Genomic DNA, 72,089 nt, shown 5'->3' on the forward strand with positions numbered 1-72,089 from the left:
TCAAATGTATCTTTACCCTGGATTGTGATCCACTAAATTATCTTTTGGGACAATATATCCATATTACTTTCAGAGATTGTTTTTCAAGATATCACCTTATTTATTTATATTTTGTTTTAAAATTTATCCAAACACTTTGTAACCCTTATATAGATTTGTCACAGACATCTCATAGTATTGAAAATACACAGATCGTTATTGAGACAATTATTATTATGTTTTGTCACTTTATATATTTTGAATGATCACATTTTTTTCATTTATACATATATATATATTTTGCTTTATTTGTTAACACTAATTGATATTTAAGATTTATTGGTACACTGACAGTGCACCCCCTACAGGATTTCTTTAGTAGATTTCAGTTTCACTTTATGTTTATTAATGACTGTGATATACTTTATTTTGGGGGCAATTGGGGATTATTTCAAAAATCAACCAGAGGTCTGACTTGTAATTGCTGGTTATTTATCGTGCGCCCGCAAACAGGCAAATGTGCCCATTTGCGGGTGCGATAAATTAACGCTCCAACGTTAAAAAATAAAATTGATCAAAGGCCCACTATACCAATCATACCCATATACAAATGGCATTTAGACTGTTGGGATGGTTTTGGTTGAACAACGGAATCATTCTACATATTTTACAATGATTATTTTCTTTAGACTCTGAAAAAGGCAATCCATTTAAACAACTGTAATGTAATGTTTAGGGGTGTCACTTGCCATTGAATTTGTGAGTTTAATTTCTATTAACGGTTTTGATCCTGGTTAAAAGAACTTAAAAGGACATGAAATACCTCATGTTTGGTGTTAAACGTAAAACTTTAGGCACCTGATGATTTTTTTCGCAAGATGCTAAAACATAATGCAAAAGTATGTAAACTGTGTGTAGAACAAAAGCCAATATGGAATTTTGTAAATCACTAATATCACCATTTAACAATTCCCGATTATCGGCAACAATGTAAATGCAGCCACAAAATGCACAGGACACATGCAAGTGCCTTAGCTCCTTTAAGCCTATCTGAGGGACCTAGAGAACAAAGTAACCTAGAGAGTTTCTTTTTTATTGCATTTTCAATTAAAGGGATACTAAACCCAAATTGTGATGATTCAGAAATCAGATAGAGCATGCAATTTTAAGCAACTTTCTATTTTACTTCTTTTATCAATTTTTCTTTGTTCTCTTGCTATCTTGAGATTTAGTATCCCTTTAAATATAAAAGTAAAATTTTTACTTTACTTTCCATTTAATTTAATTTATTTTTTAAAATAGCTGAAAATAGAGTCAAGAAGGTTTTATCACATGCTCAAGTCATGAAAGTTTACTTTTGACTTTACTGTCCCTTTAAGCAAGCTTTACAATATATTTTGAGGTTTTTCTGTAGCATATAGTTTGTTTTCCAAAAACATTTAATAAAATGGTTAAGAAATGAGAAACTGCAACAAAAATGTTCTTCGATCTCAAGGATTATATAAGATACAAATTTAATTTCATCTGACATCATCTTTCATGTTTTGTAAAAATACCTTGCAGTTATCAAAATTTCACAGTTTTTATTATGCAGAGTTTTCTTTCAGATCCCATACTAATGCTTTTTAGTTTGATGCATTTTTCATTTGGCCACATAGTGAGTCTCTTTATAAATGGATTAACTTGTCTAGACCAATAATCTTCATCAAATGTTGTGTTTAAATTGACAGTGCAGTGAATTTTAATATCTGTTAGATCTTCAACCTAGAAAACTTTTGTTGATGTTCCTAAGTTACATTAATTGAGTACAAATAATGGAAGCTTAATGATGAGAACTCTATTTCATCATAATTCAATTTAGAACTGCCCAGGGGAAAAGCAACATTGTAATCATAATTAGCCATAGATTTAATCCACTGGCATGTCTACTGTGTGCTTTCTATAAGATTAAATAGATAACAACTTCATCTATCTATCTCTGTCTATCTATCTATCTATCTATCTATCTATCTATCTATCTATCCATCTATTGCTATATATGCAAATGCATTATAACAGAATTATTTTAATTTATATACAGTAAATTTAAATTTAACAAGTATGTCATGATATGTATGATATGTATGCACATCACATTTTTCTGTGTCATGTTAAAAAATAAACAATAATTGTACTTGAGAAAACTGGCTAGCACTAATTATATTGCTTTACGAGACAGTCTAGACCCAATACATACTTTTAATTACTTATTGTTACATAGCAGTGAAGCATCCTGCAGCTGGTCGCACATCAATAAGCTTGTAAGAAGTACGTGAAGCATTTAAATGTTCATTGTTTGTTAGGAGCCAAAAAGCTCTGTCCACCTATTGCATCTTTATTTTGTTATGCTAAGTTTCTCCAATCACTGTTGACTCGTAAATTAATTTTTCTACTTGCACATGCTGATTTGTGCATGTGCAATTTGAAATAGCTAACTGAAAAATATTAAATGTTCAGTGATAAACTGTCTTACAAGAAAACAGCTAACTGGACAAGAAGAAAGCTGTGGGAGGAGCTTTGCAGCCATTTTTGGCTGCTAACAAATAGTGATGTCGCGAGCATAAAAATTTGGGTTCGCGAACGGCGAACGCGAACTTCCGCAAATGTTCGCGAACAGGCGAACCGCCATAGACTTCAATAGGCAGGCCAATTTTAAAACCCACAGGGACTCTTTCTGGCCACAATAGTGATGGAAAAGTTGTTTCAAGGGGGACTAACACCTGGACTGTGGCATGCCGGAGGGGGATCCATGGCAAAACTCCCATGGAAAATTACATAGTTGATGCAGAGTCTGGTTTTAATCCATAAAGGGCATAGATCACCTAACATTCCTAAATTGTTTGGAATAACGTGCTTTAAAACATAAGTTATGATGTTGTATCGATCAGGTAGTGTAAGGGTTACGCCCACTTCACAGTGACAGACCAAACTCCCGCAGCGGGTACAACATCATCATCATCACACAGTACGTCCATGTGTGTAATGCTGCCTGACTGAGACATATCCCTGTTATCTACATCCTCTGGCAATAATGGTTGTGCATCACTCATTTCTTCCAACTGATGTGTAAATAACTCCTCTGACAGATCAAGTGAAGCGGCCGTGGTGCTAGTGTTGGTGGTGGCGGCAGACGGGCGAGTGGTAACTTGAGAGGTGCCCGAAGTTAAGCTGGAGGAGGATGGTGCGTCAAGGTTCCGAGCGGAAGCTGTAGAAGATTGGGTGTCCTGTGTTAGCCAGTCAACTATGTCCTCAGAACTTTTCGAGTTCAGGGTACATGGCCTCTGAACACTGGGCATTATTCTAGGGCCAAAGGGAATCACAGTACCACGACCACAACGGCCCCTGCGGGGTGGCCTGCCTCTGCCTGTCATTTTTTTTTCGATTAGTGGTACTATGCATGCAAACTACTGTGACAACAGATATGAGTGGCACTGTGCACTGGCAGAAGTTGGCAGAGTAGACGCTGTAGGCCTGACACACACGCTTGCAGACAACTAACTGCTATTCAATCTATTACAGTAAAAAAAAATGTTTAATGTACACTACTGTTACACCAGATATGAGTTGCACTGGTGTGACACTGTGCCCTGGCAGGCCCTGAAACGCACACACGTGAAGGAAACTGACTGCTATTATTTCACAGTCAAATTTCTAGTTTTTTTTTTAACCCCTTAAGGACCAAGGCCATTTTTCAATTTCTTTCCCTTAAAGGGACATTATACACTCATTTTTTTCTTTGCATAAATGTTTTGTAGATTATCTATTTATATAGCCCATAAAGTTTTTTTTAAAATAAATGTATAGTTTGCTTATTTTTAAATAACATTGCTCTGATTTTCAGACTCCTAACCAAGCCCCAGAGTTTTATGTGAATACCGTCAGCTACCTTCTCCAGCTTGCTGCTGTTTGTGTAAAGGGTCTTTTCATATGCAAAAGAAGGGGAGGGGGGGAGTGTCTTATTTGCCACTAGCAGTGGGCTTTCCAGCTACCTTTTCAACAGAGCTAAACTGAAAGCTTCTAAGTAAGTTTTTAAACAGTTTTATACTGGATTTTTATATCAGTATCTGTGCATCTTATTCTTTAAAGTAGTGTCTATTACATGCAGTTATATGAAAATGAGTGTATACTGTCCTTTTAAGGACCAGGGCTATTTTTACATTTCTGCTGTGTTTGTGTTTAGCTGCAATTTTCCTCTTACTCATTTACTGTATCCACACATATTATATACCGTTTTTCTCGCCACTAAATGGACTTTCTAAAGATACCATTATTTTCATCATATCTTATAATTTATTATTAAAAATATTATAAAATATGAGGAAAAAATGGAAAAAAACACACTTTTTCTAACTTTGACCCCGAAAATCTGTTACACATCTACAACCACCAAAAAACAACCATGCTAAATAGTTTCTAAATATTGTCCTGAGTTTAGAAATACCCAATGTTAACATGTTCTTTGCTTTTTTTGCAAGTTATAGGGAAATAAATACAAGAAGCACTTTGCTATTTCAAAACCACTTTTTTTCAAAATGAGCGCTAGTTACATTGGAACCCTGATATCTGTCAGGAATACCTGAATATCCCTTGACATGTATATATTTTCTTTTAGAAGACATCCCAAAGTATTGCTCTAGGCCCATTTTGGTATATTTCATGCCATTATTTCACCGCCAAATGCGATCAATAAAAAAAATTGTTCACTTTTTCACAAACTTTAGGTTTCTCACAGAAATTATTTACAAACAACTTATGCAATTATGGCATAAATGGTTGTAAATGTTTTTCTGGGATCCCCTTTGCTCAGAAATAGCAGACTTATATGGCTTTGGCATTGCTTTTTGGTAATTAGAAGGCTGCTAAATGCCACTGCGCACCACACGTGTTTTATGCCCAGCAGTGAAGGGGTTAATTAGGGAGCATGTAGGGAGCTTGTAGAGTTAATTTTAGCTTAAGTGTAGTGTAGTAGACAACCCAAAGTATTGATCTAGGCCCATTTTGGTATATTTAATGCCACCATTTCACCGCCAAATGCGATGAAAATTAAAAAAAAACTTAATTTGTTTTTGCAATTTTAGGTTTCTCACTGAAATTATTTACAAACAGCTTGTGCAATTATGGCACAAATGGTTGTAAATGCTTTTCTGGGATCCCCTTTGTTCAGAAATAGCAGACATATATGACTTTGGCGTTGCTTTCTGGTAATTAGAAGGCCGCTAAATGCACACGTGTATTATGGCTAGCAGTGAAGGGGTTAATTAGGTAGATTGTAGGGAGCTTGCAGGGTTAATATTAGCTTTAGTGTAGAGATCAGCCTCCCACCTGACACATAAGACCCCCTGATCCCTCCCAAACAGCTCCCTTCCCTCCCCCACCCCACAATTGTCCCCTTCATCTTAAGTACTGGCAGAAAGTCTGCCAGTACTAAAATAAAAGGTTTTTTTTTTTTTTTAATTATTTATTTTTTTAGCATATTTACATATGCTGTGGTGTAGCATCCCCCCTTAGCCCCCAACCTCCCTGATCCCCCCCAAAACAGCTCTCTAACCCTCCCCATCTGCCTTATTGGCGGCCATCTTGGGTACTGGCAGCTGTCTGCTATTATTTCACAGTCAAAAAAGTGTTGTTTTTTTTAAATGTACACTACTGTTACACCAGATATGAGTGGTGGCACTGGGCAAGTGGGCACAGTATACGCTGTGAGCCTGACACACACGCTGGCAGGCAGGCAACTGCAATTAGATTACACAGGAAAAGAAAAAAAAGCAGACTGATGTTCTAGCCCTAAAAATGGCTTTTTGGGGTGCTGTCCTTACAGCAGAGATCAGATGAGTCCTTCAGGACTGTAGTGGACACTGAATACACTAGCCTAGCTATAGATTTCCCTATTAAATCAGCAGCAGCTACACTGTCCCTCCTCTCACTAAGAATGCAGCTTCCGAATGAATCTAAAATGGATGCTGTCCAGGAGGTGGGAGGGTCTGGGAGGGAGGGTCTGCCGCTGATTGGCTGGAATGTGTCTGCTGACTGTGAGGTACAGGGTCAAAGTTTACTCAATGATGACGAATAGGGGGCGGACCGAACATCGCATATGTTCGCCCGCCACGGCGAATGCGAAAAAGCTATGTTTGTCGGGAACTATTCGCCGGCAAACTATTCGCGACATCACTACTAACAAACAATAATTATTTAAACGTTTCATGTACTTCTAACAAGTTTATAGATGCGGAACCTGTTGCAAGATGCATTTCTGGTATGTATCAATAATTGATAAAGAATAAGCATTGAGTCTAGACTGTCCCGCATAACAATGCCATGTATTGATAGTATTTATTATGGATGCACTGTAACACAGCCATAGTAGGGATGGGCAAATGTTTTGCAACATTCAAAAAATGAAACAAATTTTTACACATTCTTTTGTTCATTTCAAATTTTTGTACCAACATTTGAAAAATTTGTTTAATGTAATAGTATTTCTAATGCTTTCTTTAAATGTAATATTCTATTCCAATTTTCTAATAATTTCATTCAAATTATGCAATATTGAAATTAAAAAAAATCTAATTTTTATATTTGTAATAGTAAGTCTAATGTTCTCTTTAAATGTAATATTTGAATTAGAAAAATTTTAATTTATATATTTGTAATAGTATTTCTAATGCTTTGTTTAAATGTAATTTTAGAATTATGCAATATTCGAAATAGAAAAATTCAAATTGATATATTTGTATCTATTATGTATCAATTTACAAAATTACCTACCACATAAACTATTGAACTTCTGAATAATATTTGTTAAATCGAATGTCACATTCGAAATTTCAATGTGGACATTCAATCTAATTATAAACATTCAAATTTGAAATTGACATTCAAAAAGTGTAAATAGCATTCGATTATAGAATTTTTAAGAATATTTTTTTTATCAACATTCGATTATGTAAATCGAATTTCGACAATAATAATTGGTCTAACATTTGAATCTGAATACAAACACATTCTCCCATTCCTAAGCCATAGTTTAAATATTGTTAACATTTCCAAACATGAATTAACACCAGATGAGACTAGGGTATTATCTAAAGGATTAGGTTGCCCCTAAAAACAAATTTTCTAGTTTTAATACATTGCTAGATGTCAATAAATTTGTTCACACGTTATCTTTAAAAATATTTTTTTGCATTAACAAAGAGTAATGATGAAATGTTTGTACTCAGATTCTATTGTTGATGCACAAGTGCCTAATAAGATAGACAACATACCACACCTGGTTTATCCTTTGTTAAACAGGTGCAACGGCCGAAAAAACAATTCTCTGATTTTTATCCAACAAACTTCAGGGGTCCACTGATTGTTGCATACCAGAAATATGTTCAGGACTATATATTGCAACTAGAGGATAACCAACATGGCACTGCTGTCCTTAATATGAGCTATAAAGAACACAAAGCATTAAAATCTTTGCAAGACAATAGGGATATATTGCTAGGGAACTCAGATATGGGTGGCAGCATTGTCATTATGGATAAAGATTTTTACTTTGAGAAAGCACACAGACAATTTTCAGACACAAATGTCTACTCAGAGTTTTGAAGGAACCCAACTTTGGAGTTTAAGGGTTATTTAACAAGTCTAGTGATGGATGGTATATCTATAGGCATTTTTAAAGAGGAGAATTTAGGGAATCTAATACCAGATAACTCTATAATTCCTATTTTCCACCACATACCAACAATTCATAAAAATACTAGCTGTCCTCTGTGAAGGCCTATCATTGCAGGTATTGGCTCTTTATTTGAGCCTTTGGCAGAGTGACTGGATACTATTCTTCAGCCATTTGCAAAATTACAGCCGAGCTAGTTACAGGATACCTCACACCTGTTGCTCTCTTTAGAACAAATTAAGTGGCAAAAGGGATCTACGTGCATCATGGTATATATTACTTCCGTCTATACATCAATACCACAGGAACTAGGCATCAAAGCTGTAGAATATGTTTTATCTAGATATTCAGATTATTATACTAATATAATAAACTATATATGTGATGTGCTACAGATTTTATTAACCCATAACTACTTTATGTTTGATAATGAACATTACGTGCAGATTTGCGGCACCGCAATGGGCACTAAGTTCGCCCCCTCATTTGCAAACATATATGTAGCATGGTGGGAATTACAAAATATCTATACCTCTTAAAATCCTTGATACAACGATATCACTTTATTTGTGCTCTTTATAGATAATGCTCTCTTTATAGTTAAAAAGACAGTAAATGACTTGTCCTTTTTTGAATTTTTGGCCTATTTAAATTGAAATGACAGGAACAGGAGGTCAATAGCAGGGGTGGCTAATTTCCCCCACGCCATTGAGCATAAGATCACAAGTTTTGCTGGTCTTTAGAATCACTGATAATTCAAGAGAAAATTAAGTTTCCTCCTGAGCATTTCTAGGTACGCCATCTAGTGTCCACCATTTTGCTATATTTCCCCAACACCGTTCTGTAGGGGACAAGCCCCCACACATCTCACTGAGCAAGTGTTTATTACTGCAATTCTATGCAGCTACACTAGTAAATGCCTGCTTACCCCAGTAGCACCATTTTATTTCTACTACAAATGTTGTGGGAATGACTTTTGCTAGGTACCTAAGAGTGTTTTTAATTTAATTTTTTCTTTTTATCATTTGTTGATTATTAAAAGTTATGTTTTAAAACTGTAGCTGGAATCGTTCATCTAATTTGTCTAGCACTTCTCTCTGTTGTGTTATTTGTCTATCTAATATTATTAAATGAGAATTGATTAACCCCTGGAGGGCTTTCTATGTAGTCTGCTCACAAGTAGTGGCTTATCTGCCTTTCTTGTCCTTTGGTATTAATCGTATAACTATATAGCAATCACATCTTCCCGTGAATATAATACAAAGATACACTTAATCTATTCAACCGGGTATTAGAGGGGTATTTAATCTTCAATTGTAGTGCCATTGGTTTCTCTTCAGGTTCTACTTAAATTGAAATGAGTTTGGTTTAGCTTTTACAGGGTTTTATAGCGACAAAGAGGTTAATAATTTAGAGCTTACATTACATATTGATAGTGAAAACATAGTTACAAAAACTTATAGAAAACCCACAGCAGGAACACAATTCTACACCCTGTATCCCAACATCCTAAACACCTTATTCGGGCCATCCCCAAAGGCCAATTCGTAAGGCTCAGAAGAAACACTAAGTCAGACAGTATATATGAGCAACAGTCTGCATAACTTAGAGACAGACTTCTTAAGGGGGGGCTACAATTACTTATTATTAGAAGAATTTAGGAAAGAAGTTAAATCTTATGACAAAATAAGGATGGCTACCAGCAAGGATAGGAACTCTTTTAAAGGATGCCCTCTCTTTCACTACAAAATTCACACAGCAGTTTGATGAAATAGTCAAGATTTTAAAAAGAAACCTACACATTCTATCAGGGAATGAAATCCTAAAGTCAATCATCAAAAATGTAAATTCATTACTGACCACAATGTACCCTGTATGTCACTTTTTGTTAAGGTTTTTTTCAGGACATAATAGCACAAGTCTAGCAAGAACGTGCTATTAATGCCCTCCCTCCAGCAGGCTTTGTGGAATAGAGCAGTCTCAAAGCTGGTGGCAAGACCACGCTATAAAACAATCAAGTCCCAAAAAAAGGCCAGTGACATACAGGGTACGTCGCTGGTCCTTAAGGGGTTAAAAAAAAAAGAACTTTGGCACAATATTTTTCCCCTAGTTTAGTTAAATGAAACAATCAAGCCAATCCTCAGACCTGGCTTATTAAGAAAGGTACTTTCAAATGTGGTACTTTGCTGTTTACCTTCTTACATGTAATCTCTGTAACTGTCAGTATGTTGGTAAAACCACACGTCAGGTTAGAACTAGATATAGTGAACATGTGAGAAATATTAAAAACTACAATAAAGAGTCCACAGTAGCCAATAATTGTAATAGTCAGTACTTTACAAATATAGCAAATATATCTATATACAGATTATAAATATAGTGGTTGTGCCCCCCTAGAGGAGGGAATAAACATAACATTTTGGAGAAAAAGGAAATATTTTAGATATTAAAATTGCAAACCCGTTACCCATTAGCAATGAATAAAGCATGTAAAATTAACTACCTGATTGATAACATGAAAATGTATGCCTTGTCTAATATGTCTCAAAGTTAAGAGATCCAAATTTGCTCTGGAATCCCTGAAGGAATTTCTTATGTATGTAAAAAAATCAGCATTTTAGTACTATATGTGTATATATATATATATATAAATTCCCAGGTCCTGAGCTGTGAGTCTTACCACTACGCCTCGACAATAGATCATCTCTATCTGGCACTTACACACATTAAGTAGATACCTAGTAGCTTAAAAATACTTGTATATATTGTTATCCATTTAGCTTGACCTAACTGTTTTGTAGCGATCATGTGATTTGTGTCTGTAATTTGAGAACTACTTAACTTCTATTTTACCACTTATATGCGATAATAGATATTTCTCTGAGACTGTGTTTAAAGCACTACACACTGCATAATCCTTCTTGTTTTTTAATATTATATATATATATATATATATATATATATTATAAAAAATATATGTATATATATATATATATATATATATATATATATATATATATATATATATATATATATATATATATATATATATATATATACAGGTGGCCCTCGTTTTACAACGGTTCAATTTACACCATTTCAGAATAACAAACTTTTTTTCCAGTCATGTGACTGCTATTGAAAAGCATTGAGAAGCAGTGCCTTTATTAAAATAGCCAGTAGGTTGAGCTGTCCGCTTGTGTTGCAGCAAAGCCAAGCAAGCTGAAATAATCAGTTTAACCAGAGCTGAGCTATCGAGCAGATTTCAAAGGAACAAGATCTTCCTGTCTATAAATCAGTTCAGATTGGAATGCATAGAAAGAACTGTTTGCAGAAAAATGCAAGTGAAGTCTGTGTTGTGTGATTATTTTATTAGGTTTATAATGCTGTTAAGCAATTTTTTTTCGTTCATTTAACTTAGTTTAATTATATATTCTGTGTTGTGTGATTATGTTATTAGGTTTATAATGCTGTTTAGCATTTAACGTCTTCATTTCAAAGCTTTAAAAATAATGTATTAGGTGTTAGTTATGACAATTTTGAGAGGGGCCTGAAACCTATCTCCCTCACTTCCCATTGACTTACATTATAAACTGGGTTTCAATTTACAATGGTTTCGATTTTCAACCATTCCTTCTGGAACCTAACCCCAGCGTAAACTGAGGGCTACCTGTATATATATATATCTGGTATAATTGCTGGAATCTCAAGGGTACAGAGCAGCAGTATCATGAGAAACACAGAGGATCAGTAAGGCTACATGCTTATTCCTTGCAGTAAGGCTATACACTTACTCTCTGCACTTAACGAGACATGATATAATTTGAGATATCTCTAGTGACCTATTTATAACTGTCCTTAATTGGCCACAGTAGAGAAGGTAACCTGTCAGCTCTGATCATTTTATAGACACTAAGGGGTCAATTCATCAAGCTCCAACTAAAGACCGCTGCTCCATAACCTGTCCGCCTGCTCTGAGGCGGACAGGTTATGCTGTGAGCAATCTGTTTGAAGTAAGTAGGGAACTCTAAGGGGACTCCTAAATCAACCTTTTTTTGCAGTATATTTTGATTTTGTCATATCTACTTATACCAATTGGAGTAAAACTGTGAATATATTTATTTCTACTTAGACTGTTGTGCTTCCCACACCGTTTCTTTTTTGTTAGATTCTTTCTTTAGTATACCGGGGAAATGTACAGACTCTTAGTGAAACATTAGTGAAAGCATCATAAGTCTACTATATTGACTTTTTAAAATGTATCTCCTATAGTAAAAGTGTGTTCAAACACACACACACACACACATATATATATATATATATATATATATATATATATATATATATATATATATATTGATAGATAGACAGATATAGATAAATAGATGCAATTGCATATATACCAGACTGTTGCTAACTAACAGTCATCGATGTCACAGTCATTCAAATTTTTCCCAACTTTTTTTATACCATTTCATTACTGTCCATGAACAAGCAAATTTCTCTAAAGCTAATCTTTTATTTTTCAACTGTTAATGTCCAAGAGATAGCTACATTTATACCTCAACAAACAATATCTTATAGAAAGTTATTTTTATATTTATTTGTTATACAAAAAAAATCTGTTATATGATACTTTCACATAAATTAATGTGTATTTGTAATTCTAGAAGTCATGATATGCTTTTATCTCATATTTTTTTTTTATAAATAATTATTAATGCTAGCATTTGTACATATATCTTTGCACATACTTGTATATACAGTATATATATATATATATATATATATATATATATATATATATATACATATATGGGCCAGTTTTCTCTCTGTATCTGTGTAACCCCTCCTGATTGCATTCTAGTTTTAAAAACCACCCCTTTACAGGTGTTATAAAATGGGCTGGCATATAAGATGACATTTCTTACTGAAAAAGAAATTCGAGAGAGGGAAGAAATACCCTGAAAATAGCATGACAGTAAAGAGGTAATTTTAATTTCTGCTGTATCTGAATCAGTTTAATGTTAGGTGGGCTATCCCTTTGAGCTATCAGCTTAAGATTATAGTGAAACAAACATCAATTCGAATTTTAAAATCCTTGTCTAAAATATTACACTTTGTGTCAATATATAATGTAACAAATGGCACTTACAAGTTCTGATGAGTGATCAATGACACAAGTATCAAGCAATTTGATTCCTTAGTGATAGTTTAAAATGTATATTTGAATCAGATTGGTTGATGTCATAAATCATGCGATTATGCATATTCCAATCAAAAGTGGTTGAAAAATTCACTAGTATGTGGGTTGTTTAGGAGTTTGCATCATAATTGGTGCGAAAAGTGTAGAGGGACTTGTATTACAAAACTTTTCAACAAATTTGTAGAAATAATATTGTCCCCTTGTTTTGTAATTTTAATAGAGTTTCTAATTTACTTTTATTATGTAATATACTTCATTCTCTTGCAGCATTGAACATAAGCTTTCTGTGTTTTCAGACTCCCATTGAGTTCTATTGCATCCGTGACCTCAAGGGTGGCGGATTGAAAACAAACATACCTGTTAAATGTTTGATAAATTGGGAAAAGTGTCAAATAGAGTCAAATGTGATTTCAAAACATCTGTAATGACGCAAGCATTGATCTGCATAGGATTGAGATCGCGGGATTGTATATTACGTCACAAATTTGATGATCTTGATGCTTTGAAAACGATGGCAGATCAATCTTGCGACAAATACGACACGGAATTCAAGCGTATTATCAGTTGACGCTTTGATAAATTGACCCCATAGATACACACACATATATATATATATATATATATATATATATATATATATATATACTATTGGACAAAGAGAAGAAAATGATACCAAAGTATATAAAGTTAGGGATTTCAGCACTCTTATAATTGCTCAGTAGTTCACCAGAGGGAGAAATGAATTCACCACTTATATTTAAGAAACGGCAGTCAAAAGTATGCTATAATACAGAGACATTAATTGACATCAGATAATTAATGTAGAATAATTAAGTGATGCATCACTACATAATAAAACCATACCTATGCAAGTATTTCTAAGTTTTGACAAAAAAATGTGTGCAATGGGCATTCAGCCCCTAACATCAATACACTAAATAGTGCAAACATTAATAAGGCCCCATATAAACAGGGTTGTTACAGGGATCAGAGGATTTTACAGTTTCAATTTGTATCTCATATTCCAGCCACGTTACAAACTTTGTGGCAATCTGTAACAATTCAACAATGATAGCAGGTTAACCTCTCAAATATGATCACACCATCTCTACTAAATACTATGCAGATTGACAAGCGAATGCAGTGATATAAAGCTTCAAAAATTATCCTAAGGTACTGACTGTCAATATCCAGCAAACTTAACTTTTATCATGCCATTATAAGCCTCAAACGAGAAAACATAATTCGAGATGTATGATACCTCTTATACCGATCTGTCCCGGTCAGCATACACAGTGCTGTATCTTAGCGTGTTTCCGTAAAACTTCAGGACCAGAAATGTTGGCTTCGATAACTTTTAGAGATCAGCCGTATCCGGTTTGTTACCAGTTGTCACCTGGTAAGGGTATCCTCGTATTTCTAGGCTTTCAAAACTTTGGCAAAAATGACCAAACAGGTTGCTTGAACAGGTGTGCTCTGTCTTGCACAGTCGACGTACGTTTCACCCCACAATGCTTTGCGATTATCCAGGGCCTCGTCAGGACTGGTTTCACAGGTACGTCCACCTTCCTTATTAAGTCACGTAACTGGGGAGCGTGACTTTAGCGCATAAGATACCTTTACATGCTATGGAAGTGTAAGTACTTTTAAATTTTATCATATACATTTAATGACAAACCATATCATTGATCGCCGTTCCCCATATGGCAATAGCCTTCACCCAAAGCAAATCAGACTACTTCAATTTTACTTATAAATTTTATTTGATAAACAAAGTTGCAACAACTTTATTAAAGGACAATACCAACTATTTTTTTGATGTCAAATTCTTATTAAAAAGAATTAATGTAGATACGTTTATTACAAACCTACTTTTGATTATACTTTAATTTAGAAAGGGAGCATATTGAATTATTTCATTTAAGCCTTTAGGAGACAGCTTTCTTTCTCACATTAGTGATAATTTATCCAATTGTGAATTACTCTCTCCCTATATTTAACCCATTGCTCTACATATATATATATATATATATATATATATATATACATATATATATATAGTATATAAATATACACACATAATATTTCTGATATTCTGCAATATATATATATAAGAAGGAAAGAGAAGTGTGCATCTGGCGCAAAGGAGAAACCTCAGCTAAGAGATAGATGTAGTAGCAGTAGTGTAGTAAAATTAAATGCTGCCCTGATCTATCTACCAAGTAAGGAGAGTCCCTACACCCTCAAACCTAGGTAAGAAAGAATATTAGAGAAAGAGATTTGATAGAGAAGTTAGGGCGCAGATAAAGTATTTATTAAAACTCTAAAATGTCACTATGAACCAGGATAAAAAATAAATTTAAAAAATGGGATAGTAAATATTGTGGTAAGATAATATCAAAATATATCTGGTAATAGTAAATATAATAATGAGAACGTATCAGGGATTACACTAAGAATAAAATATAATATAAACATAAATATGCTGGAATACTGTAGGTATGTGCAAAAACTCCACGCACTTCAATAAACCATAGTGTTCCTGAAGGTCTAAAAATATTAAAATGTGAATAAAAACTGGTATGATACTAAATTAAAGTGTAATACTAAAATAATAATCAATTCATAAAATTAATAAAACGATACCACTGAATAGGAATATTGAGACAGTATGCTGATTTCCCTGTTAAGGATTCAGCGGAATTGTGTGAATTGACACAAATATCAAAAATATATGTGAATCCTATATCGTCTGATTTCTAGACATGACACTTAATGAGCTTACACAATATAAGCATTCAAAAATATAATATAAATAAATAAAGGTCTTAATAGAGTTCTTATGCAAACTTTAGACAGAGATATGTCTTGACAAAGATAAAAAACAAATAAAACAGTTAAAAAAAAGAGAGTTACAAAAATAACAATAAATATAACAATTAATAAAAATAAATAAACATAATAGTGATAATAGTGGAAACTGCCCAGATCCCGGAGTACAGGTCCCCCTAGGGGTGTCTGCTTACACTCCTTTACCTCAATCAGTATGAGGTAAGTGCCGCGTAGTGTCAGTAGAAACTCCCTTTGTTCTCCAGCTGTCCAGAAAATAGGATAACGGCTTGCAGGACTTTAATCAAGATACTTGTCTTTGTTAGGGTATTGTTCTCCCCTCCAGATGGCCATGAGCATGAAAGACAAATAAGAACAATAATAGTGTAACCCCGTATATAAAGTGTAACAGTTTACTTTATTAAATACAGTGCACTCACATTTAAAAACCTCAAAAGTGTATGAGGTATTTTTAAGCAATATAAAATCAAAGCCTGGCTGTTCCGGGCAGCAGAGCTTGACGAGTAAAGTTCTTAGGCAATTAGTTCACAGCTATCGTAAGCCAGAGTCCAAAACAAATAAATAACAGTCCTGGTTATCCTATTAAGCTTGTTGTCCTGTCCTAACGCGTTTCAAAGGCATTCACACATTGCAGCCTTCTTCATCAGAGGAATTTACAGACAGCTGCTGTGTGGGCTAAATTTCAAGCGGAGCGGCGGCACACTCCCCCCAAAAACGGAAGTCTGATTGGATGCATAGAAGAATCACATGACCTGCTGTCAGCGTATAGTGATTCAAAGTGGTGAGATAGTAGCAGCTGATTTCCAGCCAGTAGTCCCATTGCAGTTACCATAGTAATTAAGCTAGCATAAGCCAATATATACATCTCACGTTAGCAAAAATGATTATAAATAATGTAATTTCCTATTTTGTGTGATTTGTTGTAAATTGTTTTGAGCACTGAAGTGTACATTAGGGGTAAGTAAAAAATGATTACGAAATCTATATTAGTGTTTTTTTACCGTATATTAGTAAAGAAAGAATAGGTAAGACAAAGTAAGCAAAAGTCAAAAATCAAAGTAAAATGTGTTCATGAAAAGGATCGGAGTACAAATGAATATGTAGTTAGTATCTCTAAAAGTCCCCGATATTGAACTTATAGGGAGACTGATTAAAAATAGCTCATGTTTATAGAAGGCTTTTAAAACTATAAGATATAAGGGATTTCTGCATAAAGGATCTCTAGATGATTATAAAATGTTATTTGATAGTCAATTTAGAACACACAATATATATTTTACACCTTGCAATTAGATGTTCAGTAGTAAAAAATGTGTAAAAACTTAGTTAATTTAAAAACGGTTCAAATAAATTTATGTATATACAAATGGAATTGTTAATATTCCTATCTCAAGGTGTGGTAAGAGTAAATGATTGTCAGTTTCTTTCGGGAAAGAGATTTAACTTAAGTGTCAGAGGTGGTGCATATATCAATGCAGTAATAACCCAGTGCAGTGTAGTAGCAACAATGTTGCAAGGTGAGGGGAGGTCTTAGGCTCACCTAATATAAAGGAAGTTCTGGAACAATCTGGCCTCTTCCACCTGGGATTTTGCAAGGAGAAAGTTTCCCTCCCTCCCAACCCTATTGTTAAATGGTTAATTAGGTAGTTGCTAATGCAACATTTTTAGGCGTCATTCAGGCAGATGGCTTCCCGGACGGGTTGCTGGTCCTTTAGATGCGAAAGGCAGGGATGGGGTTAGTTGACCTAGTCTTGGTAAGACCTTAGCCGTAATTTATTTGCTTCCTGGATGAGCTTTGCTGCAGGGCTTGGCCATACCAGTGCCTTAGAGGCTGAAGCGCATCATAACATCCACGTATCTCCTAATGGCGGGAGGTCGTAGCCATCAACAATTGAGGGCGGAGTCTGCAGAGGTGACAGTCGGGCTAATGGGCGGGGGTGATGTCCTCAGGTCGTGACCTGGGGGGCCCCGCCCCGCGGGTCTGAATCATAATGGGCCAGAAAAGGATAACCTATTTGTATGCAGCAAGTAGAACTAATATGCAGATTAAACTTTTTTCATATTATTGTCTGACCCAAGTAGAGAATCTCAAACTGGAAATGCAATACTCGCTTGAACACAAAGCTAATATTAGTATTGAAATTAAAAACGTTTTCTGCTATCATACCCTAAAACAACGATACCTGCATATCCAGAAATATTGTAGTTATTATATTCTTCTATGTATTAGAGTTGTATAGCCTCTAGAAATAAGTTATATGTATATAATTAAAATAAGTTATTCAGCAATTTAAAAATAAAATAAAAAATATATCCTATAATTAATTAATAATTTACAATCTTATGATATTAAAAATTACTATTAAGATAATAAATAATTAATATAGTCTGACTAGGGACTTTGTGAATGTACCTATAAATATATATATATATATCACTATTTTTGCTATATCACCTTTATTCTTGGTAGTGCATATATATATAATTAAACGATTTAGATCACAAGTTCTAATTTAAATTAATACAGTAGAACAATGAACGTATATATAATAAACTAATCTAAAAATCAACACTATAAACACTATTAATATACACTAGAATTCATCCTTAGAACCTAATAGACCATAAAACAGTAAGAGAAGTTAGTATAAAAAACAACCTAATGTAGTAAAATATAATAACAAATATTGAATCAAAAGATTAGGTCAAAAATGCTGCCAAATCAATATCTTTATTGAGGCCTTGTGGGATTAGAGTTCCCAGTGTGTAGATCCAATAAGTCTCTCTTTTGCGGAGTTTGAGTTCTCTATCTCCACCTCTCTTATTATTTTGTACACACTCTATAATGGTTCCTCTTAGGCATGAAGGGTCTTTATTGTGTTTTTCCTTGTAGTGGGCCGAGAGATTGTGTGTTTTTTCTCCAGACTCTATGTTGTTAATATGTTCTAACAACCTCTTTTTATAGGGCCTTATAGTCCGTCCTACGTACTGGAGGCCACACCCACATTGTAGGAGATACTTTGAATCTTGTATTTTTTTGTGGTCGTTGTTGAAATGATTTCTTTCATTGGTTTATTATTGGGAAAATGATGGGTACAGGCCACACAATTTTTTCGGTTACACTTATAGAACCCTAGTGTGGCCTTGTTAAGCCAATTTGTTTCTTTTCCATCCACTTTTTTTAGTTCACTCGGTGCCAAGATGTTTTGAAAATTTCTGTTTTTTCTAAAAATTATTCTTGGTTCTTTAGTTGTGATCTGATTAAGGAGGGTATCTTTCTTGAGGATATGCCAGTGTTTTGTTATAATTGTTCTAATTTCTGGCGCCCCTTCATTAAATGTTGTAATAAAATTAACAGATTGTTCTTTCATATTTTTTATCTTGGAACCTCTTCTCGTTCCAGTTTCTAAAAGATCATTTCTGTCAATCTTTTTCACCTTCTCAAGTGCTTCACCCACTTTATAGGAATTATTTCCCCTGGCCTTAAATCTATCACTTAGATTTTTTGCTTCCAGATCAAAGTCCTCTTTTTTAGAACAATTTCTTTTAAGTCTCTGAAATTGTCCTGTTGGGATATTCTTTATCCATTTCTTGTCATGCCCACTTTTGGCATGTAAGTAGCCATTGCTGTCTGTCATTTTTTTATACAATTTTGTATGTATCTTGTTGTTTTCATGAAAGAAAACAATGTCAAGAAAGTCAATTTCCACAGGACTTGTTTTGTTGGTGAAAGATAAGTTATAATCATTTATATTCAATTTCGACACAAAATCATCTAGTTGGCTTACTGATCCATCCCAAATGAAGATGATATCATCTATATACCTTCCCCATACTTTGATGTTGGGGAGATAGATGTTATTAAGCCAAATTACCTCCTCCTCCCATTGGCCCAGGTAAGGATTGGCATAGCTAGGGGCAAATTTTGTCCCCATAGCTGTGCCATTAGTTTGGAGAAAATATTCTTTTTCAAAAGTAAAGTAATTCTTCTCTAATGTAAATCTTATAGCTTCGGTCAAAAAGATCTGTTGGTTGTGGTGAAGTTTGTTATCTTTTTCCAGCCAGCACTGTATGGCTTGTATTCCCTTCTCATGGGGGATATTTGTATAAAGCGCATTAACTTGTCCATTGTCACCCACAACCAACCTTCATTCCACTTTACTCTGCTCAATTTTTGTATCGTATCAGGTGTGTCTCTCAGATATGATTTGAGTCCCGGCACCAGCGGTTGTAGAAAAAAATCAATGTACTCTGACAATTTAGATGTTCATGAGCCAATACCTGACACTATCGGTTTACCTGGTGGGTTTTCCAGGCATTTATGAACTTTTGGTAGATGGTAAAAGATTGCCACTACCGGTGTTTCATTTTTCAAATAGTTCCATTCATTTTTGTTTAGGACCTTTAAGTGTCTTGCAGATGTCTAGTAGATGCTTATATTGTTCTAGAAAGCAGTTAGTCGGATTAGATCTCAGTTTTTTTAATGTATTAATGTCATATAACAATCTGTTGGCCTCCTTTAAATAATCACTTCTATCTTGTAGAACGCTACCTCCCCCTTTGTCAGCTTCCCGAATTATGATGTCATTATCTTTTTCTAGTTGTCTAATGAAATCTTTCTCTCTTTTGGAGAGATTGTCTTTCTTAATTTTATAGTCCCTACAGAGATTATCTAGATCCTCTTGGACTAGTTTAGTAAAAACAGGGATACAATTCCCTTTTGAGTTAACCGGGAAAAAGGTAGAAGGTGGTTTGAGAGATGTGTGAATGTTTTTTTGCTGTTCATTTGTCTCTCTATTGATATAGATTTCTTGTTCTAGTGATTCTAGAGTCAACAGGGTCTCTAATTCGAGTTCTGAAGTGTTCACATTTCTATCAATTTTTTGTTTTTCAAAATATCTTTTTAAAGTGAGATTTCTGGTAAATTTATTGAAATCCACGAAGAGTTGAAATGGGTTTGGGCTCTTCGTTGGGGCAAAAGATAAGCCTTTTTCCAGTATTTTTTGCTCATCTTTTGATAGACTTTTTTTGATAAGTTAAAAATTTTCATTCTTACTATTTGTAGAATGTGTGTTTGTCTTTTCCTTTTTGCTCCCATTCTTAGTTCCTCTTCTACATCCTCTAAATTGTCGTTTCCTCTTTTTAGCCCCCTCGCTCTCCATTGGGGAGTGTCTGGTTGTAATTGGGGTAATTCTTTTTTGTTTCTCTCCGTGGTTTTTGGGCTGTTCTCTAAAAAATGATGCTCAGATCTATTTTCCCGATGGCTATCAACCTTTTGGACATTTTAATGGTATGGTGTTCTCCACATACCATGATTTCTGTCGTAAAATGTTGTTGGTCGAACATTCTGTCTATAATGATTATTTCTATGGAAACCTCCATGATAACCACTATCTTCTTGGTTACTAAATCTGTATTGATAATTATAGTATGGTCGGGGTCTAAAGGAATGTTCTTTTGTATATCCCTGTTTCTGATGGGGATATGGATTCCAATGACTTTGGTATCAGTTTTTATCCAAATAATGGATTTCCTTTTTGTACATCCTATTATCCTTTTGTTGATGTCTATATCCTGTATTGAATTGGTGATATTTCTGGCTGCCTTCATAATTTGCACCATCTCTTTGGTTTATTTTTGGTCCATTAGTCTTAGAATTGAGTGTAAATTCATTACTAGATGGTTTTCTCCTTGGTGTATTCTGTTTGTTTAGGCTTTCATTTAATTCTCTATATTGCGGATTAACAGAATAGTTAAGAGAATCGATTTGTAACCAATCGAACTCCTCTTTTTCTCCTGATGGTGTCTCGGGCCTAATTTCATCCCAGACCATACATTCATCAGTTTGTTCTTTATCTTTTTTATCTAAATTGTAATCCGTATAGAACTTATTAAGTTTCCTGGCCTCAACTAGTTTGTCGAATCTTTCAATTTTAGTTTTGTTCTCCTGATCTAATTCTTTATAATACACATCTCCTTTAAAGATGTTAAGTTTCTCTCTCACTTCTTTTATTTGAGTTGTGAGAGCTTCAACCTTTTTATTTCTAAATCTTATAAGAATATCTACAAACTTACCGGAGCATTCCTCCAGTGCTGAGTCCCACTCTGTTAGTAGTTCTACTTCAGAACTATCTATTATTGATTGTTTTGCTAATTTTAAACCTTTAGGAATGATATTATATTTTCTATATCGTGCCAAGTTGTTGCTATCATGCCAATTGAGAATTTGTTTCTTGCTAAGTTTTTCCAATTCCCCTAAGAGAACTTTGGGGTCAATGATTTGGATTATTTCAGATTCTACTAATTGTTCATCTGCAATTGATAAGTTTCTAGATTTACTACTAGGATCAAAGTAGTTACCATATTCCAACTCCATTATTGGATTAAGCTATAGAGAAGATTGTTTAAAATTCACAATTCTATATGTACAGTGTATTAGGAATAGAATTAATTAAATATAGACAGTGTCAAAAAAAAATAATAATATCAATTAATAAATGTCTGGTGGCTTCTTATATGCTGCCTTGCACTAGGGAGATAATTTCTATAAGAAAGAAAGAGAAGTGTGCATCTGGCGCAAAGGAGAAACCTCAGCTAAGAGATAGATGTAGTAGCAGTAGTGTAGTAAAATTAAATGCTGCCCTGATCTATCTACCAAGTAAGGAGAGTCCCTACACCCTCAAACCTAGGTAAGAAAGAATATTAGAGAAAGAGATTTGATAGAGAAGTTAGGGCGCAGATAAAATATTTATTAAAACTCTAAAATGTCACTATGAACCAGGATAAAAAATAAATTTAAAAAATGGGATAGTAAATATCGTGGTAAGATAATATAAAAATATATCTGGTAATAGTAAATATAATAATGAGAACGTATCAGGGATTACACTAAGAATAAAATATAATATAAACATAAATATGCTGGGATACTGTAGGTATGTGCAAAAACTCCACGCACTTCAATAAACCATAGTGTTCCTGAAGTTCTAAAAATATTAAAATGTGAATAAAAACTGGTATGATACTAAATTAAAGTGTAATACTAAAATAATAATGAATTAATAAAATTAATAAAACGATACCACTGAATAGGAATATTGAGACAGTATGCTGATTTCCCTGTTAAGGATTCAGCGGAATTGTGTGAATTGACACAAATATCAAAAATATATGTGAATCCTATATCGTCTGATTTCTAGACATGACACTTAATGAGCTTACACAATATAAGCATTCAAAAATATAATATAAATGAATAAAGGTCTTAATAGAGTTCTTATGCAAACTTTAGACAGAGCTATGTCTTGACAAAGATAAAAAACAAATAAAACAGTTAAAAAAAAGAGAGTTACAAAAATAACAATAAATATAAAAATTAATAAAAATAAATAAACATAATAGTGATAGTGGAAACTGCCCAGATCCCGGAGTACAGGTCCCCCTAGGGGTGTCTACTTACACTCCTTTACCTCAATCAGTATGAGGTAAGTGCCGCGTAGTGTCAGTAGAAACTCCCTTTGTTCTCCAGCTGTCCAGAAAATAGGATAATGGCTATATAATAAGAACAATAATAGTGTAACCCCGTATATAAAGTGTAACAGTTTACTTTATTAAATACAGTGCACTCACATTTAAAAACCTCAAAAGTGTATGAGGTATTTTTAAGCAATATAAAATCAAAGCCTGGCTGTTCCGGCCAGCAGAGCTTGACGAGTAAAGTTCTTAGGCAATTAGTTCACAGCTATCGTAAGCCAGAGTCCAAAACAAATAAATAACAGTCCTGGTTATCCTATTAAGCTTGTTGTCCTGTCCTAACGCGTTTCAAAGGCATTCACACATTGCAGCCTTCTTCATCAGAGGAATTTACAGACAGCTGCTGTGTGGGCTAAATTTCAAGCGGAGGGGCGGCTCACTCCCCCCGAAAAAGGAAGTCTGATTGGATGCATAGAAGAATCACATGACCTGCTGTCGGCATATAGTGATTCAAAGTGGTGAGATAGTAGCAGCTGATTTCCAGCCAGTAGTCCCATTGCAGTTACCATAGTAATTAAGCTAGCATAAGCCAAGATATACAGCGCACGTTAGCAAAAATGATTATAAATAATGTAATTTCCTATTTTGTGTGATTTGTTGTAAATTGTTTTGAGCACTGAAGTGTACATTAGGGGTAATTAAAAAATGATTACGAAATCTATATTAGTGTTTTTTTACCGTATATTAGTAAAGAAAGAATAGGTAAGACAAAGTAAGCAAAAGTCAAAAATCAAAGTAAAATGTGTTCATGAAAAGGATCGGAGTACAAATGAATATGTAGTTAGTATCTCTAAAAGTCCCCGATATTGAACTTATAGGGAGACTGATTAAAAATAGCTCATGTTTATAGCAGGCTTTTAAAACTATAAGATATAAGGGATTTCTGCATAAAGGATCTCTAGATGATTATAAAATGTTATTTGATAGTCAATTTAGAACACACAATATATATTTTACACCTTGCAATTAGATGTTCAGTAGTAAAAAATGTGTAAAAACTTACAGCTAGATTTAGAGTTTTGTCGGTAAGGACCCGCGTAACTAACGCCGGCTTTTTTCTGGTCGCACCATAAAAATAACTCTGGTATTGAGAGTCCACATAAAGGCTGCGTTAGGCTCCAAAAAAGGAGCGTAGAGCATATTTAACGCAGCTTCAACTCTCGATACCAGAGTTGCTACCAGAGTTGCTTACGGACGCGGCCAGCCTCAAAAACGTGCTCGTGCACGATTCCCCCATAGGAAACAATGGGCAGTTTGAGCTGAAAAAAAACCTAACACCTGCAAAAAAGCCGCGTTCAGCTCCTAACTCAGCCCCATTGTTTCCTATGGGGAAACACTTCCTATGTCTGCACCTAACACTCTAACATGTACCCCGAGTCTAAACACCCCTAACCTTACACTTATTAACCCCTAATCTGCCGCCCCCGCTATCGCTGACCCCTGCATATTATTATTAACCCCTAATCTGCCGCTCCGTAAACCGCCGCTACTTACATTATCCCTATGTACCCCTAATCTGCTGCCCCTAACACCGTCGACCCTATTTTATATTTATTAACCCCTAATCTGCCCCCCACAACGTTGCCTCCACCTGCCTACACTTATTAACCCCTAATCTGCTGACCGGACCGCACCGCTATTATTATAAAGTTATTAACCCCTAATCCGCCTCACTAACCCTATAATAAATAGTATTAACCCCTAATCTGCCCTCCCTAACATCGTCGACACCTAACTTCAATTATTAACCCCTAATCTGCCGACTGGAGCTCACCGCTATTCTAATAAATGTATTAACCCCTAAAGCTAAGTCTAACCCTAACACTAACACCCCCCTAAGTTAAATATAATTTACATCTAACGAAATTAATTAACTCTTATTAAATAAATTATTCCTATTTAAAGATAAATACCTGTAAAATAAATCCTAATATAGCTACAATATAAATTATAATTATATTATAGCTATTTTAGGATTAATATTTATTTTACAGGTAACTTTGTATTTATTTTAACCAGGTACAATAGCTATTAAATAGTTAAGAACTATTTAATAGCTAAAATAGTTAAAATAATTACAAATTTACCTGTAAAATAAATCCTAACCTAAGTTACAATTAAACCTAACACTACACTATCAATAAATAAATTAAATACAATTCCTACAAATAACTACAATGAAATAAACTAACTAAAGTAGAAAAAATAAAAAAGAACTAAGTTACAAAAAATAAAAAAATATTTACAAACATAAGAAAAATATTACAACAATTTTAAACTAATTACACCTACTCTAAGCCCCCTAATAAAATAACAAAGCCCCCCAAAATAAAAAAATGCCCTACCCTATTTTAAATTACTAAAGTTCAAAGCTCTTTTACCTTACCAGCCCTGAACAGGGCCCTTTGCGGGCCGCTCCGCTCCGGATGGATGACGATAGAAGATGCCTCTTGGATGAAGACTTCAATCGGATGGAAGACCTCTTCTGCCCCACTTGGATGAAGACTTCTACTGGATGGAGGACCTTTTCAGCTCCCGCTTGGATGAAGACTTCAGCCGGATCATGGACCTCTTCAGCCCCCCGCTTGGGCTTGGATCAGGACATCGGAGGAGCTCTTCAGGACGGATCGGTGAACCTGGTATGGTGAAGATAAGGTAGGAAGATCTTCAGGGGCTTAGTGTTAGGTTTATTTAAGGGGGGTTTGGGTTAGATTAGGGGTATGTGGGTGGTGGGTTTTAATGTTGGGGGGGTATTGTATGTTTTTTTTTACAGGCAAAAGAGCTGAACTTCTTGGGGCATGCCCCGCAAAGGGCCTTGTTCAGGGCTGGTAAGGTAAAAGAGCTTTGAACTTTAGAATTTAGAATAGCGTAGGGCATTTTTTTATTTTGGGGGGCTTTGTTATTTTATTAGGGGGCTTAGAGTAGGTGTAATTAGTTTAAAATTGTTGTAATATTTTTCTTATGTTTGTAAATATTTTTTTATTTTTTGTAACTTAGTTCTTTTTTATTTTTTGTACTTTAGTTAGTTTATTTCATTGTAGTTATTTGTAGGTATTGTATTTAATTAATTTATTGATAGTGTAGTGTTAGGTTTAATTGTAGGTAATTGTAGGTATTTTATTTAATTAATTTATTGATAGTGTAGTGTTAGGTTTAAATGTAACTTAGGTTAGGATTTATTTTACAGGTAATTTTGTAATTATTTTAACTATTTTAGCTATTAAATAGTTATTAACTATTTAATAGCTATTGTACCTGGTTAAAATAAATACAATGTTACCTGTAAAATAAATATAAATCCTAAAATAGCTATAATATAATTATAATTTATATTGTAGCTATATTAGGATTTATTTTACAGGTAAGTATTTAGCTTTAAATAGCAATAATTTATTTAATAAGAGTTAATTAATTTTGTTAGATTTAAATTATATTTAACTTAGAGGGGTGTTAGTGTTAGGGTTAGACTTAGCTTTAGGGGTTAATGCATTTATTAGAATAGCGGTGAGCTCCGGTCGGCAGATTAGGGGTTAATGTTTGAAGTTAGGTGTCGGCGATGTTAGGGAGGGCAGATTAGGGGTTAATACTATTTATTATAGGGTTAGTGAGGCGGATTAGGGGTTAATAACTTTATTATAATAGCGGTGCGGTCCGGTTGGCAGATTAGGGGTTAATAAGTGTAGGCAGGGGTCAGCGGTGTTAGGGGCAGCAGATTAGGGGTACATAGCTATAATGTAGGTGGCGGCGCTTTGCGGTCGGCAGATTAGGGGTTAATTATTGTAGGTAGCTGGCGGCGACGTTGTGGGGGGCAGGTTAGGGGTTAATAAATATAATATAGGGGTCGTATGTGTTAGGGGCAGCAGATTAGGGTTACATAAGTATAACGTAGGTGGCGGTCGGCAGATTAGGGGTTAAAAAAATTTAATCGAGTGGCGGCGATGTGGGAGGACCTCGGTTTAGGGGTACATAGGTAGTTTATGGGTGTTAGTGTACTTTAGAGCACAGTAGCTAAGAGCTTTATAAACCGGCGTTAGCCCAGAAAGCTCTTAACTACTGACTTTTTTCTGCGGCTGGAGTTTTGTCGTTAGATTTCTAACGCTCACTTCAGACACGACTCTAAATACCGGAGTTAGAAAGATCCCATTGAAAAGATAGGATACGCAATTTACGTAAGGGGATCTGCGGTATGGAAAAGTCACGGCTGAAAAGTGAGCGTTAGACCCTTTTTTGAGTGACTCCAAATACCGGAGGTAGCCTAAAACCAGCGTTAGGAGCCTCTAACGCTGATTTTCACGGCTACGGCCAAACTTCAAATCTAGGCATTAGTTAATTTAAAAACGGTTCAAATAAATTTATGTATATACAAATGGAATCGTTAATATTCCTATCTCAAGGTGTGGTAAGAGTAAATGATTTTCAGTTTCTTTCGGGAAAGAGATTTAACTTAAGTGTCAGTGGTGGTGCATATATCAATGCAGTAATAAAATCATAATGGGCCAGAAAAGGATAACCTATTTGTATGAAGCAAGTAGAACTAATATGCAGATTAAACTTTTTTCATATTATTGTCTGAACCAAGTAGAGAATCTCAAAGTGGAAATGCAATACTCGCTTGAACACAAAGCTAATATTAGTATTGAAATTAAAAACGTTTTCTGCTATCATACCCTAAAACAACGATACCTGCATATCCAGAAATATTGTAGTTATTATATTCTTCTATGTATTAGAGTTGTATAGCCTCTAGAAATAAGTTATATGTATATAATTAAAATAAGTTTTTCAGCAATTTAAAATAAAAATAAAAAATATATCCTATAATTAATTAATAATTTACAATCTTATGATATTAAAAATTACTATTAAGATAATAAATAACTAATATAGTCTGACTAGGGACTTTGTGAATGTACCTATAAATATATATATATATATCACTATTTTTGCTATATCACCTTTATTCTTGGTAGTGCATATATATATAATTAAACGATTTAGATCACAAGTTCTAATTTAAATTAATACAGTAGAACAATGAACGTATATATAATAAACTAATCTAAAAATCAACACTATAAACACTATAAATATACACTAGAATTCATCCTTAGAACCTAATAGACCATAAAACAGTAAGAGAAGTTAGTATAAAAAACAACCTAATGTAGTAAAATGTAATAACCAATATCGAATCAAAAGATTAGGTCAAAAATGCCGCCAAATCAATATCTTTATTGAGGCCTTGTGGGATTAGAGTTCCCAGTGTGTAGATCCAATAAGTCTCTCTTTTGCGGAGTTTGAGTTCTCTATCTCCACCTCTCTTATTATTTTGTACACACTCTATAATGGTTCCTCTTAGGCATGAAGGGTCTTTATTGTGTTTTTCCTTGTAGTGGGCCGAGAGATTGTGTGTTTTTTCTCCAGACTCTATGTTGTTAATATGTTCTAACAACCTCTTTTTATAGGGCCTTATAGTCCGTCCTACGTACTGAAGGCCACACCCACATTGTAGGAGATACTTTGAATCTTGTATTTTTTTGTGGTCATTGCTGAAATGATTTCTTTCATTGGTTTATTATTGGGAAAATGATGGGTACAGGCCACACAATTTTTTCAGTTACACTTATAGAACCCTAGTGTGGCCTTGTTAAGCTAATTTGTTTCTTTTCCATCCACTTTTTTGAGTTCACTCGGTGCCAAGATGTTTTGAAAATTTCTGTTTTTTCTAAAAATTATTCTTGGTTCTTTAGTTGTGATCTGATTAAGGAGGGTATCTTTCTTGAGGATATGCCAGTGTTTTGTTATAATTGTTCTAATTTCTGACGCCCCTTCATTAAATGTTGTAATAAAATTAACAGATTGTTCTTTCATATTTTTATCTTGGAACCTCTTCTCGTTCCAGTTTCTAAAAGATCATTTCTGTCGATCTTTTTCACCTTCTCAAGTGCTTCACCCACTTTATAGGAATTATATCCCCTGGCCTTAAATCTATCACTTAGATTTTTTGCTTCCAGATCAAAGTCCTTTTTTTAGAACAATTTCTTTTAAGTCTCTGAAATTGTCCTGTTTTGATATTGTTTATCCAGTTCTTGTCATGCCGACTTTTGGCATGTAAGTAGCCATTGTTGTCTGTCATTTTTTTATACAATTTTGTATGTATCTTGTTGTTTTCATGAAAGAAAACAACGTCAAGAAAGTCAATTTCCAAAGGACTTGTTTTGTTGGTGAAAGATAAGTTATAATCATTTATATTCAATTTCGACACAAAATCATCTAGTTGGCTTACTGATCCATCCCAAATGAAGATGATATCATCTATATACCTTCCCCATACTTTGATGTTGGGGAAATAGATGTTATTAAGCCAAATTACCTCCTCCTCCCATTGGCCCAGGTAAGGATTGGCATAGCTAGGGGCAAATTTTGTCCCCATAGCTGTGCCATTAGTTTGGAGAAAATATTCTTTTTCAAAAGTAAAGTAATTCTTCTCTAATGTAAATCTTATAGCTTCGGTCAAAAAGATCTGTTGGTTGTGGTGAAGTTTGTTATCTTTTTCCAGCCAGTACTGTATGGCTTGTATTCCCTTCTCATGGGGGATATTTGTATAAAGCGCATTAACTTGTCTATTGTCACCCACAACCAACCTTCATTCCACTTTACTCTGCTCAATTTTTGTATCGTATCAGGTGTGTCTCTCAGATATGATTTGAGTCCCGGCACCAGCGGTTGTAGAAAAAAATCAATGTACTCTGACAATTTAGATGTTAATGAGCCAATACCTGACACTATCGGTCTACCTGGTGGGTTTTCCAGGCATTTATGAACTTTTGGTAGATGGTAAAAGATTGCCACTACCGGTATTTCATTTTTCAAATAGTTCCATTCATTATTTTTTAGGACCTTTAAGTGTCTTGCATTGTCTAGTAGATGCTTATATTGTTCTAGAAAGCAGTTAGTCGGATTAGATCTCAGTTTTTTGTACGTATTAATGTCATATAACAATCTGTTGGCCTCCTTTAAATAATCACTTCTATCTTGTAGAACGATACCTCCCCCTTTGTCAGCTTCCCGAATTATGATGTCATTATCTTTTTCTAGTTGTCTAATGAAATCTTTCTCTCTTTTGGAAAGATTGTCTTTCTTAATTTTATAGTCCCTACAGAGATTATCTAGATCCTCTTGGACTAGTTTAGTAAAAACAGGGATACAATTCCCTTTTGAGTTAACCGGGAAAAAGGTAGAAGGTGGTTTGAGAGATGTGTGAATGTTTTTTTGTTGTTCATTTGTCTCTCTATTGATATAGCTTTCTTGTTCTAGTAATTCTAGAGTCAACAGGGTCTCTAATTCGAGTTCTGAAGTGTTCACATTTTAAAGTGAGATTTCTGGTAAATTTATTGAAATGGGTTTGGGCCCTTCGTTGGGGCAAAAGATAAGCCTTTTTCCAGTATTTTTTGCTCATCTTTTGATAGACTTTTTTTGATTAGTTAAAAATTTTCATTCTTACATCTTCATTTGTAGAATGTGTGTTTGTCTTTTCCTTTTTGCTCCCATTCTTAGTTCCTCCTCTACATCCTCTAAATTGTCGTTTCCTCTTTTTAGCCCCCTCGCTCTCCATTGGGGAGTGTCTGGTTGTAAATGGGGTAATTCTTTTTTGTTTCTCTCTGCGGTTTTTGGGCTGTTCTCTAAAAAATGATGCTCAGATCTATTTTCCCGATGGCTATCAACCTTTTGGGCATTTTTATGGTATGGTGTTCTCCACCTGATTTCTGTCGTAAAATGTTGTTGGTCGAACATTCTGTCTATAATGATTATTTCTATGGAAACCTCCATGATAACCACTATCTTCTTGGTTACTAAATCTGTATTGATAATTATAGTATGGTCGGGGTCTAAAGGAATGTTTTCTTGTATATCCCTGTTTCTGATGGGGATATGGATTCCAATGATTTTGGTATCCGTTTTTATCCAAATAATGGATTTCCTTTTTGTACATCCTATTTTCCTTTTGTTGATGTCTATATCCTGCATTGATTTGGTGATATTTCTGGCTGCCTTCATAATTTGCACCATCTCTTTGTTTTATTTTTGGTCCATTAGTCTTAGAATTGAGTGTAAATTCATTACTAGATGGTTTTCTCCTTGGTGTATTCTGTTTGTTTAGGCTTTCATTTAATTCTCTATATTGCGGATTAACAGAATAGTTAAGAGAATCAATTTGTAACCAATCGAAGTCCTCTTTTTCTCCTGATGGTGTCTCGGGCCTAATTTCATCCCAGATTATACATTCATCAGTTTGTTCTTTATCTTTTTTATCTAAATTGTAATCCCTATAGAACTTATTAAGTTTCCTGGCCTCAACTAGTTTGTCGAATCTTTCAATTTTAGTTTTGTTATCCCGATCTAATTCTTTATAATACACATCTCCTTTAAAGATGTTAAGTTTCTCTCTCACTTCTTTTATTTGAGTTGTGAGAGCTTCAACCTTTTTATTTCTAAATCTTATAAGAATATCTACAAACTTACCGGAGCATTCCTCCAGTGCTGAGTCCCACTCTGTTAGTAGTTCTACTTCAGAACTATCTATTATTGATTGTTTTGCTAATTTTAAACCTTTAGGAATGATATTATATTTTCTATATCGTGCCAAGTTGTTGCTATCATGCCAATTGAGAATTTGTTTCTTGCTAAGTTTTTCCAATTCCCCTAAGAGAACTTTGGGGTCAATGATTTGGATTATTTCAGATTCTACTAATTGTTCATCTGCAATTGGTAAGTTTCTAGATTTACTACTAGGATCAAAGTAGTTACCATATTCCAACTCCATTATTGGATTAAGCTATAGAGAAGATTGTTTAAAATTCAAAATTCTATGTGTACAGTGTATTAGGAATAGAATTAATTAATTAAATATAGACAGTGTCAAAAAAAAAATAATAATATCAATTAATAAATGTCTGGTGGCTTCTTATATGCTGCCTTGCACTAGGGAGATAATTTCTATAAGAAAGAAAGAGAAGTGTGCATCTGGCGCAAAGGAGAAACCTCAGCTAAGAGATAGATGTAGTAGCAGTAGTGTAGTAAAATTAAATGCTGCCCTGATCTATCTACCAAGGAAGGAGTGTCCCTACACCCTCAAACCTACGTAAGAAAGAATATTAGAGAAAGAGATTTGATAGAGAAGTTAGGGTGCAAATAAAATATTTATTAAAACTCTAAATGTCACTATGAACCAGGATAAAAAATAAATTTAAAAAATGGGATAGTAAATATCGTGGTAAGATAATATCAAAAACAGAATTTATGCTTACCTGATAAATTACTTTCTCCAACGGTGTGTCCGGTCCACGGCGTCATCCTTACTTGTGGGATATTCTCTTCCCCAACAGGAAATGGCAAAGAGTCCCAGCAAAGCTGGTCACATGATCCCTCCTAGGCTCCGCCCACCCCAGTCATTCGACCGACGGACAGGAGGAAATATATATAGGAGAAACCATATGATAACGTGGTGACTGTAGTTAGAGAAAATAATTTAACAGACCTGATTAAAAAAAAAAAACCAGGGCGGGCCGTGGACCGGACACACCGTTGGAGAAAGTAATTTATCAGGTAAGCATAAATTCTGTTTTCTCCAACATTGGTGTGTCCGGTCCACGGCGTCATCCTTACTTGTGGGAACCAATACCAAAGCTTTAGGACACGGATGAAGGGAGGGAGCAAATCAGGTCACCTAAATGGAAGGCACCACGGCTTGCAAAACCTTTCTCCCAAAAATAGCCTCCGAAGAAGCAAAAGTATCAAATTTGTAAAATTTGGCAAAAGTGTGCAGTGAAGACCAAGTCGCTGCCTTACATATCTGGTCAACAGAAGCCTCGTTCTTGAAGGCCCATGTGGAAGCCACAGCCCTAGTGGAGTGAGCTGTGATTCTTTCAGGAGGCTGCCGTCCGGCAGTCTCATAAGCCAATCGGATAATGCTTTTAAGCCAAAAGGAAAGAGAGGTAGAAATTGCTTTTTGACCTCTCCTTTTACCAGAATAAACAACAAACAAGGAAGATGTTTGTCTGAAATCTTTAGTAGCCTCTAAATAGAATTTTAGAGCACGGACTACGTCCAAATTGTGTAACAAACGTTCCTTCTTTGAAACTGGATTCGGACACAAAGAAGGTACAACTATCTCCTGGTTAATATTTTTGTTGGAAACAACTTTCGGAAGAAAACCAGGCTTAGTACGCAAAACCACCTTATCTGCATGGAACACCAGATAGGGCGGAGAACACTGCAGAGCAGATAACTCTGAAACTCTTCTAGCAGAAGAAATTGCAACCAAAAACAAAACTTTCCAAGATAATAACTTAATATCTACGGAATGTAAGGGTTCAAACGGAACCCCTTGAAGAACTGAAAGAACTAGATTTAGACTCCAGGGAGGAGTCAAAGGTCTGTAAACAGGCTTGATCCTAACCAGAGCCTGAACAAATGCTTGAACATCTGGCACAGCTGCAAGTCTTTTGTGAAGTAAAACAGATAAAGCAGAGATCTGTCCCTTCAGAGAACTTGTAGATAATCCTTTCTCCAAACCTTCTTGTAGAAAGGATAGAATCTTAGGAATTTTTATCTTGTTCCATGGGAATCCTTTAGATTCACACCAACAGATATATTTTTTCCATATTTTATGGTAAATTTTTCTAGTTACAGGCTTTCTAGCCTGAATCAGAGTATCTATTACAGAATCTGAAAACCCACGCTTTGATAAAATCAAGCGTTCAATCTCCAAGCCGTCAGTTGGAGGGAAACCAGATTCAGATGTTCGAATGGACCCTGAACAAGAAGGTCCTGTCTCAAAGGTAGCTTCCATGGTGGAGCCGATGACATATTCACCAGGTCTGCATACCAAGTCGTGGACACGCAGGAGCTATCAAGATCAACGAGGCCCTCTCCTGATTGATCCTGGCTACCAGCCTGGGGATGAGAGGAAATGGTGGGAATACATAATCTAGGTTGAAGGTCCAAGGTGCTACTAGTGCATCTACTAGGGTCGCCTTGGGATCCCTGGATCTGGACCCGTAGCAAGGAACCTTGAAGTTCTGACGAGACGCCATCAGATCCATGTCTGGAATGCCCCATAATTGAGTTATTTGGGCAAAGATTTCCGGATGGAGTTCCCACTCCCCCGGATGGAATGTCTGACGACTCAGAAAATCCGCTTCCCAATTTTCCACTCCTGGGATGTGGATCGCAGACAAGTGGCAGGAGTGATCCTCCGCCCATTGAATTATCTTGGTCACTTCTTTCATCGCCAGGGAACTCCTTGTTCCCCCCTGATGATTGATATATGCAACGGTCGTCATGTTGTCTGACTGAAACCTTATGAATTTGGCCTTTGCTAGTTGAGGCCAAGCTCTGAGAGCATTGAATATTGCTCTCAGTTCCAGAATGTTTATCGGGAGAAGAGACTCTTCCCGAGACCATAGACCCTGAGCTTTCAGGGATTCCCAGACCGCGCCCCAGCCCACTAGGCTGGCGTCGGTCATGACAATGACCCACTCTGGTCTGCGGAAGCTCATTCCCTGTGACAGATTGTCCAGGGTCAGCCACCAACGGAGTGAATCTCTGGTCTTTTGATCTACTTGAATCGTCGGAGACAAGTCTGTATAATCCCCATTCCACTGTCTGAGCATGCACAGTTGTAATGGTCTTAGATGAATTCGTGCAAAAGGAACTATGTCCATTGTTGCAACCATCAATCCTATTACTTCCATGCACTGCGCTATGGAAGGACGAGGAACAGAATGAAGTACTTGACAAGAGCTTAGAAGTTTTGATTTTCTGACCTCTGTCAGAAAAATCCTCATTTCTAAGGAATCTATTATTGTTCCCAAGAAGGGAACTCTTGTTGACGGGGACAGAGAACTTTTTTCTTTGTTCACCTTCCATCCGTGAGATCTGAGAAAGGCTAGGACGATGTCCGTATGAGCCTTTGCTTTTGACAGGGACGACGCTTGAATCAGGATGTCGTCCAAGTAAGGTACTACTGCAATGCCCCTTGGTCTTAGAACCGCTAGAAGAGACCCTAGTACCTTTGTGAAAATCCTTGGAGCAGTGGCTAATCCAAATGGAAGTGCCACAAACTGGTAATGCTTGTCCAGAAAAGCGAACCTTAGGAACTGATGATGTTCCTTGTGGATAGGAATATGTAGGTACGCATCCTTTAAATCCACGGTAGTCATAAATTGATTTTCCTGGATAGTAGGTAGGATCGTTCGAATAGTTTCCGTTTTGAATGATGGTACCCTGAGAAATTTGTTTAGGATCTTTAGATCCAAAATTGGTCTGAATGTTCCCTCTTTTTTGGGAACTATGAACAGATTGGAATAAAAACCCATTCCTTGTTCTCTTATTGGAACTGGATGTATCACTCCCATCTTTAACAGGTCTTCTACACAATGTAAGAATGCCTGTCTCTTTATTTGGTTTGAAGATAATTGAGACCTGTGGAACCTTCCCCTTGGGGGTAGTTCCTTGAATTCCAGGAGATAACCTTGATAAACTATTTCTAGCGCCCAAGGATCCTGAACATCTCTTGCCCAAGCCTGAGCAAAGAGAGAAAGTCTGCCCCCCACTAGATCCGGTCCCGGATCGGGGGCTATCCCTTCATGCTGTTTTGGTAGCAGTGATAGGCTTCTTGGCCTGCTTACCCTTGTTCCAGCCTTGCATTGGTTTCCAGGCTGGTTTGGGTTGTGAAGTATTACCCTCTTGCTTAGAGGATACAGAATTAGAGACTGGTCCGTTTCTGCGAAAGGGACGAAAATTAGGCTTATTTTTAGCCTTAAAAGACCTATCCTGTGGGAGGGCGTGGCCCTTTCCCCCAGTGATGTCTGAAATAATCTCTTTCAAATCAGGTCCAAATAATGTTTTACCTTCGAAAGGAATGTTAAGCAATTTTGTCTTGGAAGACACATCCGCTGACCAAGACTTTAGCCAAAGCGCTCTGCGTGCCACGATAGCAAACCCTGAATTTTTCGCTGCTAATCTAGCTAATTGCAAAGCGGCATCTAAAACAAAAGAGTTAGCCAATTTAAGTGCTTGAACTCTGTCCATAACCTCCTCATACGAAGATTCTTTACTGAGCGATTTTTCTAGTTCCTCGAACCAGAAACACGCTGCCGTAGTGACAGGAACAATGCATGAAATTGGTTGTAGAAGGTAACCTTGCTGTACAAAAATCTTTTTAAGCAAACCCTCTAATTTCTTATCCATAGGATCTTTGAAAGCACAACTATCTTCGATAGGAATAGTAGTGCGTTTGTTTAGAGTAGAAACCGCCCCCTCGACCTTGGGGACTGTCTGCCATAAGTCCTTTCTGGGGTCGACTATAGGAAATAATTTCTTAAATATAGGGGGGGGGAACAAAAGGTATGCCGGGCCTTTCCCACTCTTTATTTACTATGTCCGCCACCCGCTTGGGTATAGGAAAAGCGTCGGGGGGCACCGGAACCTCTAGGAACTTGTCCATCTTACATAATTTCTCTGGAATGACCAAATTGTCACAATCATCCAGAGTAGATAACACCTCCTTAAGCAGTGCGCGGAGATGTTCTAATTTAAATTTAAATGTCACAACATCAGGTTCAGCTTGATGAGAAATTTTTCCTGAATCTGAAATTTCTCCATCAGACAAAACCTCCCTCATGGCCCCTTGAGATTGGTGTGAGGGTATGTCAGAACAGTTATCATCAGCGTCCTCTTGCTCTTCAGTGTTTAAAACAGAGCAATCGCGCTTTCTCTGATAAGTAGGCATTTTGGATAAAAGATTTGCTATGGAGTTATCCATTACAGCCGTTAATTGTTGCGTGGTAATAAGTATTGGCACACTAGATGTACTAGGGGCCTCCTGTGTGGGCATAACTGGTGTAGACACAGTAGGGGATGATGTAGTATCATGTTTACTCCCTTCATTTGAGGAATCATCTTGGGCAATATCATTATCTGTGGCATTACTGTCCTTACTTTGTTTGGACACTATGGCACAATTATCACATAAATTTAAATGGGGAGACACATTGGCTTTCATACATATAGAACATAGCTTATCTGATGGTACAGACATGTTAAACAGGCTTAAACTTGTCAACAAAGCACAAAAAACGTTTTAAAATAAAACCGTTACTGTCACTTTAAATTTCAAACTGAAAACACTTTATTACTGAATATGTGAAAAAGTATGAAGACCACAGTGTCTTAAAGCATTAAAAGTATTGCACACCAAATTTCAGAGCTTTAACCCTTAAATTAACGGAACCGGAGCCGTTTTTACAATTAACCCCTATACAGTCCCAGCTATATGCTTTGCTGAGACCCAACCAAGCCCAGAGGGGAATACGATACCACAAGACGCCTTCTATAAGCTTTTTCAGGGATTCTTAGCTCCTGACACATGCATCTGCATGCCTTGCTCTCCAAAAACAACTTGCGCATTAATGGCGCGAAAATGAGGCTCTGTCTATAACTAGAAAGGCCCCCATCTGAAAAAGGTGTCCAACACAGTGCCTGCCATTTTTCTAAACGTTCCCCAAGATTATAATACCAATAATTAGTTAGAATCGTTTTAGCCCAGAAAAATGTCTACCAGTTTTTAAGCCCTTTTTGAAGCCCTTTATTCTTTTATGTTTAACTAAGAAAATGGCTTACCGGTCCCCATGAGGGGAAATGACAGCCTTCCAGCATTACATGGTCTTGTTAGAAATATGGCTAGTCATACCTTAAGCAGAAAAGTCTGCTAACTGTTTCCCCCAACTGAAGTTACTTCATCTCAACAGTCCTGTGTGGAAACAGCAATCGATTTTAGTTACTGTCTGCTAAAATCATCTTCCTCTTACAAACAGAAATCTTCATCCTTTTCTGTTTCAGAGTAAATAGTACATACCAGCACTATTTTAAAATAACAAACACTTGATAGAAGAATAAAACTACATTTAAACACCAAAAAACTCTTAACCATCTCCGTGGAGATGTTGCCTGTGCAACGGCAAAGAGAATGACTGGGGTGGGCGGAGCCTAGGAGGGATCATGTGACCAGCTTTGCTGGGACTCTTTGCCATTTCCTGTTGGGGAAGAGAATATCCCACAAGTAAGGATGACGCCGTGGACCGGACACACCAATGTTGGAGAAATATATCTGGTAATAGTAGATATAATAATGAGAATGTATCAGGGATTACACTAAGAATAAAATATAATATAAACATAAATATGCTGGGATACTGTAGGTATGTGCAAAAACTCCACGCACTTCAATAAACCATAGTGTTCCTGAAGGTCTAAAAATATTAAAATGTGAATAAAAACTGGTATGATACTAAATTAAAGTGTAATACTAAAATAATAATGAATTAATAAAATTAATAAAACGATACCACTGAATAGGAATATTGAGACAGTATGCTGATTTCCCTGTTAAGGATTCAGCGGAATTGTGTGAATTGACACAAATATCAAAAATATATGTGAATCCTATATCGTCTGATTTCTAGACATGACACTTAATGAGCTTACACAATATAAGCATTCAAAAATATAATATAAATGAATAAAGGTCTTAATAGAGTTCTTATGCAAACTTTAGACAGAGATATGTCTTGACAAAGATAAAAAAAACAAATAAAACAGTTAAAAATAAGAGAGTTACAAAAATAACAATGAATATAAAAATTAATAAAAATAAATAAACATAATAGTGATAGTGGAAACTGCCCAGATCCCGGAGTACAGGTCCCCCTAGGGGTGTCTACTTACACTCCTTTACCTCAATCAGTATGAGGTAAGTGCCGCGTAGTGTCAGTAGAAACTCCCTTTGTTCTCCAGCTGTCCAGAAAATAGGATAACGGCTTGCAGGACTTTAATCAAGATACTTGTCTTTGTTAGGGTATTGTTCTCCCCTCCAGATGGCCATGAGCATGAAAGACAAATAAGAACAATAATAGTGCAACCCCGTATATAAAGTGTAACAGTTTACTTTATTAAATACAGTGCACTCACATTTAAAAACCTCAAAAGTGTATGAGGTATTTTTAAGCAATATAAAATCAAAGCCTGGCTGTTCCGGCCAGCAGAGCTTGACGAGTAAAGTTCTTAGGCAATTAGTTCACAGCTATCGTAAGCTAGAGTCCAAAACTTTGAATGAACAGGTAGGCTCAAGAACAGGTAGGCTCAAGAGATGGGAGCAAGCTGCTGATTGGTGGCTGCACATATATGTCAAAATGTAATTGGCTTACCAATAGGTTCCGCTAGCTCCCAGTAGTACATTGCTGCTCCTTCATCAAAAGTTTCCATGAGAATGAAGCAACATGTAAAGTTGTTTCAAAATGTTCTATCTGAATCATAAAAGAAAACAAATGGGTTTCATGTCCCTTTAAGATTGTAGATCATATCCCTCTAAGTACTCAGAAGGAACGAGAAACATATAAGACTGTTCATGTTCTAATTGTCTATTAGCTGTATATTTTAATGTTGTTATAATAAAAGCTCAATTTTAATTTTATACACATTGAGCTCCATGTATTATGCAGCGAGAGCTGCCTCGGAGCCCTTATGAGGCAGATTTGCACATGCAAGCCTGCTTCCCACAATGTAAGAAGCAGCGGTCATTAGACTGCTTCTTACACCTTACGCCACCTCTGATGTGGCGAGGGAAAAGTGTGAGCAAGCTATTGGTGATTGACAATCCCTCCTCTCATGTGATTGGTTGCGTGAGAGAGGGGGCAGAATTACGCTCTCACTTGAGCATTTAATGATACATACGGGCAGCGGATCCTGTTCATCCGCTGCCCATATGTAGCAAAGGTGAGCGGACAACTTCTTGAGTTGAGAAGCTTGTCCACTCGCTCCTTTGTACATGGGGCCCATTGAGTGCAACCTTTTCTATCTGTTGAGCTTTGGATAATAAGGTGGCTTGGCTTGTTGCAGTTTGATTGCACAGCGCAGTGTTTGGAAACTGTTTTGCATGGTTGAATCCCCAAACATGCAAGCAGTAGAGCAGAAGTCTTTGTGGGAGCAATGGTTATTTCATTTATCACAATAGCTTGTAGCTGTTGTAGTTGCAATACACTTTTATATATGTAATTAGGAGTGAGTGGGATGACGAAGTGAGATGGCCAAGGTGGGGTTGGAAAAGATAGGTTATAAAGTTTAGGCTCTGAGAATTAAAAGGAATAGACAGAGTGCAGATGATACAATGGTTAGAATTTCTGCATATGTGCTGCCCTGTTTGCTTATAGAGATTCTACAGGTTGTAGTACCAGATTTAATCATTTATTTGCCTATCAGTTTGATTCTAGTTTGTAATTGGGTATATTTTACAGGTTTTTTTGTAAGAAAATGAATATTAGTAACTATGTATTTGGATGTGTCTGATCATCAGTTAAAGGGACACTAATACTAAACCCAATTTTTTTCTTTCATGTTTCAGATAGAGCATGCAATTTTAAGCAACTTTCTAATTTACTCATATTATTAATTATTCTTCATTCTCTTGCTATATTTATTTTAAAAGCAGGAATGTGATGCATAGGAGCCGGCCCATTTTTTGTTGAGAACCTGGGTTATGCTTGCTTATTGGTGGGTAAATGTAAAATTCTATCCATGGTGATGAACCTAAAATGGGCTGGCTGCTAAGATTTACATTCCTGCTTTTAAAATAAAGATAGCAAGAGAACGAAGAAAAATTTATAATAGGAATAAATTAGAAAGTTGCTTAAAATTTCATGCTCTAGCTGAATCATGAAAGAAAAAAATTGGGTTCAGTGTCCCTTTAAGAAGAACAGTTGATTGCTACATTTTTTTTTTTTTTATCTGTTGGCAAGCTGAACAATTTTGTAGAATATACACATAAAAAAAGAGAAAAGATATTAGTCCCATTAGGCTTGATTTATCAAATGTCTGCTGGACATCGCTGCAGGCCAGAAATGCTTGTGCAAGCCCCCCCCCCCCTGCTCACTGTTGGCCAATCGGCCGCTAGCAAGGGCTGTCAATCATCCTGATCAGATCGTGATGATTTTAATCCACTACCTTTTAGGTTGGTGGAGAGATTAAGGAACAGCGTTACTGCTTAAAGGGACAGTACACTGTAAAATTATTTTTCCATTAATGTATTTTCAATAACTTGTTATATCAGCTGCAGAGTATAAAATATTTGAGAAATTGCATTTTCATGCTTATTTGTGTATATGAAGTAGCTGATATGGTTCTTTTAAACCACAGCCTATTACAATGGGTTGAACTTAAATATAATATCAGATCTCATTATGTTATAACTTTGTGTACACAGACTTGCTTCCTTATCTTATATTTGTCTGGAACACCAAAGCTCAATACATAGAGAAAACAATAGAACATTATCATTTTATTACTTAACTATCCTGCAGCCCACTAAGAGTGTAACTTCTTCTGCTGGATGTGTTTACTTAGGCTTTTCAATAGCATATACTCCAGTATCGAAACTTTCAGTATAGATGGCTATACCACAGGCTAAATCAGCTATTTCAAATTCTGAAATAGGAGTAAAGAAGCGACTTGTAAACAATGTAATACACTCTAACAGGTAGAATATATCATTGTGAATAATTTAAAGGGGAGAATTTTTTGGGGTGAACTGTCCCTTTAACTAACGAATCTGAAACAACGGGCCTCCAAAGCAGCATTCGCTGCTTAATAAATGAAGCACTTTGTCTTCTCATCAGAACAAATGAGCTTACAGTGGAAGGCTTAATTAACTTTATAAGAGTTTCTTGCTATCGTTTAGATATTGAGTTATTGGTTGTGATCTATATATTTGTCATATGTTGTAGATGTGATAGTACCACTGACATACTAACAATTGCTTGCAGACAATTCCCATAGCTCTTTTGGTACGGAGATGCCTTGATAGAAAACCTCAGCTTGTTTAGGACAGGCATCTAAAAAATGTAATATAAGTAAATATTTTTTAAACTATTTTATTAAAAAAATATTTTAATTCAAAGGCAACTTATAACTTACTTAGAATGTTCTTTTGATTTTGCATTGGTTTTTAAAATATAATATTCATATATTTTAGTTTAAGATTTATATATAAATTGGGGTTTCCTTTTTAGAACTCAAAGCTGTCACTCAAATTCTAAGGCCTAGATTTAGAGTTCGGCGGTAAAAGGGCTGTTAACGCTCCGCGGGTTTTTTTCTGGCCGCACCATAAATTTAACTCTGGTATCGAGAGTTCAAACAAATGCTGCGTTAGGCTCCAAAAAAGGAGCGTAGAGCATATTTACCGCAAATGCAACTCTCGATACCAGAGTTGCTTACGGACGCGGCCGGCCTCAAAAACGTGCTCGTGCACGATTCTCCCATAGGAAACAATGGGGCTGTTTGAGCTGAAAAAAAACCTAACACCTGCAAAAAAGCAGCGTTCAGCTCCTAACGCAGCCCCATTGTTTCCTATGGGGAAACACTTCCTACGTCTGCACCTAACACTCTAACATGTACCCCGAGTCTAAACACCCCTAACCTTACACTTATTAACCCCTAATCTGCCGCCCCCGCTATCGCTGACCCCTGCATTACACTTTTAACCCCTAATCTGCCGCTCCGTAAACCGCCGCCACCTACCTTATCCCTATGTACCCCTAATCTGCTGCCCTAACATCGCCGACCCCTATGTTATATTTATTAACCCCTAATCTGCCCCCCACAACGTCGCCGACACCTACCTACACTTATTAACCCCTAATCTGCCGAGCGGACCTGAGCGCTACTATAATAAATGTATTAACCCCTAATCCGCCTCACTAACCCTATCATAAATAGTATTAACCCCTAATCTGCCCTCCCTAACATCGCCGACACCTACCTTCAATTATTAACCCCTAATCTGCCGACCGGAGCTCAACGCTATTCTAATAAATGTATTAACCCCTAAAGCTAAGTCTAACCCTAACACTAACACCCCCCTAAGTTAAATATAATTTTTATCTAACGAAATAAATTAACTCTTATTAAATAAATGATTCCTATTTAAAGCTAAATACTTACCTGTAAAATAAATCCTTATATAGCTACAATATAAATTACATTTATATTATAGCTATTTTAGGATTAATATTTATTTTACAGGCAACTTTGTAATTATTTTAACCAGGTACAATAGCTATTAAAGAGTTAAGAACTATTTAATAGTTACCTAGTTAAAATAATTAAAAATTTACTTGTAAAATAAATCCTAACCTAAGATATAATTAAACCTAACACTACCCTATCAATAAAATAATTAAATAAACTACCTACAATTACCTACAATTAACCTAACACTACACTATCAATAAATTAATTAAACACAATTGCTACAAATAAATACAATTAAATAAACTATCTAAAGTACAAAAAATAAAAAAGAACTAAGTTACAGAAAATAAAAAAAATATTTACAAACATAAGAAAAATATTACAACAATTTTAAACTAATTACACCTACTCTAAGCCCCCTAATAAAATAACAAAGACCCCCAAAATAAAAAATTCCCTACCCTATTCTAAAATACAAAAATTACAAGCTCTTTTACCTTACCAGCCCTGAACAGGGCCCTTTGCGGGGCATGCCCCAAGAATTGCAGCTCTTTTGCCTGTAAAAAAAAACATACAATACCCCCCCCCAACATTACAACCCACCACCCACATACCCCTAATCTAACCCAAACCCCCTTAAATAAACCTAACACTAATCCCCTGAAGATCTTCCTACCTTGTCTTCACCATCCAGGTATCACCGATCCGTCCTGGCTCCAAGATCTTCATCCAACCCAAGCGGGGGTTGGCGATCCATAATCCGGTGCTCCAAAGTCTTCCTCCTATCCGGCAAGAAGAGGACATCCGGACCGGCAAACATCTTCTCCAAGCGGCATCTTCTATGTTCTTCCATCCGATGACGACCGGCTCCATCTTGAAGACCTCCAGCGCGGATCCATCCTCTTCTTCCGACGACTAGACGACGAATGACGGTTCCTTTAAGGGACGTCATCCAAGATGGCGTCCCTCGAATTCCGATTGGCTGATAGGATTCTATCAGCCAATCGGAATTAAGGTAGGAATTTTCTGATTGGCTGATGGAATCAGCCAATCAGAATCAAGTTCAATCCGATTGGCTGATCCAATCAGCCAATCAGATTGAGCTCGCATTCTATTGGCTGTTCCGATCAGCCAATAGAATGCGAGCTCAATCTGATTGGCTGATTGGATCAGCCAATCGGATTGAACTTGATTCTGATTGGCTGATTCCATCAGCCAATCAGAAAATTCCTACCTTAATTCCGATTGGCTGATAGAATCCTATCAGCCAATCGGAATTCGAGGGACGCCATCTTGGATGACGTCCCTTAAAGGAACCGTCATTCGTCGTCTAGTCGTCGGAAGAAGAGGATGGATCCGCGCTGGAGGTCTTCAAGATGGAGCCGGTCGTCATCGGATGGAAGAACATAGAAGATGCCGCTTGGAGAAGATATTTGCCGGTCCGGATGTCCTCTTCTTGCCGGATAGGAGGAAGACTTTGGAGCACCGGATTATGGATCGCCAACCCCCGCTTGGGTTGGATGAAGATCTTGGAGCCAGGACGGATCGGTGATACCTGGATGGTGAAGACAAGGTAGGAAGATCTTCAGGGGATTAGTGTTAGGTTTATTTAAGGGGGTTTGGGTTAGATTAGGGGTATGTGGGTGGTGGGTTGTAATGTTGGGGGGGGGTATTGTATGTTTTTTTTTACAGGCAAAAGAGCTGCAATTCTTGGGGCATGCCCCGCAAAGGGCCCTGTTCAGGGCTGGTAAGGTAAAAGAGCTTGTAATTTTTGTATTTTAGAATAGGGTAGGGAATTTTTTATTTTGGGGGTCTTTGTTATTTTATTAGGGGGCTTAGAGTAGGTGTAATTAGTTTAAAATTGTTGTAATATTTTTCTTATGTTTGTAAATATTTTTTTATTTTCTGTAACTTAGTTCTTTTTTATTTTTTGTACTTTAGATAGTTTATTTAATTGTATTTATTTGTAGCAATTGTGTTTAATTAATTTATTGATAGTGTAGTGTTAGGTTAATTGTAGGTAACTGTAGGTAGTTTATTTAATTAATTTATTGATAGGGTAGTGTTAGGTTTAATTATATCTTAGGTTAGGATTTATTTTACAGGTAAATTTTTAATTATTTTAACTAGGTAACTATTAAATAGTTCTTAACTATTTAATAGCTATTGTACCTGGTTAAAATAATTACAAAGTTGCCTGTAAAATAAATATTAATCCTAAAATAGCTATAATATAAATGTAATTTATATTGTAGCTATATTAGGATTTATTTTACAGGTAAGTATTTAGCTTTAAATAGGAATCATTTATTTAATAAGAGTTAATTTATTTCGTTAGATAAAAATTATATTTAACTTAGGGGGGTGTTAGTGTTAGGGTTAGACTTAGCTTTAGGGGTTAATACATTTATTAGAATAGCGGTGAGCTCCGGTCGGCAGATTAGGGGTTAATAATTGAAGGTAGGTGTCGGCGATGTTAGGGAGGGCAGATTAGGGGTTAATACTATTTATGATAGGGTTAGTGAGGCGGATTAGGGGTTAATAACTTTATTATAGTAGCGCTCAGGTCCGCTCGGCAGATTAGGGGTTAATAAGTGTAGGTAGGTGTCGGCGACGTTGTGGGGGGCAGATTAGGGGTTAATAAATATAACATAGGGGTCGGCGATGTTAGGGGCAGCAGATTAGGGGTACATAGGGATAACGTAGGTGGCGGCGATTTGCGGTCGGAAGATTAGGGGTTAATTATTTTAAGTAGCTTGCGGCGACGTTGTGGGGGGCAAGTTAGGGGTTAATAAATATAATATAGGGGTCGGCGGGGTTAGGGGCAGCAGATTAGGGGTACATAAGTATAACGTAGGTGGCGGTCGGCAGATTAGGGGTTAAAAATTTTAATCGAGTGGCGGCGATGTGGGGGGACCTCGGTTTAGGGGTACATAGGTAGTTTATGGGTGTTAGTGTACTTTAGGGTACAGTAGTTAAGAGCTTTATAAACCGGCGTTAGCCAGAAAGCTCTTAACTCCTGCTTTTTTCAGGCGGCTGGAATCTTGTCGTTAGAGCTCTAACGCTCACTGCAGAAACGACTCTAAATACCAGCGTTAGAAAGATCCCATTGAAAAGATAGGCTACGCAAATGGCGTAGGGGGATCTGCGGTATGGAAAAGTCGCGGCTGAAAAGTGAGCGTTAGACCCTTTAATCACTGACTCCAAATACCAGCGGGCGCCCAAAACCAGCGTTAGGAGCCTCTAACGCTGGTTTTGACGGCTACCGGCGAACTCTAAATCTAGGCCTTAGTCAGGCAATCCAAAGTTCTATCAACCATGAATAGAACAATCATGAAAATAGCACACAAAAATGTCAGTCTCTGCTGATACATATTTTAATTGGTTGACACTAACGCAATAATTTCTAAGCAAGGTAAAATATTGTGCCATGTTAACTTTATTAATAATAGAAAACAAGTTTTGTCAAAGCAATATCTATAATGGCTTAGATTTAAATGCAATTTAAGTCTCTTATTTATTTTCCTTAGGCAAAGTATTAATTTGTGTAATAGTTATGGTCTGACTTGATCAATGGTTTAAAATAAGAAGATTGCATCCAACGCAGATGTCCAAATTACTTTTTTAATTAGATTTTTGTTAGTAGTGGACCTAGTCAACAGAGGGCCCTGGTGCAAAACCTTTTTGAGCCCCTACTCGAGGGATGATAATGAGCATGCTACACTATTTATACACTGGCAGTAAGCACACTGTGCTGTATAATTAAGTTTTTATACACTTTACCCTTATGAGTAAACTACTCTGTATAAATATGAGTATGTATACTCTGATATTGGCCACATATGCACACACCTATGTATAGACCGGCTGCTATGCCCCCCTCCCCAGCACTTGGGTTCTGGTGCCACTGCACCTGCTGCACCAATGGTAGCTCCACCCCTGATTTTTGTAATGATTATATCTAAATCCCTTTCTGTGATCTTTGGCTATTGATAAAGCTACTTGTCTCATACTTTTGCTAATTATCACGGGCTTAATATGCAGCTATATTAGAAAATCTTTTTATTTTTTCTTTAAAGGCAATTTAAAATGCTAATATATACGTAACACAAACTTTCGACTTTTTTTAGAAAAGAGTAACAGACTAGAAAACATTGCAGTTGTAAGGACGTGACCACCAAAGGGTGGTAGACGTCCAAAAAAGTATGCTTTTATGCACTGAAAGATATTGTAAGTCTAATAGTATGAGAACAAAAAATAGTAAAAAGTAACTTTTTTTAAATAATAATTAAAAGACAGCAGGTGTTGTCTTGTAATTATTATTTAATAAAAGTTACATTTTACCATTTTTTGTTATCATACTATTAGAATTACAATATCTTTCAGTGCATAAAAGCATACTTTTTTGGACGTCTACCACCCTTTGGTGGTCACGTCCTTACAATTGCAATTTAGTATATATGCTTAGGCATTGCTCCCTTAAGTGATCCATATATACTTTGTGGAATTTTACAAGGTCCTTGTGGAGTCATATTGTCTTCTATATATTGCTATAGTTCCTCCTTGGTTTCATAATTTATGTATTGGTCTAGAAAACATGTTTGCACTTTTACAGAAAAACATCATTTAGCAGTTAAGGAATAGTCTAGTCAAAATTCAACTTTCACTATTCAGATAAAGCATTCCATTTTAAGCAACTTTCTAATTTACACCTATTATCAATTTTTCTTAATTCTCTTGGTATCTTTATTTTAAAAAGCAGGAATGTAAGGATAGAAGCCGGACAATTTTTGGATCAGCACCCTGGTAGAGCTTTCTGATTGGTGTCTAAATGTAGCCAACAATCAGCAAGTACTACCCAGGTGCTGAATCAAAAATGTGCCAGCTCCAAAGCTTACATTCAAATGAAGATTCCAAGCGAATTAAGAAAAATTGATAATAGGAGTAAATTAGAAAGTTGTTTAAAATGTCATGCTCTATTTGAAACATAAACGTTTTATTTTGACTAGACTATCCCTTTAAGGTTTTTATTTTTGATCAATTACAGTGCTATTCCAATGAATAAAGGAAACTGCCAAATCCAATCCAATGGTAAATGCACAAAACATATGAAAAATCTAGGCATTTTGTGATTTTCATAAATTATATTGACCTTTAAAACACAGAACCTGTTTGTTCCAGTTTGGGCAACAAAGATGTTGCAACACACCACAATGTCTCTACTTTTTTGTACTTTATGAATCTGCAGGCAGACTAGATTCCCATGCCAACATTTAAGAAGATTGTGCAAGAGCAGAGCTTGTCATCCTAGAAGAATGAGTCTGTTTTGAGTTTCCCAAAGGTGATGGAAAGGTTAGAAACATTTTATTTGTGATTACAAGGTTATATAAACTGTGACCTTTGTTTTATAATATACAAGATCATGTTAAAGGGACACTGAACCCAAATTTTTTCTTTCGTGATTCAGATAGAGAAGCCTATCTATCAAGCTCCGAACGGCCCGTGTTTCTGGCGAGTCTTCAGACTAGCCAGAAACACAAGTTATGGAGCAACAGTCACAAAGACCGCTGCTCCATAACCCTGTCCGCCAAGCTCCGAAATCGCCGGAATTCATCCTGATCGAGTACGATCGGGTTGATTGACACCCCCTGCTGGTGGCCCATTGGCTGCGAGTCTGCAGGGGGCGGCATTGCACCAGCAGCTCTTGTGAGCTGCTGGTGCAATGCTGAATATGGAGAGCGTATTGCTCTCCGCATTCAGCGATGTCTTGAGGACCTGATCCACACTGTTGGATCAGGTCCGCAAGACATTAGTTAAATTGGCCTCAGAGCTTGCAATTTTAAGCAACTTTCTAATTTACTCCTATTAAATCCTATCGTTCTCTTGCTATCTTTATTTGAAAAAAGGCATCTAAGCAAAGGAGCCTGCCAATTTTTGGTTCAGTGCAATGGACAGCACTTGTTTATTGGTTGGTGAATGTATCCACCAATCAGCAAGAACAACCCAGGTTGTTCACCAAAAAAGGGCCGGCATCTAAACTAACATTCTTGCTTTTTAAGTAAAGATACCAAGAGAATGCAGTTGCTTAAAATTGCACGCTCTATCTGAATCACAAAAGAAAAAAAATTGGGTTCAGTGTCCCTTTAAACTCAGTTTAATGAGACCTGAGCTTGTGAATCATTTCAGATGTATGAGTTTAGGATATTTTAAGTCTGCAATATCTGAAGACCACTGCTTCTTAAATTGCACCCAAGCGCTCCCAAGCTGCATCCACAGCTTGATAAATGGAGCCTATTGTTTCATACTAAAGAAAATCATGTTCCGCTCAGAATTTTATATAGATAATATCCAAGGAATCACACTCAGGAATTAAGGATCAAGCAAACAGTTTAAAAAAAAGGAGTCTCCACACTGAAATAACAACTAAATAAAACAAAAAAAAAATTAAAAATGTGTTTGCGCATCAGTACTTAAGATCCAAAAATAGAAGAATTGTTGAAAAAATTACATCTATAGTATAAATAGCAAAATTATATATAAATATTATATATATATATATAATTTATGTATATATTTTATATATATATATATATATATATATATATAATATATATATATATATTAAAAATTTCCTTTCAATAAATGGGATTAGAAGTAGTAGCGAGCATTGAACAAGCAAATGCTTGGTAAATGTAGCAGATGCTCCGCCATCCCTCCAACCCCCCCCCCCCTTTGAAGTAAGGACACTGTAATTAGCGTATGTTCTGTTTTAAAGGTCCTTCTGGTGAGAGACACTTTCTTTAGGGCTTGAACTAATAGAGAGATTTGCCTTTTAACATATAATAAACAAGAAAAGTTAAAACTGCAAACTTGATCAACGTGTTTTGACCATGCCCATTGGCCTTTTTTAAGATAAAAATGCAGTGTCCTCATTTCATTATTGAAATAAAAAGGACCTATCAAAAACAAGTATGTCTTCTTATGACCGATCAAAGAACATCTATATATTAAAAATACAACATACCTGAGAGGGAACTTATGCCCTCAAAAGACTAATAGCACTGACATTTTGTATACTCCAGCACACAAGGGAAGGAACTTCTAAGACACATTAAGAGGAAGCAACAGACATACCACAGATCATACATTTTTTAACTGGAAGTGAGTAGCTTAAAACTTCAAGTGTAGCTTCCCTCATGTGTTCTAGAGTTAATCAAACATATCAACTTCATTAAACCTTTACAGAATTTTTTTAAAGGCATTTCTGAATATATTGATAGTAGGTATATTAATTAAAATCTTAACCACTAGTTTTAAAAAAAACATTCAAAATTAATATTACATCATTGTATGCTTATTATGAATGGCAAACTTCAAAAACATTAATTGTTAAACTCGCTATATCTAAGTGTCATCTAAGTATCATGCTCATGCTGAGAACTGATCTCAAGTTTTTTGATTCCCAGCCCAGATTTCTGTTTCTGAGCTATATGAGGATTTTTGTTTCACCTTATGTTATTTCCTGAAATTCTCACTGGCTCTGATGATTCCTCATTGTAACACCTGTTTTCTCAGCTGCAGGCTATTAACAATTAAACCACCTTTAAATAGCCTCCTGAACTTCTATTTATGGCTTGGAGATTTGTTTGTTTTGCATGTATCAGTGTGTAACCTGTATCTGCAATTCTTGGTCCATCTTTAGCCTGCCTACTCAACCTTTTTCAGCCTTCTGATTTTGTTCCTTGAGGCCTGTATGGGCTTTAATCTTGACCTCCTTGACCACTCTTACTGTATGACTCTCTGCTGCTTGTGCTATCCTCCAGTGATGTGATAACTGTTTACCCTGATTCTGTGAAACCAGTCTGTGTGCTCCTGATACCAGTGTTGCTGCAGAAATCCCTGTCTCAGACTGCTTTAGAGGTATCAATCTCTGCTTGTCTCCATTGCATCTGTTAGCAACCACAGCATACTTGTGTATCCAGACTCTGCTTGGCTCCATTGCACCTGTCAGCAGCCACAGCATACTTGTGTATCCAGACTCTGCTTGGCTCCATTGCACCTGTCAGCAGCCACAGCATTCTCGTGTATCAAGACTCTCCTTGGCTCCAATGCATTTGCCAGCAACGAGAGAGAGAAATGTGTATAAATATATATATATATATATATATATATATATATATATATATATATACTGTTTATATATAATTCATAATAAAAATTAGATTTTTTGCCATTTGAAGAACATAGAAATGTAAAATATGCGTAACGCTCTTCGGGTTTTGTGCTTTAGGTTTAACGTGGTGTCAGGTAAGCGCACATGCAGAATTAGTTATCTTAATGAGGCCTATTTATCAAGCTGTCAACCGCAAATATGCTGGAATTCCACAGCGTAATTGTGGCGAGCTTGATTCGCCTCATTTATCAACGCCTACAGACTGGCAAAAGTTGAAATTTGTGACGTAACATACGATCCGCCGGTCTCAGTCCGACACAGATCGGTACTTACGTCATTACAGATGTTCCGAATGCAAATTCGGCACTATCTGACTACTTTTGCAAGTTAACAAATATCTAACAGGTACGCTCATCACTATTCCGGCCCAGCGTACCTGCTTTTCAATCCACCACCCTGGAGGCCGCGGATGCCAAAGGAATCAATGGAGTCTAAAAGCAGCGAAAGCTTTTGTTTGCTGCTGCCCAATATCCCATTGATTCCTATGGGAGAATAAAAGTTATGTTTACACCTAACACCCTAACATAAGCCCCGAGTCTAAACACCCCTAATCTGCCGCCCCGAAATCGCCGCCACCGTCATAAAGTTATTAACCCCTATCCCACCGCTCCCGGAGCCCACCGCCACCTACATAATATTATTAACCTCTATCCCGCCGCTCCCGGAGCCCACCGCAACTCTAATAAACTTATTAACCCCTATTTCGCCGCTCCCCGACACCGCCGCAACTAACTAAATGTATTAACCCCTATCCCTTCACTCCCGGAGCCCACCGCAAGTAACTAAATGTATTAACCCCTAAACCCCTGGACTCCCACATCACTACCACTTACTAAACCTATTAACCCCTAAACCGCCAGGCCCTCCATTACCATAAACTAAATTAACCTATTAACCCCTAAACCTAACAACCCGCTAACTTTGTATTAAATATTAACTCATCCCTATCTTATAATAAATTAAAACTTACCTTTAGATTTAAATTAAACTGTATTAAACTATTAATTAATCTACCCTAACTGTTATACTAAAATTAAATTAAACTATATTAAACTAATAATTAACCTACCCTAACTGTTATACTAAAATTACAATAAACTATATTAAACTAATAATTAATCTACCCTAACTGTTATACTAAAATAACATTAAACTATATTAAACTAATAATTAATCTACCCTAACTGTTATGCTAAAATTACATTAAACTATATTAAACTAATAATTAACCTACCCTAACTGTTATACTAAAATTACATTAAACTACAAATTAAATTAAATATATTATATAGTTAAAAACCTAACCCTACTCAAATAATTTAAATCTAATATTAAAAATTACAGTTACAAAAAACTAACAACTAAGTTACACAAAATAACAAACACCAAGTTACACAAAATAACAAACACTAAGTTACAAAAAAAATAAACACTAAGTTACACAAAATAAAAAATAAATGATCAAATATTTAAACTAATTACACCTAATCTAAGAGCCCTATGAAAATAAAAAGCCCCCCAAAATAAAAAACCTAGCCTACAATAAACTACCTTTTGCGGAGCAATGCCCCAAAGAAATCAGCTCTTTTACCTGTAAATAAAAATAAAAATACCCCCCAAACAGTAAAACCCATCACCCACACAACCAAACCCCCCAAATAAAAACCTATCTAAAAAACCTAAGCTCCCCATTGCCCTGAAAAGGGCATTTGGATGGGCATTGCCCTTAAAAGGGCATTTAGCTCTTTTTCAGCCCAAACCCTACTCTAAATTTAAAACCCACCCAATAAACCCTTAAAAAAGGTCCTCATCGAAGCTGGCAGAAGTCTTCATCCAAGCGGGCCGAAGTCTTCATCCAAGCTGGCGGAAGTCTTCATCCAGACGGCATCTTCTTTCATCATCCATCCGGCGTGGAGCGGCTCCATCTTCAAGACATCCGGCGCGGAGCATCCTCTTCAATCGACGTCTTCTTCTGAATGAAGTTTCCCTTTAAATGACGTCATCCAAGATGGCGTCCCTTAGATTCCGATTGGCTGATAGTTTTCTATCAGCCAAACGGGATTAAGGTTGAAAAAATCCTATTGGCTGTTGCCATCAGCCAATAGGATTAAGCTTTCATCCTATTGGCTGATCCAATCAGCCAATAGAATGCAAGCTCAATCTTATTGGCTGATTGGATCAGCCAATAGGATGAAAACTCAATCCTATTGGCTGATTGCAACACCCAATAGGATTTTTTCAACCTTAATTCCAATTGGCTGATAGAAATCTATCAACCAATCGCAATCTAAGGGACACCATCTTGGATGATGTCATTTAATGGGAAACTTCATTCGGAAGTATATTTTAATGCATTTATGTTGTGTTTGGTGCAAATTTTATTTTAGCCCTAACACAAGGTCTTCAGTTGCGCTATCCTGAAGACCTTAAATTTGAGCACTTTCAACTTGTAATCCATGTGCAAATATTCTAATATAGCCTGGCTTACTATACATAGAAAAAAAAATACAAAGTGCAATGTAATTTGTAAAAGATACACAGAATATATCCTAATTTTGTTAAAGCTACACAAACATTTATCATAGTGGAAACTCTCTCAGTATGGAATACCCCACTTTGGAAATTACCCTCTTTATCCACAAATCCATCCCCTTTGACCCCTCTTGGGCCTTTAAGTGTTACCAGTTTCAAATGGGCTTAATACAGAAGGCAAAACTACTATCCCTATATTCCATGTACTCAATTAAGACACAGTTAAACCTTTTTTCTAAGATTAGGGACATGTTCGCTAATTTCTTATATTCCTAGTTTCCCTACTTTCAAATACTCAAGTTTATACTCATCCACCTAGCAAAAAGGAACCTTGACAGACCACATTCTTTAGAAATGTTATGTTTCTAACAATCTCCATTTCATACAAAATTCTTTTTGATATTTCCCTCAATCTCTTCCATTGTATTCCTCCGCATGGGAAAACGACAAACACACCTATTTATAAAGCACAAATAAATAAGATATTTTTTATCAACAACCTCCCCGCCCCCCAAAAAAAACCTTTATTAATGTCTCTGTACTAAAAACAAATTTATAAACTGCTGTTGAAATGGTATCTCACACGAACCCTTCTACATTCCATTTATCTTTCCACTTTGGGAAAATGCTGGCAAGAGTACAGGTGCATGCCTCTTTGATTGATCAAGTTCAGAATGAATTGATGCTCACTGTACCTATGATTTTTAGGGTGTTCTCAGTGGGTGCTTGCCATTAACATATAAAACTGTATGAATTTTCCAGTACATGCAATCTTGCCAGTGAATACAGGAGCCTATTGCTAAAAGGTTACAATAAACTGCAACAGCGTCAGAAACATGTTTTTTGTAAATACAATACATATATGTAAGAGTAAAATATATGAATGTCTGTTCTTGCTGAGTCCTGGAAACCTTTCATACTGAACTAAGGGCTGACCGTGGACATTCAGAGACTTGCCTACACTATCACTGAACATTTGGATTCATAAAGACTTTATTGCCCCAGTGAAGTATCTCATCTCATTGTTTCAAAGCTGATGAGTTTGTATTATTTTTCAACATATGTTTGTTTTTGTTTTTTTTGCTTAAATTTGTTTATTTTGTAAGGTTTTGAAGTTGTTTTTGTGATACGAACAGTCATAAAATAGACAAGGTTCCAATGCTTATAATAGATCTTAACTCAATTATATTTAATGAGTGGTGGATAAAAAATCTTAATTTAACATTTGTCAAGTTATTCTTTTTCTGTAAGATAGTAGTTTCACCATTGAATCTAAGCCATAGTAATTTATGATACTTGAAAAGTCAAACAATTATAATGAATTGTACATTGGACATGGACTCTTCTAGGGAACATCACAAAGAGAGGTAGGATTGTTTAAAGAATTATTGAATACTGCATAAACACTGTTTCAATTTGCTGCATTACTTGCAGTGCTATAATACTTACCTGCCTATGTGATTGTCCATCCTATATTTGTTTGTTTTTTTATTTTTATAAATACAGTCAGGATTCCACATACTTCCCCTTCTGGGAGACTTCTGACACATCTGTAATCTTTGCTGAACATACTTGGAGCTGGATGTTAGCTCAGAAAATTGTTAGTATTACAACATTAGAACAGGAGTTGTCAATACATTTCTTCCACCTCCCTGTAATTACAGGTGCTGCCATTTTGGAAACTAAGTTTCACTGCAGGTATCTGAAGGAGACTTGCCATGCATGTGCAAACACATCAGCACTGGAATGCAGTAAAAGCTAGATTTCAACATGGTGGCAACCATGATTAAAGGGAGGCTGTAAAATAAACCCATTTCTATGCTTAAAATGTTATTTAGTGTTTAATGTCCTTTTAAAATAATAAAAATGAAATAAATACGGGGGGGGGGGCGGAGCCAACCGCCGAGGGGATAAGATGCACTCTACAAGAGCTCTTGAATTATTTTCATATTTAAGGCAATTTCTACTCATATTTCAGAGCTAATCCAGCTAATTACTGGAATTATTAATGCTGGCCGTATCCAGAGACATAGTTTAAGAGATGGTGAGCCCCAATTGAGATTATATGCCCATTTTCAGCGTGGCCACGAGGGAGCCAACACAATATTCTACCTGGCTGACTTTGAAATTTGGACTTATGATTTGGCTGGTTCTTTTTCGAGGGAGATGCTGACATAGGCTCTAAACTGTTTATATTATATGTATTTGAGGAAACTAAAATGGAGACGCTATCGCAAAGGCTACTCGCCATATTTGAGGACTTTGAGCACAGGCTATGTGCCCGCTTTGAGGCCGCTCTGGCTTTTGGTGAGGGCGGATTCGTTCAAGAGCAGGAACCTATACAGACCTCTATACAATGCTGCGACTTAAAGGAGGAGGTGATCGTGACACAGCAAAATACTAATCTTCTCTCAACGCACTCCCCCTCACCCCACTGAGTATTTGGCGAGGAGCAATAGCAACATCTTCAACAGGGCCAGCCCCGGCATACCCACAGACTCACAGTCATTGCCAATCCTAACGGAGATAAGCCGCGTTAACAGCTTAAGCTCTCTGTTGGATTCCAAATTAACTTCCCCTAAATGTATGGCAAACGCCATCACATTGATATCTGGAAGCCTGGAAGTAGTGGTCGGGGTACTAGGGAGACGAAGCCCTCATGAGCTGTTGAGACGACCAGCAAACCACAGTGTCTTGTGTTGCCTTAAAAGAGGTATTGGTTAAACCGAAGGCACTCTATGTATTTGTCGGAGATGAGCGTGTCATGGCCTCCGGAACTTTCCCACATCTGGATTAGTCTTGTTGCAGCGCTCTCATCGAGTATGGAATAGGTATCCTATTTTGTTACCCCACTTGGGTAGAAAGAACTTTTTATGTTATTGGACTTTTCCCTTTTATTTTACTTATGCTCCTATAGAGTATGGTACAGTCCTCATGTTTTTGGACATACTGCCGGTAGCAGGTACACACGCACTTTTAATATCCCAGACAGTATATCTCAGGTTCATATTACTGTTAGGTATTCTATTTCTGTGACTGTTTTTAACTAATTTGATGCAGGATGAAGATATTTTCAGTACGACCTGAGCCCAGAGACACTGCGTCACATGCTGGACAATATCACCTAGTTTTATCGTTTTCAGAGTTGGGACACATTTTTCTCTTCTTACAGCTACATAAATATGTGTGATCTGTCAAGTTACCTAGAGCTAATCTGTTTAAGATATTAATGCAACTGTTGGAGTTTTATATGCTGTACCTATTCACTCCGAGTTTGATACAAGATATTGCTAGGGAGTTATGAGTTCAGAGTGCCTATTATTTGTATACGTATTACGCGATCTTGCTCAATTTTTGTTGTTTAGATATCCACCACCCGGTTTCACTGTGTTTATCCTTTTTAATAGAATAACTTTCATATGTTTAACTTGACATAATTTTTAGCCTAAAGATACCAATCCCCTTACTGCAGCTATACTGTTCCATTTTATACATATATTTGTCAGCCCTTTATCCTTTTTTATACTGGCCATATTTTTGTATTGTATGCTGGGGAGTCAGTATTATAACATACCCAAAGGTAAATGAGAGCTTAATTGTTCTATTAATAGTAATCTTCCCAGTAAAATGTAAGCTTGAAGCTTGGGCTTTACTTCAGCTGCAAGATATCTGCTAGTAGACCCAAATGTTTAATGTCACTCAGTATATAATAGTTGTTATTGGAATTTGTAGCTCATGTTTTCACTAATTGTGGTTTAATACTGTACCTAGCTAAATGAATACACTACATGGTAGATGCTATGAGATTGATACTGGAGGGTTGTTGATGTATCTCTTGATATATAGTTTAGCTGTATCTAAACTCATTTAAAGTGATTCCTTATTATTTCACTATATCTAAAGGTGTATTACTTTCTTGTGCAGAGGAGGGTGGGCTGTCTACGGCCGGGATAGCCTGCCTATGGTCACTAGCATACTTCATCCATCTAGTTTTGGAATCTTTCTCAACATCTATAATAATTGTAATTCCAGCCTTATGCTGCCTTAACCTAATGTGGTTTTCTATATAATAGTTGTATTTAATATGGCCAGTTCTTGAGCTGCCCCCCCCCCCCCTGTTCAGATTCTTGTAGTTATACAGTATATGTTTTTAGGGGACAGGCTTTATTTCATTATTAAAAGTAGGTGTACTATACACTCTCTGATCTACTTTGTAGATATATTTTGATGCAATTACATATGGTTAATACCCCCTATACTAGTAATGATATTGTCCTGATAGTTTAAGTTTTGGTGTTATAGCTTCCTTATTTAGTTTAATATGTAATTCATGGCTAGCAACACCCCGAGCGTAATCTAATTTAATAATATAAAGTGACTTCAGCTTTGCAGAATTGAGACTAACTACACTATATTCTCTCCCCAGACATGAAAATTGCCAGTTCATATAGATAATTTAGATTTAGGTATAACAACAATGATAGCCCTGGACTGCTTATATTTGACAAGTTATTATCCAGGTAACAGAGTGTAGCTATATGTGGTCTACCTTCATGGCCTCAACTGTCTAGCTATATATTATAAACTGGTTGGCTATGATTCCCCCCCTAAGGCCCCCTAGGACTCCCGCCTTTATCATACGTTTACTCAGTAAACCTAGGAACGTAGATTCCCTTGAATTTCTCTTCTATCTAACACAAGACTAGTACAATGTAGCGGCTAGTAATATCCTCATTCAAGTATTACATAATAATAGTCTTGCCAATCTCCTTTCTTATTGTATATTTTCTAATGATTTAACTAGTCTAAGGAGATTTCTATTTGTATTGGCTTAAATATGGCCCTATAAGCTATATAATTGAATTATTTTCATAAATTTTGGCAATTATCGTCATGAGGGCTCCAAAAGTGCCCCATATTTTCATTTGAAAATCTGAGGTTAGTTATTTTTATTTTTTCTAACCACATAGGTAGCACTTCTCTACGGGTGTTTGGTTCAGCTTTTAGTTTTTGTTTTCTCTATATGTAGAAGTGCAAGACTTTGTTTATGTTTATAGTTTTGTGGAGATGTAGGCTATATGTATAGTACTGTATACCTTGTTATATATCCTCACGGGTTGAGGGTTTTCCTACATGATTGCTATGTACTGTTATATTCTTTACCTCAATAAAAAATATTTAAAAAAAAAAAAAAAAAAAAAATGAAATAAATACTTAAGACCATGTAAATGTTAGATTTCTCTGTCCTGTGGCGATCAAAATGAAATGTTGTTTGACAAAGTTAAATGTCAATGACCTTGTTTGAAGTTTATTTAGTACAGCTTTGTAAATCTGTGTGAGGTGCCAATAAATCTACAAATATAGTTAACCGAGCTTATTGTCTTTTCATATTTATTTTCAAGATTTCCTTTAATTAATTTTAGAGTGATCTTTTTTTTTCATATTATGTTGTTAAAATCAAAGAACATGAAATCGAGTTTAATGTGCTCTTCAGTTCCAAAAAATGAATACAGACCCTGCATGAAATGATAGAACTGTGCTTTAATGTCCAGCCATGTGGTTTCGCCATGGAAAAGTAATGATTTAAAGATGAAATTCTTCATGTAGTTTGCATCTTTTTTCCAGCCTTAATTGGAGTCTTTTTGCAAGTAAATCACTTAATTTTCAAGCCTAATATTGTAAGCCACAAAATTCTTTATGTACATATGTTTTGAGTATTGAACCCTTTTTGAATGAAAAGGAACACATAAACATACACATAAAGAAATAAATCTTTCTATACTAAGCTTGTTGGTCCTTCATTTAAATAAAAAATGCAACTGATTTGGAGTCTTTCATTGAAGTATAAACATTTCACCAATATAGCTTGGCATGTAGGAAGAATTGAGTTTGGCACAATATTCTTGGATAAAGTAATATTCTATGTTTAAAGCTTTTTCAAACACAAGCAATTATCGAGTTTGTGAAATCTGATTAAAATATTTATTTTTTTAAAATAGCAAAATATACCACATGTACAGTATAAAAAGCTAAAAGAATATATAGAGCATAAAGCGCAGAGAACAACTATTTAACAGTAACCTAAGAAGAAAAAAAACATGTAACAAAAAGAACAAACAAAAGGAAAGACAATTGTTAGAGATGAGCATGAGCAAGAAGCTTAATCTTAATGGGACACTTAAAGGGACACTGAACCCAAATTTTTTTCTTTCATGATTCTGATAGATCATGCAATTTTAAGCAACATACTAATTTACTCCTATTAGCAAATTTTCTTCATTCTCTTGGTATGTTTATTTGAAAAGAAAGAATGTAAGTTTAGATGCCGGCCTATATTTGGTGAACAACCAGGGTTGTCCTTGCTGATTGGACAGCACCAATAAACAAATGCTGTCCATGGTTTTGAACCAAACATTTGCTCGCTCCTTAGCTAAGATGCCTTTTTTTTCAAATAGAGATAGCAAGAGAAGGAAGAAAAATTGATAATAGAAGTAAATTAGAACGTTGCTTAAAATTGCATGCTCTAACTTAATCACAAAAGAAAAAAATTGGTCAAAATGAAAGTTTCATGATACAGATAGAGCATGCAATTCTAAACATCTTTCCACTATTTACTTCTGTTATCAAATGTAATTTATTCTATTGGTATCCTTTGTTGAAAAGTATACTTAGGTATGCTCATGAGCAAGAATGCACTGCTGGGAGCTAGATGATAGCTGCACATAATATGACTTGTGTCATTGCCTTACCAGATATTTAGCTACCTACCAGTAGTGCATTGCTGCACTTAAGCATACTCTACAACAAAGGATACCAACAAAACAGCAAACTGTAATTTTTAAGGATTTATTTTAATGGCTCGGGTTATTTCAGATGGATCTGATGTTAAGTGGAAATTATTTCTATTTTATGTCTACTAATAATCATCACCCACTTCTTGTTTACCATAAAAATGTATATACGTTGTATGGTGTGCTGTGATGAACATATATGGGCACTGTTACATAGGGATTAGATATTTCACAGGGGCAGAACTTATTAAATTCTCTGGAAGAAAAAAAAAAGTTGTAGAAGCTGGAAGTCACAGAGACTCTGCCTCCTAGATAATTTATCTGGAATGCAAAATAACTCAGGGGAAAGTGAGGTTAACAAGGAAGCACCCAATGCTGATATAAAATGTGCGTTTGCATACCTCCCAACATTCAAAAGAGGGACACCCCCCCCCCGCGGCAAAAAATTTAAATGTGGTGGGCGGGGCTTAAAAAATCATAAGACCAAAGTAATATAAATACAATTCTAAATAAAGTTATATATTTTAATACACAGGAAACAAATCAAACACAAGCTCAAACCACTGATATGGCTATGTGAGCTATGTATTTAATAAATTCACAGGCTGCTTGGTGGCTTCCAATTTCTGAATATCAAAGATGTATAATGCTTGTGATACTACCCTGTCCTAGGGTCCCACAAATAGCGGAATATCACAAAGTTGAAAATGCAAATAGCAAAAAGTGTCCCCACTCATCAGTATAAAGGAAGGTTTACCGCTTTAGGATAGAGCACCTGAGTCATGGAAGTCAGTATAATATATATGTATAAGTGATTCAAACACTGTGCTCACCTAGACAGCACTGTTCCATTAGATTTCAGTGCACTTGCGGTCCACGCCCTCCTTGTTCACAGCAGGTAAGTGTTCAGCTGTGGGCTGTCTCCCTCCTGGGATTGCTGGGGCTCTCCAAAAACCCTTACTGAACAGGCAAAATAGCAAAGAATACAACAAAAGCACAATCCCATTGGAGTGGAAATGCAGGCAGGGAGATATATAAATGTTAAAAGTCAATTTATTATACTTGCATTAAAAACGTTAACAGCACAGATCACAGAGTCCACAGCTGACGCGTTTCCTGCCTTACTGGCAGTTCATCAGAGCTAAAGACTAAGCCTCCAGCAGCTGCTTTCATCAGAGGTGAGTTGCCGGTATAACCAATCACAGGTAGAGCTACAGGTTAACTATTAGTTAACCTGAATCGTAGCACATATGTTAAATACCACAATCTAACTCTGTCTAAAACATTGCTAAAAAAGAGACACATTTAAAATAATCAATGAATTTTGACAAAGCTAGAACTGGCATACATATAATGTATCAATACTCATAATGGATATTTTGATTTAAAAAATATGAGGAAAAAAGCACAATAAGAATTACAGTGAACAAAGTAAAATAAAGCGCACAACATTATATATATATAAGATAAATGCAAGTGATAGCACACTTTATAGCACTGTAAAAAACATATTAGGCTAAGACCTCTCATTTCAAAAGGAAACATGGAAGCAAGCAATTTATATTATGATCTCAAAATGTAAAATATCAACAAGTTTAGATCGACACCAAGTGTGAGCTAGCTGAGCTATGTATAATGAAACAAATAAATAGCAATATGAAGTACTGCAATTTGAAGAATCAAGTGCAATGTTACCTGAGGGTAAATAAAGCACCTATAATACTGTTTACCTATCAATGAATAGCTTAATATCACTTATTTTATTTATTCCTAATGGAAAGCCTGTTTTCAATGTGTGTATCCAAAAAATTTCCTTCCTACTTAGGGCTTGATATCTATCACCTCCTCTCACTCCCAGGGATACTTGTTCTATACCCTGAAATTTAAAATGATCTAATCTATTCTGATGTATAAAAAAGTGTTTTGCAACTGGGGTTTTAGGAATATCTGCCTCTATTGATAAGAGGTGCTCCCTGATTCTATCTTTAAGATTCCTGGAAGTGAGGCCTGTATATTGAAAATTACAGAAGGTGCAAGTTATAAGATAGATAACAAAAATAGAATTACAGTTTAAACATTCCTTAATTCTATAGGTTTTTCCAGTGTTAGTGGAGGTGAAACTGTCTCCTATTAAAGCGTAATTACAACATTTACAAGGTCTGCCCCCACATTTGTAAAAACCCGGATCCTTACTTAGCCAATTAGTTTTTTTCAAATTATTGGAAGACACATTAGAGCTGAAATGTTTTCTAACTCTGTCTCCTATTATGTCAGATTTACGTGAGATAAAGTTACAATTATCAGATATCGAGATTAAGTCAACATCTCTCTCTAAGAGGGGCATTCTCCTTTTAATGATATTACAAATTTCATCATATTGCCTACTGTATTTCGTGATAAAATTAATACCACTTTGTTGGCAATTCTGATATGTTTGATCTCTCCGGGTTTTTATCTCTCAATAAATTATCCCTTTCAAAGCTAGATACCAGTAGGGATATTTCTTTTAATTCCTCCAGCTTGTAACCCCTATCCACTAATCTACAGGTTAAATCATTAGCATGTATCCAATAATCATGTAAACTAGTGCAGTTTCGTCTAAGCCGAATGTATTGACCTTTAGGGATCCCTCTTTTGAGGTGCTTAGGATGCAGCGAATCTGCTCTTAGTATTGTGTTTCCAGTGATTTCTTTCCTATAGACCTCAGTGACTACTTGTTGTCCAGAATGTTTAATTAATACATCAAGGTATGGTATACTGTTATCTGAAGTCTTATATGTGAATTTCAGATTCTCCTCATTGTAGTTCAAACTTTTCACAAATTCACCTAGCTCTTCAACAGTACCTCCCCAAATTAATAGAATATCATCAATATACCTTGTGTAAAATTTGATGTTATTTCTAAAAATATTATTGTCACTGAAGATTCTCATAAGCTCAAAATTTGCAAGATAAAAATTTGCATACGAGGGGGCAAATTTCGCCCCCATCGCTGTGCCTCTGAGCTGTAAGAAAAAATCTCCATTGAAAATGAAAAAGTTACGATTTAAGAGAAAATCTATTGCTTGTAGAATAAATTCAATTAGTTCAGTATTGTATCCAGAGTACCTCTTCAGACTGGTCCTAGTAGCATCAATTCCAATGGAGTGGGGGATGCAGGAATAAAGAGACACTGCATCTATAGTGACAAATATATATTCCTTCTTCCATTGGAAGTCATGAACTAGTCTCAATAAGTGCTTGGTATCTCTCAAGAAACCTGGCAGGGATTGTACTATCGATTGTAGCTGTGCATCAACCCATTGCCCTAATTTCTCCCCCAGGGAGCCAATAGCAGAGATTATTGGTCTCCCTGGTGGATCAACAAGGGACTTATGTACTTTAGGTAAGTATTTGAATACTGGTACTCTGGGATGTTCTACAAAGATGTAATCACTAGTTTTGTTTGTAAGTACTGAACTTTCCACCCCCACATCCAATAGATGTTTAAGCTCATGCTGAAATTTGGATGTGGGATTGAAAGTTAGTTTTTTATATGTATCAGAGTCCCCTAGTTGTCTATAGGCTTCTTTGAGATAATCTGTTTGATTCAGAATTACAATAGAACCTCCCTTGTCAGAGTCAAACATATCAGAATTGCCAACAAAGAGGTATTAATTGTATCACCAAATACAGTAGGCAATATGATGAAATTTGTAATATCATTAAAAGGAGAATGCCCCTCTTAGAGAGAGATGTTGACTTAATCTCGATATCTGATAATTGTAACTTTATCTCACGTAAATCTGACACTATAGGAGACAGAGTTAGAAAACATTTCAGCTCTAATGTGTCTTCCAATAATTTGAAAAAAACGAATTGGCTAAGTAAGGATCCGGGTTTTTACAAATGTGGGGGCAGACCTTGTAAATGTTGTAATTACGCTTTAACAGGAGACAGTTTCACCTCCACTAACACTGGAAAAACCTATAGAATTAAGGAATGTTTAAACTGTAATTCTATTTTTGTTATCTATCTTATAACTTGCACCTTCTGTAATTTTCAATATACAGGCCTCACTTCCAGGAATCTTAAAGATAGAATTAGGGAGCACCTCTTATCAATAGAGGCAGATATTCCTAAAACCCCAGTTGCAAAACACTTTTTTATACATCAGAATAGATTAGATCATTTTAAATTTCAGGGTATAGAACAAGTATCCCTGGGAGTGAGAGGAGGTGATAGATATCAAGCCCTAAGTAGGAAGGAAATTTTTTGGATACACACATTGAAAACAGGCTTTCCATTAGGAATAAATAAAATAAGTGATATTAAGCTATTCATTGATAGGTAAACAGTATTATAGGTGCTTTATTTACCCTCAGGTAACATTGCACTTGATTCTTCAAATTGCAGTACTTCATATTGCTATATATTTGTTTCATTATACATAGCTCAGCTAGCTCACACTTGGTGTCGATCTAAACTTGTTGATATATATTTTATATGAGAGGTCTTAGCCTAATATGTTTTTTACAGTGCTATAAAGTGTGCTATCACTTGCATTTATCTTATATATATAATGTTGTGCGCTTTATTTTACTTTGTTCACTGTAATTCTTATTGTGCTTTTTTCCTCATATTTTTTAAATCAAAATATCCATTATGAGTATTGATACATTATGTGTATGCCAGTTCTAGCTTTGTCAAAATTCATTGATTATTTTAAATGTGTCTCTTTTTTAGCAATGTTTTAGACAGAGTTAGATTGTGGTATTTAACATATGTGCTACGATTCAGGTTAACTAATAGTTAACCTGTAGCTCTACCTGTGATTGGTTATACCGGCAACTCACCTCTGATTAAAGCAGCTGCTGGAGGCTTAGTCTTTAGCTCTGATGAACTGCCAGTAAGGCAGGAAACGCGTCAGCTGTGGACTCTGTGATCTGTGCTGTTAACGTTTTTAATGCAAGTATAATAAATTGACTTTTAACATTGATATCTCTCCCTGCCTGCATTTCCACTCCAATGGGATTGTGCTTTTGTTGTATTCTATGTATTTAATAAGCCTTTGCAAAGACATTGCTAAATATTTATATCTTAATTGGACATTTAATAATAAATTCTTTAAAACTGCTCTCTGTCTCTGCGTTCCCCATTAATATTCTAGATTGTGGCATTTAAAGTCAGCAAAAATGCACAGTAGCACTCTACATAGCATACACTTATACAGGCAGATACACACACACTACATAGTATACACTTACACATGCAGATACACACACACTACATAGCATACACTTATACATGCAGATACACACACACTACATAGCAAACACTTATACATGCAGATACACACACACTACATAGCATACACTTACACATGCAGATACACACACACTACATAGCATACACTTATACATGCAGATACACACACACTACATAGCAAACACTTATACATGCAGATACACACACACTACATAGCATACACTTATAAATGCAGATACACACGCACACTACATAGCATACGCTTATACATGCAGATGCACACACACTACATAGCATACACTTACACATGAAGATACACACACACACTACATAGCAAACACTTATACATGCAGATACACACACACTACATAGCATACACTTATACATGCAGATACACACGCACAATACATAGCATACGCTTATACATGCAGATGCACACACACTACATAGCATACACTTACACATGAAGATACACACGCACACTACATAGCATACACTTATACATGCAGATACACACACTACATAGCATACACTTATACATGCAGATACACACACTACATAGCATACACTTATACATGCAGATACACACGCACACTACATAGCATACACTTATACATGCAGATGCACACACACTACATAGCATACACTTACACATGCAGATACACACACACTACATAGCAAACACTTATACATGCAGATACACACACACTACATAGCATACACTTATACATGCAGATACACACACACTACATAGCATACACTTATACATGCAGATACACACACACTACATAGCATACACTTATACATGCAGATACACACACTCTACATAGCATACACTTATACATGCAGATACACACACACTACATAGCATACACTTATACATGCAGATACACACACTCTACATAGCATACACTTATACATGCAGATACACACACACTACATAGCATACACTTATACATGCAGATACACACACACTACATAGCATACACTTATACATGCAGATACACACACACTACATAGCATACACTTATACATGCAGATACACACACACTACATAGCATACACTTATACATGCAGATACACACACACTACATAGCATACACTTATACAGGCAGATACACACACACTACATAGCATAAACTTATACATGAGATACACACACACTTCATAGCATACACTTATACATGCAGATACACACACACTACATAGCATATACTTACACATGCAGATACACACACACTACATAGCATACACTTATACATGCAGATACACACACACTACATAGCATACACTTATACATGCAGATACACACACACTACATAGCATACACTTATACATGCAGATATACACACACTACATAGCAAACACTTATACATGCAGATACACACACACTACATAGTATACACTTATACATGCAGATACACACACACTACATAGCATACACTTATACATGCAGATACACACACACTACATAGCATACACTTATACATGCAGATACACACAAAATACATAGTATACACTTATACATGCAGATACACACACACTACATAGCATACACTTATACATGCAGATACACACACACTACATAGCATACACTTATACATGCAGATACACACACACTACATATCATACACTTATACATGCAGATACACACACACTACATAGCAAACACTTATACATGCAGATACACACACACTACATAGCATACACTTATACATGCAGATACACACACACTACATAGCATACACTTATACAGGCAGATAAACACACACTACATAGCATACACTTATACATGCAGATACACACACACTACATAGCATACACTTATACATGCAGATACACACACACTACATAGCATACACTTATACAGGCAGATACACACACACTACATAGCATACACTTATACATGCAGATACACACACACTACATAGCATACACTTATACATGCAGATACACACACACTACATAGCATACACTTATACATGCAGATACACACACACTACATAGCATACACTTATACATGCAGATACACACACACTACATAGCATACACTTATACATGCAGATACACACACACTACATAGCTTACACTTATACATGCAGATACACACACACTACATAGCATAAACTTATACATGCAGATACACAAACACTACATAGCATACACTTATACAGGCAGATACACACACACTACATAACATACACTTATACATGCAGATACACACACTACATAGCATACACTTATACATGCAGATACACACACACTACATAGCATACACTTATACATGCAGATACACACACACTACATAGCATACACTTATACAGGCAGATACACACACACTACATAGCATACACTTATACATGCAGATACACACACACTACATAGTATACACTTATACATGCAGATACACACACACTACATAGCATACACTTATACAGGCAGATACACACACACTACATAGCATACACTTATACATGCAGATACACACACACTACATAGCATACACTTATACATGCAGATACACACACAATACATAGCAAACACTTATACATGCAGATACACACACATTACATAGCATACACTTATACATGCAGATACACACACACTACATAGCATACACTTATACATGCAGATACACACACACTACATAGCATACACTTATACATGCAGATACACACACACTACATAGCATACACTTATACAGGCAGATACACACACACTACATAGCATACACTTATACATGCAGATACACACACACTACATACCATACACTTATACATGCAGATACACACACACTACATAGCATACACTTACACATGCAGATACACACACACTACATAGCATACACTTATACATGCAGATACACACACACTACATAGCATACACTTATACATGCAGATACACACACACTACATAGCATACACTTATACATGCAGATACACACACACTACATAGCAAACACTTATACATGCAGATACACACACACTACATAGTATACACTTATACATGCAGATACACACACACTACATAGCATAAACTTATACATGCAGATACACACACACTACATAGCATACAATTATACATGCAGATACACACAAACTACATAGCATACACTTATACATGCAGATACACACACACTACATAGCATACACTTATACATGCAGATACACACATACTACATAGCATACACTTATACATGCAGATACGCACACACTACATAGCAAACACTTATACATGCAGATACACACACACTACATAGCATACACTTATACATGCAGATACACACACACTACATAGCATACACTTATACAGGCAGATACACACACACTACATAGCATACACTTATACATGCAGATACACACACACTACATAGCATACACTTATACATGCAGATACACACACACTACATAGCATACACTTATACAGGCAGATACACACACACTACATAGCATACACTTATACATGCAGATACACACACACTACATAGCATACACTTATACATACAGATACACACACACTACATAGCATACACTTATACATGCAGATACACACACACTACATAGCATACACTTATACATGCAGATACACACACACTACATAGCTTACACTTATACATGCAGATACACACACACTACATAGCATACACTTATACATGCAGATACACAAACACTACATAGCATACACTTATACAGGCAGATACACACACACTACATAGCATACACTTATACATGCAGATACACACACTACATAGCATACACTTATACATGCAGATACACACACTACATAGCATACACTTATACATGCAGATACACACACACTACATAGCATACACTTATACATGCAGATACACACACACTACATAGCATACACTTATACAGGCAGATACACACACACTACATAGCATACACTTATACATGCAGATACACACACACTACATAGTATACACTTATACATGCAGATACACACACACTACATAGCATACACTTATACAGGCAGATACACACACACTACATAGCATACACTTATAAATGCTTATACACACACACTACATAGCATACACTTATACATGCAGATACACACACACTACATAGCAAACACTTATACATGCAGATACACACACACTACATAGCATACACTTATACATGCAGATACACACACACTACATAGCATACATTTATACAGGCAGATACACACACACTACATAGCATACACTTATACATGCAGATACACACACACTACATAGCATACACTTATACATGCAGATACACACACACTACATGCAGATACACACATACTACATAGCATACACTTATACATGCAGATACACACACACTACATAGCATACACTTATACATGCAGATACACACACACTACATAGCAAACACTTATACATGCAGATACACACACACTACATAGCATACACTTATACATGCAGATACACACACACTACATAGCATACACTTATACAGGCAGATAAACACACACTACATAGCATACACTTATACATGCAGATACACACACACTACATAGCATACACTTATACATGCAGATACACACACACTACATAGCATACACTTATACATGCAGATACACACACACTACATAGCATACACTTATACATGCAGATACACACACACTACATAGCTTACACTTATACATGCAGATACACACACACTACATAGCATACACTTATACATGCAGATACACAAACACTACATAGCATACACTTATACAGGCAGATACACACACACTACATAGCATACACTTATACATGCAGATACACACACTACATAGCATACACTTATACATGCAGATACACACACACTACATAGCATACACTTATACATGCAGATACACACACACTACATAGCATACACTTATACATGCAGATACACACACACTACATAGCATACACTTATACAGGCAGACACACACACTACATAGCATACACTTATACATGCAGATACACACACGCTACATAGTATACACTTATACATGCAGATACACACACACTACATAGCATACACTTATACAGGCAGATACACACACACTACATAGCATACACGTATACATGCAGATACACACACACTACATAGCATACACTTATACATGCAGATACACACACACTACATAGCAAACACTTATACATGCAGATACACACACACTACATAGCATACACTTATACATGCAGATAAACACACACTACATAGCATACACTTATACAGGCAGATACACACACACTACATAGCATACACTTATACATGCAGATACACACACACTACATAGCATACACTTATACATGCAGATACACACACACTACATAGCATACACTTATACATTCAGATACACACACACTACATAGCATACACTTATACAGGCAGATACACACACACTACATAGCATACACTTATACATGCAGATACACACACACTACATAGCATACACTTATACATGCAGATACAAACACACTACATAGCATACACTTACACATGCAGATACACACACACTACATAACATACACTTATACATGCAGATACACACACACTACATAGCATACACTTATACATGCAGATACACACACACTACATAGCATACACTTATACACGCAGATACACACACACACTACATAGCAAACACTTATACATGCAGATACACACACACTACATAGTATACACTTATACATGCAGATACACACACACTATATAGCATACACTTATACATGCAGATACACACACACTACATAGCATACACTTATACATGCAGATACACACAAACTACATAGTATACACTTATACATGCAGATACACACACACTACATAGCATACACTTATACATGCAGATACACACACACTACATAGCATACACTTATGCATGCAGATACACACACACTACATAGCATACACTTATACATGCAGATACACACACACT

This window comes from Bombina bombina, chromosome 5 (assembly GCF_027579735.1).
Source record: "Bombina bombina isolate aBomBom1 chromosome 5, aBomBom1.pri, whole genome shotgun sequence".
In the NCBI taxonomy this organism is placed as follows: domain Eukaryota; kingdom Metazoa; phylum Chordata; class Amphibia; order Anura; family Bombinatoridae; genus Bombina; species Bombina bombina.